The sequence below is a fragment of the Pleurodeles waltl genome, chromosome 2_1, assembly GCF_031143425.1.
Source record: "Pleurodeles waltl isolate 20211129_DDA chromosome 2_1, aPleWal1.hap1.20221129, whole genome shotgun sequence".
In the NCBI taxonomy this organism is placed as follows: Eukaryota; Metazoa; Chordata; class Amphibia; order Caudata; family Salamandridae; genus Pleurodeles; species Pleurodeles waltl.
Genome location: NC_090438.1, coordinates 699,482,289 through 699,554,377, shown reverse-complemented (window position 1 = coordinate 699,554,377; position 72,089 = coordinate 699,482,289).

Sequence of the window (72,089 nt, the reverse complement as noted above, 5' to 3'; positions counted from 1 at the left end):
GTAATCTGTTACTCATTTAAGAATTAAACCAAGAATATGAAAATTCTCAATAACGGTGTCGTAACAGTCCAACCACCATCATACCGCCTGGAACAATGATCACCAATGAAGGATGAAGGGCAGAAGACTGGAAGATCCAAATAGGCTGCCGGGACAGGAGCTCAGGAAGAAGCTGCTGCTCTGCACCGGGACCTCTGAATAGTGAGCACTGGGAGTTGGGCTGGCTCTCTTTTATAGAGTCTTGGCCCAGCCCAGAACCACGCCCAGGCATGTTGCAGGGAAAGTCTCTGGAAGGCCCTGGAAAGGGGCCACACCCTAACACACTCTGAAAACCTGCAGCAATACATTGCAAAGGAACAGTATTTGTAAGCATATTAAAAATAAGTTTTCAGGATTGAACTCTGCATTGCAAAAGGTTAAACCACAACATGTCAGCACAATGCATAAATTACGTTGTTTTGAGAGTGCTGGGTTTTTGCATTTTTGTCGCCAATAGAGCACGTATTGCTCTGGTGTTGACACCACTTTTAAGAATTCTGCACACTGTAATGCTGCGCTCTCCACCCAGTACCTAATTTTTACCCGATGTTCATCTCAACCATTCAAAAATTGTATGGAGCTCCGTCAGTCCGAATTTTACCCAATGAGTCATTGACCAGGAGGTTTAGTATCTCTAGATGTGGTAGGCAAGAGTGCCCTCTCTTCCCTCTCCTTTTTGACATCTATATTGAGAAATGTGCCCAACTTCTCAGGGGGATTCAACAAGTAATCCTTTTTGTCTCACAGGGTTTCAGGCGTTCAATACCTTTGTATGCCAATTATCTTATAATCTACATGAAGGACCGAGCTAAGACTATCCCTAGAGTGGAGGAGCTAGAGGAGCTACCAGATTATTTTGGGTCTTTCTCTGGATATTCAATTGATAGGGAGGCAAAGTCAGAGATCAAATAATTGGGTATCTTTATTGTTCATTACCTGGAGACAATCCCACACATAATTGAGGGAAGGTGGCTAGAGACATTGATTTAATACAATATATGGGTGGGTACATTTAAATAAAATGCCCATTCTTCCAAAATTAACATACCTCTTTAATTGTCTTCTACTCATTTTTTCTAAATCACTCATTTAATAAATCAGTTGGGAAGAGAAGGACCTTTATCGAAGTCTGTGGGACACTTAGGGGCATATTTATACTCCGTTTGCGCCGGAATTGCGTCGTTTTTGTTGACGCAATTCTGACGCAAATCTAACTCCATATTTATACTTTGGCGTTAGACGCGTCTAGTGCCAAAGTCCATGGAGTTTGCGTCATTTTTTAGCGTGGACACCTACTTTGCGTTAATGATATGCAAGGTAGGCGTTCCCGTCTAAAAAATTGACTCCGAGGCATGTGCGCCGTATTTACACTCCCGGGCAAAATTCACGCCCGGGAGTGGGCGGGTCAAAAAAAATGACGTACGCCCGCTTTAGCGCCGTTTTTTAGCGCCTGGAAAAGGCAGGCGTTAAGGGACCTGTGGGCTCGGAAGGAGCCCAAAGGTGCCCTGCCATGCCCCCAGGGATACCCCCTGTCACCCTTGCCCACCCCAGGAGGACACCCAAGGCTGAAGGGACCCATCCCAGGGACATTAAGGTAAGTTCAGGTAAGTATTTTTTTTTTTTTTTTTGTGGCATAGGGGGGCCTGATTTGTGCCCCCCTACATGCCACTATGCCCAATGACCATGCCCAGGGGACAGAAGTCCCCTGGGCATGGCCATTGGGCAAGGGGGCATGACTCCTGTCTTTGCTAAGACAGGAGTCATTTCTATGGGGGTTGGGAGTCGAAAAAAATGGCGCAAATCGGGTTGAGGCGAAAAATTTGCCTCAGCCTGACTTGCCCCATTTTTTGACGCCCAAGCTCCATATCCCCCTACGCCGGCGCTGCCTGGTGTACGTCGTTTTTTTCCACGCACACCAGGCAGCGCCGCCGGCTAACGCCGGCTAACGTCATTGATTAAATACGGCGCCCGCATGGTGCTTCAGAATGGCGTTAGCCAGTGCAAATTTTTTTGACGCAAAACTGCGTTAGCGCAGTTTTGTGTCAAAAAGTATAAATATGGCCCTTAGGCTTTCTTGGAGGACATTGAGGAGCACATTAGAGAAAGGAAGCCATACATTACCTGATTTGAGAGAGTTCTGTGATAATTTCCAGTTTAAGAACTGCAAAATGCTGTTAGGGATCACGGATGCTTCAACCTGGGGTCGGTTTTTGATAGCAATGATTAAGGATCTAGAATCATTTGGCTTTCTTTGCAAGTTTGTGGCACCAAACGTTTGGCTAGAGATCTTAAAGTCAGTTCCCAGTCTCTGGTATAGAATTAGGAAGACCTTGGGCATCGAGTATTATTCAGATTTCTCACTTATTTGGGACTTCCCTGGCACCCTGGAATGTCTATTGTAGATAACCTGAGTCATCTGCTGAGGGACACTCATATAACAATTTTGGGGCAAATTGTAATTGTCAATGACCTATTACCCTGGGGAATACTTATGGTTAAGACCAAGGGTGGTCTATCTAGATTTAAATATGTGCAGTTGGTATCTTGGTACGTGAATGAAAAACAGGAAACCAGAAGCCTCTGGGAGATCGAGTGTGGATTGCAGGATATGGAACCTATAAAAAAAGAGATCTCTATCTGGTACTGGAAGTAATTGGACACTGAGGAAGGAAACTTGAAGGCCCAGTTTTTGATCTGGGAAGGGATGATGCCAGGTTCAAAGTTACAGTATTTGTGGCAAATATTCCTAAAATTATCATACCATACTTTTAGGCCTACGAACCTAAAGAGGTATCATTATTTGCCTTATTACGATATTTTAGACTCCCCAAAAGATTGTGAGGTTCACACAAAACAGGTTCCTGGGTGCAGAAGATATGGTTGCCCTGAAGTGAACAATGAACGTATGTTTTTCACCTGTATATCACCATCTAGCTTCTGGGCAAGTGTTAATAAGATTATGGCTGAAATTTTGTGAGTTTCTTTTGAGGTAAGCTCCATACCTTTTCTGTTTGATCTTATTCATATACCACACAGTTGTACTGATAGATCTGTACTATTCTATCTGCTGCCTCTTGCTAGGAGGGAGATTTGCAAAAACTGGCTAAATCTCACACCTCCCTCACCAGAGGCACAGTTGAAGGATGTCCATCGGAGTTGTAAATTAGGGGCCATATTTATACTTTTTGACGCAAAACTGCGCTAAGGCAGTTTTGCGTCAAAAAAATGTAACGTGGGCTAACCCCATTCCAACGCGCCAGCCGGGAGTCATATTTATGGAATGACGCTAGCCGGCGCTGCTGTCTGGTGAGCGTCAAAAAAAATTACGCGAACCGGGCAGCCCTGGCGTAGGGAATAATGGGGGTTGTGCGTCAAAAAATGGTGCAAGTCATGTTAGAGTCAAAAATGTTGACGCTAACCTGACTCGCGTCATTTTATGACGCACAACCACCATGGAAATGACTCCTTTCTTAGCAAAGACAGGAGTCATGCCCCACTGCCCAATGGCCATGCCCAGGGGACTTGTGTCCCCTGGGGATGGCCATTGGGCACAGTGGCATGTAGGGGGGCCCAAGTTAGGCCCCCTATGCCACTTAATTTTTTTTAAAAAAATACTTACCTCTACTTACCTGTACTTACCTGAGATGTGTCCCCCCATCCATGGGTGTCCTCCAGGGGTGGGCGAGGGTGGCAGGGGGTGTCCCTGGGGGCATGGGAGGGCACCTCTGGGCTCCTTCCGAGCCCACAGATCCCTTAACGCCTGCCCTGACCAGGCGTTAAAAAATGACGCAAATGCGGCTGCACGTTATTTGTTAAGGCCAGCCCCCTCCCGTGCGTCATTTTTGCACGGGAGTTTAAATAAGGCGCAAATGCCTTAGAGTCATTTTTAGCGTGGAAACGCCTACCCTGCATCTCATGAACGCAAGGTAGGTGTCCATGCTAAAAATTGACGCAAACTCCAAGAATTTTGACGCTAGATGGGTCTAGCGTCAAAGTATAAATATGGAGTTAGCTTTGCGTCGGATTTGCATCAAAAAAATTGAAGGAAAATCTGGCGCAAACAGAGTATAAATATGCCCCTAGATCTTTAAGGAGCCCTTGGTAGCGTGGATACCATTTGTGCTAGATTTCTGAGACAGGAAGGTATGGCAGTCATGCAGAATCAATCAATCCTATGATTACACCAATGTGCCAATGTGATTCTGGTTTCATCATCCACTTCTTTGGTTGTGACAACTACATGCACTAGGTTTGTGGCTAGTCTTCATTGCTTCTTTGCCTGAGGTAGCCTTTTCCTCAGTGATATGAAGTGCCTACAAAAATGACTGCATGACTGCCATCAGTGGCCTGGCTGTGCAAGTTTAAACTGCAAATTTGACATGTCAAAATAATCCCTTTTGATGAGCCTAAGGCAATCCTTTTAAAAATTTTAGTCGCCCCTAATAAATCCTTAATGCCTAATAACGCAGGATGCACAGTATTTACACATAGACCATGTAAAGGTTGATGTTAAATATGTCCTTACAGTGACTAGCACCTCAAAGCTATTTTCACTGTAGCATGGTAGCTGCTCCATAGTTACCCACTGGAACATAATAGTCAGTATTAATACTGTATCTAAGGAATGAGACTAGCTAGAAAAGTAATTAAACAACTATTAAAAAATTATTAAAAATGTAATTCAATTTGAAGATAAATCTGCATTGTCCTCTCCTACTTCTGCCAGCCAGTAACTCACATTTCAATAGCTGCAAATAAGGTGGGAACTTGCTCTCAGGAGAGGGATAAAAAGCCTTAGGTTGGGAAGGTGTAATTGTGCCCTTCACAGGATAGACTGTGAGCTGGGAACCAGAACTTGAGTAACTTCAAATATGTCTACCCTGCCACAAGCAGATGTAGCTAATCCTAAGCCTGCACCATTTTATTTCCCTCCAGCAAGATCAGCACCCATTATAGTGGGCCTCTTGTTGACTTCACAGAGTCAGATCCTGCTGGAGTACTAAACCTGCTGTACTTACCTGCTCAGGATTTTTATTTGACATTGGGGGTACACTTCAAAGGAAGGAAATAGAATGCCAAAACAGTTTGTGTGTATTTGCTGTCTGGCTACTGAAAGCTCAGCTTTGTCTTATCAGACATCTGTTTGTTGAGCTTGTTGGGGGTACAGAGACTGCCTAAAACTGGATTTTAGTGCTAGATGTGGGAGAACAATAGGATGACCTCAGTATGCTCCCCACACACAGGGAGCATAAAAATGTAGTTACCTCAAAAAATAAATATGACAAATATTTTTTATCAAATAATAATGGTGTAAATTTAAATTCATTTTATGGAATTAGTTTGACTGTCGATCAAAATAGCAAATGCTACAACACTATTGAATGAATGTTTAATTAAAACATTACTTATTAGAAATATAATACATTAAATTAAGATCATTTTTTGAAGGTGAAATAAAAAAAAAAAATTCTCACTTCAAGAAAAAATAAAATGTGTATTAATAATTATTAAACAATTGGTGTAGAATTAATTAAAATGAGTATAATTATTTTTAATAACATTTAATGGTACTTTTTTTATTTTTATTTAAACTAGATTATTACATATGTTATAATTAAATAATCAATAAGTTTGTATTTTGTTAACATTAATTAATATTTGTCCATACCTTAAACTATTTTAGTGAATTTATTAAATTTAACATTGTTTTTCTATGGGATTTTACTTTAAGTCCCTACCTCTGTTATTTTCTGTGGGAGATTGTTGCAGTACTATTTGTTCGCCATGTCTACTACAGAAGTATGGGACCTGATTCACAAACTGCACTTTGTAGTACATTTTGTAGTAGCATGGTAATATTTCAAAACTTTCTACAAAGTGCTATTCACAAATTTATCCCTAACTTGGGCCCCCCTACATGCCACTGTGCCCAATGGCACACAGAGTCCCCTGGGCATGGCCATTGGGCAGTGGGGCATGACTCCTGTCTTTGCTAAGACAGGAGTAATTTCCATGGTGGTTGTGCGTCATAAAATGACGCGAGTCAGGTTAGCGTCAACATTTTTGACTCTAACCTGACTTGCACCATTTTTTGACGCACAACCCCCATTATTCCCTACGCCAGCGCTGCCCGGTTCGCGTCATTTTTTTTTACGCTCACCAGGCAGCAGCGCCGGCTATCGTCATTCCATAAATATGACGCCCGGCTGGCGCGTTGGAATGGGGTTAGCCGGCGTTACATTTTTTGACGCAAAACTGCGTTAGCGCAGTTTTGCATCAAAAAGTATAAATATGGCCCTAAGTTTATTACAAAAGTGTATTTTACTACAAAAGTGAAATTTGTGAATACCGAAAAGTAGTAAAATTACTCAAAAGGGTCAATACAGTCAAAACTGTAAATTAACTTTAGGAATTAGACTCCCAATTATTAGTTGCATGGGTAAGTTACTATAAAAATGTAAGCCACGGTAAGTTACTACAAACGTGTAAATTACTACTAAAGTACTTTACTTCTACTACTTTTACTTTAACCAAATGTACAATCCACAAGAGCTTATGAACATGAAACTCCGGTGTTCCTCTCATGTTTGGGATTGGAAGATCCTAATTTCCACACTTTTGAGTGGGTCAAGAAGAAGAGTGGGCTTACCAGTAGGCGTTAATACTTCAAAGAATTTAACAGATCCTTTATTCTCTTGTGATGTTTATGTATTCTCTTTGTCCTCATGTTCTCCAAGTTGGTGGTGCAAATTTACAATTTGAAACCTAAAGCAAATACCATCTACTAGCTCTTGAGGGTCAATATATACTAGCCATAAAAACATGGCTTTAAATCCAGGTCCAATTCAAAATATGTACAGAGTATCTTCCCCCATCTCTTGAGGTATGAGCACTCCTTGTTGTTTACAAGAGGCTTTCTGTTTGATGTATTTCTGCTAGAAAATTATGGCATGCCTTCCACTAGGCATGTCTGGTCCTTTGGCATTTAAACTGTAAAATGTAGGTGTTAAGGTCACTTGATAAACCGTGTAATGAGGCACATCTGAACCATATAGCATCTAGTGTTTCTAATCCAGCTGTGAAAATGTGCATTTTATTGATCATTATACTGTTAAAATGGGGTTCCTAGTTGGCAAGGGTAGGCACCCAAGCCAGGCAGCAACCACCACTCTAGTCAGGGCAAAGGAGCGATACACCTGAGATAACCCATGCACACCCCTTGGTAGTTTTGGCCAGAGCAGTCAGGCTTATCCCAGAGTCACAGAGGCAACATGTAAAGCATTGGCATAACACACACACAATGAAATGACATAATAAGTACACCATAATAGGGACTTCACACCAGGTTATATGAAAATAAACTGTATTGTAGATAACACATAGACCAAAACAATATAAAGTAATACTGTACCAATCAGGCACTTATGATCATCATAAATGCAAAATAAGGAGACACATTTCCTTATTGTCTATGTCATAAAACAATATTCTCCCAGTCCATGTTATGTAGGTCCTGAAATAGGTTTGTCATCATTAGCAAGGAAAAACTATGTAATCAATCAGGTCATAACTTACGTCAGCAAGAAAACATTACTGCACATATCATTTGGTCTTAATGCAGTATGCTGAGCCCCTGGTTGCAGAAAGCATGACCTACATCAACCTTGGAACAAAAATATGCAGCATGTCATTAGAAAATGGCTTGTGTATCACCCTAAATCACCTACACCAGGAATCACCATACAATGGTAGATTGTCCCCAAACCTGGGAAATCGGGCCATCTGCCCACTTTCAACAATGATTACAGTCCAAAGGGGAGCCAATTTAGCAGACATGCGACCTCCATCAAAGTTTCCTCCCAGTCTTGCAAGCCCCTAGTGAATGCTCCTGAGAGAATGAAAAGGGAGGGGGGCCATGCACCTAATATGTCGGTGGGAAGACCTCTCCTGATCCTTGTGGCCACTGAGTGTGAGGCACAGCCACCAGGGATCCGTCTGCCTTCAGTCCGGCTAAGGAGAAGGGGAAAGTTCCCCACAACTCCCACATCAGTGGGGAGGCATATCCTGGTATTCTCCCATAGGGAAACAGGTTTCCAGAATGCAGCTCTGTAGGAGGCTGGACTGGCTTGTAGTGAGTACCAAGGGGTACTTGCACCTTGCACCAGACCCAGTTATCCCTTATTAGTGTATAGGATGTCTAGCAGCTTAGGCTGATAGATAATGGTAGCTTAGCAGAGCAGCTTAGGCTGAACTAGGAGACGTGTGAAGCTACTACAGTACCACTTAGTGTCATATGCACAATATCATAAGAAAACACAATACACAGTTATACTAAAAATAAAGGTACTTTATTTTTATGACAATATGCCAAAGTATCTTAGAGTGTACCCTCAGTGAGAGGATAGGAAATATACACAAGATATATGTACACAATACCAAAAATATGCAGTATAGTCTTAGAAAACAGTGCAAACAATGTATAGTTACAATAGGATGCAATGGGGAAACATAGGGATAGGGGCAACACAAACCATATACTCCAAAAGTGGAATGCGAACCACGAATGGACCCCAAACCTATGTGACCTTGTAGAGGGTCGCTGGGACTATTAGAAAATAGTGAGAGTTAGAAAATTAGCCCTCCCCAAGACCCTGAAAAGTGAGTGCAAAGTGCACTAAAGTTCCCCTAAAGACAAAGAAGTCGTGTTAGAGGAATAATGCAGGAAAGACACAAACCAACAATGCAACAACGCTGGATTTCCAATCTGGGTTACCTGTGGAACAAGGGGACCAAGTCCAAAAGTCACAAGCAAGCCGGAGATGGGCAGATGCCCAGGAAATGCCAGCTGCGGGTGCAAAGAAACTTCTACTGGACAGAAGAAGCTGCGGTTTCTGCAGGAACGCAAAGGGCTAGAGACTTCCCCTTTGGAGGACGGATCCCTCTCGCCTTGTAGAGTCGTGCAGAAGTGTTTTCCCGCCTAAAGACCACCAACAGGCCTTGCTAGCTGCAAATCATGCAGTTAACGTTTTTGGACGCTGCTGCAGCCCAGGAGGGACCAGGAGGTCGCAAATTGGACCAGAAGGTAGAGGAGACGTTGAGCAAGACAAGAAGCCCTCTTAGCAGCAGGTAGCACCCAGAGAAGTGCCAGAAACAGGCACTACGAGGATGCATGAAATGGTGCTCACCCGAAGTCACACAAAGGAGTCCCACGTCGCCGGAGACCAACTTAGAAAGTCGTGCAATGCAGGTTAGAGTGCCATGGACACAGGCTTGGCTGTGCACAAAGGATTTCCGCCAGAAGTGCACAGGGGCCGGAGTAGCTGCAAAAGTCGCGTTTCCAAGCAATGCAGTCTAGCGAGGTGAGGCAAGGACTTACCTCCACCAAACTTGGACTGAAGAGTCACTGGACTGTGGGAGTCACTTGGACAGAGTTGCTGGATTCGAGGGACCTCGCTCGTTGTGCTGAGAGGAGACCCAAGGGACCGGTAATGCAGCTTTTTGGTGCCTGCGGTTGCAGGGGGAAGATTCCGTCTACCCACGGGAGATTTCTTCAGAGCTTCTAGTGCAGAGAGGAGGCAGACTACCCCCACAGCATGCACCACCAGGAAAACAGTCGAGAAGGCGGCAGGATCAGCGTTACAGAGTTGCAGTAATCGTCTTTGCTACTATGTTGCAGGTTTACAGGCTTCTAGCGCGGTCAGCAGTCGATTCCTTGGCAGAAGGTGAAGAGAGAGATGCAGAGGAACTCGGATGAGCTCTTGCATTCGTTATCTAAAGTTTCCCCAGAGACAGTGACCCTAAATAGCCAGAAAAGAGGGTTTGGCTACCTAGGAGAGAGGATAGGCTAGCAACACCTGAAGGAGCCTATCACAAGGAGTCTCTGACGTCACCTGGTGGCACTGGCCACTCAGAGCAGTCCAGTGTGCCAGCAGCACCTCTGTTTCCAAGATGGCAGAGATCTGGAGTACACTGGAGGAGCTCTGGACACCTCCCAGGGGAGGTGCAGGTCAGGGGAGTGGTCACTCCCCTTTCCTTTGTCCAGTTTCGCGCCAGAGCAGGGCTAAGGGGTCCCCTGAACCGGTGTAGACTGGCTTATGCAGAATTGGGCACATCTGTGCCCAACAAAGCATTTCCAGAGGCTGGGGGAGGCTACTCCTCCCCTGCCTTCACACCATTTTCCAAAGGGAGAGAGTGTAACACCCTCTCTCAGAGGAAGTCCTTTGTTCTGCCATCCTGGGCCAGGCCTGGCTGGACCCCAGGAGGGCAGATGCCTGTCTGAGGGGTTGGCAGCAGCAGCAGCTGCAGTGAAACCCCAGGAAGAGCAGTTTGGCAGTACCAGGGTCTGTGCTACAGACCACTGGGATCATGGGATTGTGCCAACTATGCCAGGATGGCATAGAGGGGGCAATTCCATGATCATAGACATGTTACATGGCCATATTCAGAGTTACCATTGTGAAGCTACACATAGGTAGTGACCTATATGTAGTGCACGCGTGTAATGGTGTCCCCGCACTCACAAAGTCCGGGTAATTGGCCCTGAACAATGTGGGGGCACCTTGGCTAGTGCCAGGGTGCCCTCACACTAAGTAACTTTACACCTAACCTTTACCAGGTAAAGGTTAGACATATAGGTGACTTATAAGTTACTTAAGTGCAGTGTAAAATGGCTGTGAAATAACGTGGACGTTATTTCACTCAGGCTGCAGTGGCAGGCCTGTGTAAGAATTGTCAGAGCTCCATATGGGTGGCAAAAGAAATGCTGCAGCCCATAGGGATCTTCTGGAACCCCAATACCCTGGGTACCTCAGTACCATATAATAGGGAATTATAAGGGTGTTCCAGTAAGCCAATGTAAATTGGTAAAAATAGTCACTAGCCTGTTAGTGACAATTTGGAAAGAAATGAGAGAGCATAACCACTGAGGTTCTGATTAGCAGAGCCTCAGTGAGACAGTTAGTCACTACACAGGTAACACATTCAGGCACACTTATGAGCACTGGGGCCCTGGTGAACAGGGTCCCAGTGACACATACAACTAAAACAACATATATACAGTGAAAAAATGGGGGTAACATGCCAGGCAAGATGGTACTTTCCTACACAACCCCCCCCAAACGAAGGACAATAAGACTAGCCATGACCTGATGAGTCTTCATTGTCTAAGTGGAAATATCTGGAGAGTCCATCTGCATTGGAGTGGCTACTCCCAGGTCTATGTTCCACTGTATAGTCCATTCCCTGTAGGGATATGGACCACCTCAACAATTTAGGATTTTCACCTTTCATTTGTTTTAGCCAAAGTAGAGGTTTGTGGTCTGTCTGAACAATGAAGTGAGTGCCAAACAGGTATGGCCTCAACTTCTTCAGTGCCCAGACCACAGCAAAGGCCTCCCTCTCAATGGCAGACCAACGCTTTTCTCTAGGGGTCAACCTCCTACTAATAAAAGCAACAGGTTGATCCTGGCCCTCAGAATTAAGTTGTGATAGGACTGCCCCTACTCCTAATTCAGATGCATCAGTTTGGACATAGAATTTTTTAGAGTAACAAGGGCTTTTCAGGACAGGTGCAGAGCACATGGCCTGCTTCAGCTCCTCAAAAGCTTTCTGACAGTTTGCTGTCCATAATACCTTTTTAGGCATCTTTTTGGAAGTGAGGTCATTAAGAGGGGCTGCAATGGAGCCATAGTTCTTAATGAACCTCCTGTAATACCCAGTGAGGCCTAGGAAGGCTCTCACCTGAGTCTGAGTGGTAGGGGGAGCCCAATCAATAATTGTTTGGATTTTCCCCTGAAGTGGTGCAATCTGTTCCCCACCAACAAGGTGTCCCAGATAAACCACCTTACCCTGCCCTATCTGGCACTTTGAAGCCTTGATAGTGAGGCCTGCCTTTTGCAGGGCCTCCAAAACTTTCCATAGGTGGACCAGGTGATCATCCCAGCTGGAGCTAAAGACAGCTATATCGTCCAAATATGCTGCACTGAAAGCCTCCAGCTCTTGCAGGACTGTGTTCACCAACCTTTGAAAAGTGGCAGGTGCATTTTTCAAACCAAAAGGCATTACAGTAAACTGGTAATGGCCTCCAATGGTTGAAAATGCAGTTTTAGGTTTCGCATCTTCTGACAATTTGATCTGCCAATACCCTGCAGTCAAGTCAAAAGTGCTTAGATACTTGGCAGATGCCAGTGTATCTATGAGCTCATCTGCCCTGGGTATAGGGTGAGCATCAGGTTTGGTTACCAAGTTGAGACCTCTATAGTCTACACAAAACCGCATTTCCTTCTTTCCATCTTTGGAATGGGGTTTTGGTACAAGTACCACAGGAGAAGCCCATGGACTGTCAGAGTGCTCAACCACTCCTAGTTCTAACATTTTCTGGACTTCTTGCTTTATGCAGTCCCTGACATGGTCAGGCTGCCTATAGATCTTACTTTTGGCAGGCAAGCTGTCTCTAGTATCTATAGTGTGCTCACACCAAGAAGTGGTACCTGGCACAGTAGAGAAGAGTTCAGAGAACTGATCTAGGAGGTTTATGCAATTGTCTTTCTGCTCAGCAGTAAGACAATCAGCCAAAACTACACCTTCCACCAGAGCATCTTGTTCTGTGGAAGAGAAGAGATCAGGTAGAGGATCACTGTCTTCTTCCTGTTCCTCATCTGTTGCCATGAGCAGGGTGAGATCAGCCCTGTCATAGTAGGGTTTCAGGCGGTTTACATGGAGTACCCTAAGGGGACTCCTTGCAGTCCCTAAGTCAACTAAATAGGTGACTTCTCCCTTTTTCTCAACAATTGTGTGGGGTCCACTCCATTTATCTTGGAGTGCTCTTTGGGCCACAGGCTCCAAGACCCACACTTTCTGCCCTGGTTGGTACTGAACCAAAACAGCCTTCTGATCATGCCATTGCTTCTGGAGCTCTTGGCTGGCCTGAAGGTTTTTACTGGCCTTTTTCATGTACTCAGCCATTCTTGATCTGAGGCCAAGTACATAATCCACAATATCCTGCTTAGGAGCTTTTAAAGGTTGTTCCCAACCCTCCTTTACAAGTGTGAGTGGACCCCTAACAGGGTGTCCAAAAAGAAGTTCAAAGGGGCTGAAGCCCACTCCTTTCTGGGGTACCTCCCTGTAGGCAAAAAGGAGGCATGGTAGAAGGATATCCCATCTCCTGCGGAGTTTTTCAGGGAGACCCATAATCATGCCTTTGAGAGTTTTATTAAATCTCTCCACCAGTCCATTTGTTTGTGGATGATAGGGTGTTGTGAACTTGTACGTTACACCACACTCCTTCCACATGGCCTTTAAGTATGCAGACATGAAATTGCTTCCCCTGTCTGATACCACTTCCTTTGGGAAGCCCACCCTGGAAAATATTCCCAGGAGGGCCTTTGCCACTGCAGGTGCTGTAGTGGTCCTTAAAGGAATAGCTTCAGGATATCTTGTGGCATGGTCCACTACCACCAAGATAAACCTATTGCCTGAAGCAGTAGGAGGGTCAAGGGGGCCAACTATGTCAACCCCTACCCTTTCAAAGGGAACCCCAACCACAGGCAGTGGAATAAGGGGTGCCTTTGGGGTGCCACCTGTCTTACCACTGGCTTGACAGGTTTCACAGGACTTACAAAATTCCTTTGTGTCCTCAGACATTCTAGGCCAATGAAACAGGGGAACAAGCCTGTCCCAAGTTTTCATTTGTCCTAGATGCCCAGCTAGGGGAATGTCATGTGCCAGGGTTAGGAGGAGCTTTCTGTACTCCTGAGGAATCACTAATCTCCTGGCAGCTCCAGGTTTAGGATCCCTATGCTCAGTGTACAAGAGGTTGTCCTCCCAGTAAACTCTGTGAGAGTCACTGACATCCCCATTAGCCTGTTTGACAGCTTGCTGTCTGAGACCCTCTAATGTGGGACAGGTTTGCTGTGCCGCACTCAGATCCTCTCTGGCAGGCCCCCCTTCACCCAAAAGCTCAGCAGTGTCTGCTTCCAGCTCCTCTGGTGTAGGTTCTGCACAGGGAGGGAATTCTTCTTCCTCAGAAGTTGAATCCACTGTAGAGGGAGGGATAGTAGGAAGTGGTTTGCTTCTACTAGCCCTAGCTTTAGGGAGCACTTGGTCCATTGTTCCAGGATCCAAGCTTCCCTGTCCTTTTTGCTTTTTGGCCTGAGCCCTTGTCAAAGCAAAAATATGCCCTGGGATGCCCAGCATTGCTGCATGGGCCTCCAACTCCACATCTGACCAAGCTGATGTCTCCAAATCATTTCCTAGTAGACAGTCTACAGGTAAATCTGTGGCTACCACAACTTTCTTTGGACCAGTAACCCCCCCCCCCCAGTTGAGATTAACAACAGCCATGGGGTGGCTAAGTGTGTTGTTGTGAGCATCGGTTACTTGGTACTGGTGACCAAGTAGGTGTTGTTCAGGGTGGACCAGTTTCTCTATGACCATAGTCACACTGGCACCAGTGTCCCTGTAGGCCTGAACCTCAACACCATTTATTAGGGGTAGCTGCTTGTACTTATCCATATTAAGGGAACAAGCAACTAAGGTGGCTAAATCAATAGCCCCCTCAGAGACTAACACAGCCTCTGTGGCCTCCCTAACAAGGCCAACCCCAACTAAGTTACCAATAGTGAGCCCAGCTACTCCCTTGGATTGGCTATTAGTAGGTTTGCTCCCACCACCACTGCTATTAGTAGGGACACTAGGGGTAGCAGTAGGGGTTGTAGTGGTAGGAGCATTGGTGCTTTTCTTTGGACAACTGGGATCTGTTGTCCAATGGCCTTTTATTTTACATAAATAGCACCATGGTTTCTTTTCCTTGTTCTGATTAAAAGAGGATTTGGGCCCACCACCCCCACCAGAGTGTTTTTGTGGGCCTGATGAAGACTCATTTTTAGATTTGTCCCCACCCTTGTCAGAAGACTTACCATCCTTCTTTTTGTTGCCATCTTTGTCACCCCCTGTATGAACTTTTCTGTTCACCCTTGTTCTGACCCATTTGTCTGCCTTCTTTCCCAATTCTTGGGGAGAGGTCAGATCAGAGTCCACCAAGTACTGGTGCAACAAATCAGACACACAATTATTAAGAATATGCTCTCTCAGGATTAAGTTATACAGGCTGTCATAATCAGTAACTTTACTGCCATGTAACCACCCCTCCAAGGCCTTCACTGAATGGTCAATGAAATCAACCCAGTCTTGTGAAGACTCCTTTTTGGTCTCTCTGAACTTTATCCTGTATTGTTCAGTGGTTAAGCCATAACCATCCAGGAGTGCATTCTTAAGAACTTGGAAATTATTGGCATCATTTTCTTTCACAGTAAGGAGCCTATCCCTACCTTTTCCACTAAATGATAGCCATAGGATAGCAGCCCACTGCCTTTGAGGGACATCCTGTACAACACAGGCCCTCTCAAGTGCAGCAAACCACTTGTTAATGTCATCCCCCTCCTTATAAGGGGGAACTATCTTGTGCAGATTCCTGGAATCATGCTCTTTTACAGGATGACTATGGGGAATACTGCTGCTGCCACCATGGGTTTCTAAACCCAACTTCTGTCTTTCCTTCTCTAGTTCAAAAGACTGTCTATCCAAATCCAGCTGTTGCTTTTTAAGCTTCAGTCTGGTTTGTTCCACCCTCAACTTATTGAGTTCCCTCTCTAACATTCTGTCATCAGGGTTGGTGGGAGGGACATTCCTTGATACAGAGGTATGATGGGAATGAACAGAAGGAGACCTGTCCCTTACAGAAGCCACCCTAACAGCTTGGCTAACAGAAACATCACTACCAGTATGGTGAGAATAAATGCTTTTGCTATGATGAGAGACAACACTATTTGTATGGTGTGGCTCTCCATCATTACCAACTATGCTAGACTGTCTAGTAATGGGCAGGCTAGGAAGTTTATTTCCTGAATCTTTTCCTGGGGGAGTCCCTGAATCAGATTGGGAACTATTAGGTACTTTTTCAACAGATGGGGCACTTATAGCCTTATCTTGTTCTCTAAGCATGTTAAGTAACAATTCCAAGGAAGGATTCTTCCCTACACTCAAACCTCTCTCTACACAGAGACTCCTTGCTCCTTTCCAGCTAAGGTGGTCATATGCAAGTTTGGACAGATCAACATTTTGGCCTGTGCCAGACATTTTTAGAGAGAGTTAAAAGTGATAGAAAAAGAGAAAAAAGTTTTCAGAACTTTTTAGAAAGACAGAAAAAAAACTTTAAAAACTTTTAAGAACTTTTTGAAAGTTTAGAAGTACTTTTCAGCACTTTAGAAAAGAGTGAAAAGAGGAAATGCAAAACTTTTTAGCACTGTGTACACACACTGACCTTGTTTTGAATATTTTTCTCTTATGAAAAGTACAATGACAAGAGTGGTAAGTAGTCTCAAAGCACTTATCCCACCACTGCACAACCAATGTAGGAGGCTGGACTGGCTTGTAGTGAGTACCAAGGGGTACTTGCACCTTGCACCAGACCCAGTTATCCCTTATTAGTGTATAGTGTGTCTAGCAGCTTAGGCTGATAGATAATGGTAGCTTAGCAGAGCAGCTTAGGCTGAACTAGGAGACGTGTGAAGCTACTACAGTACCACTTAGTGTCATATGCGCAATATCATAAGAAAACACAATACACAGTTATACTAAAAATAAAGGTACTTTATTTTTATGACAATATGCCAAAGTATCTTAGAGTGTACCCTCAGTGAGAGGATAGGAAATATACACAAGATATATGTACACAATACCAAAAATATGCAGTATAGTCTTAGAAAACAGTGCAAACAATGTATAGTTACAATAGGATGCAATGGGGAAACATAGGGATAGGGGCAACACAAACCATATACTCCAAAAGCGAATGGACCCCAAACCTATGTGACCTTGTAGAGGGTCGCTGGGACTATTAGAAAATAGTGAGAGTTAGAAAATTAGCCCTCCCAAAGACCCTGAAAAGTGAGTGCAAAGTGCACTAAAGTTCCCCTAAAGACAAAGAAGTCGTGTTAGAGGAATAATGCAGGAAATACACAAACCAACAATGCAACAACGCTGGATTTCCAATCTGGGGTACCTGTGGAATAAGGGGACCAAGTCCAAAAGTCACAAGCAAGCCGGAGATGGGCAGATGCCCAGGAAATGCCAGCTGCGGGTGCAAAGAAGCTTCTACTGGACAGAAGAAGCTGCAGTTTCTGCAGGAACGCAAAGGGCTAGAGACTTCCCCTTTGGAGGACGGATCCCTCTCGCCCTGCAGAGTCGTGCAAAAGTGTTTTCCCGCCGAAACAATGCCAACAAGCCTTGCTAGTTGCAAATCATGCGGTTAGCATTTTTGGACGCTGCTGCGGCCCAAGAGAGACCAGGAGGTCGCAAATTGGACCAGGAGGTAGAGGGGACGTCGAGCAAGACAAGGAGCCCTCTTAGCAGCAGATAGCACCAGGAGAAATGCCAGACACAGGCACTATGAGGATGCGTGAAACAGTGCTCACCCGAAGTCGCACAAAGGAGTCCCACGTCGCTGGAGACCAACTTAGAAAGTCGTGCAATGCAGGTTAGAGTGCCGTGGACCCAGGCTTGGCTGTGCACAAAGGATTTCTGCCGGAAGTGCACAGGGGCCGGAGCAGCTGCAAAAGTCGCGGTTCCCAGCAATGCAGTCTAGCGAGGTGAGGCAAGGACTTACCTCCACCAAACTTGGACTGAAGAGTCACTGGACTGTGGGAGTCACTTGGACAGAGTTGCTGGATTCGAGGGACCTCGCTCGTCGTGCTGAGAGGAGACCCAAGGGACCGGTAATGCAGCTTTTTGGTGCCTGCGGTTGCAGGGGGAAGATTCTGTCGACCCACGGGAGATTTCTTCAGAGCTTCTAGTGCAGAGAGGAGGCAGACTACCCCCACAGCATGCACCACCAGGAAAACAGTCGGGAAGGCGGCAGGATCAGCGTTACAGAGTTGCAGTAGTCGTCTTTGCTACTATGTTGCAGGTTTGCAGGCTTCCAGCGCGGTCAGCAGTCGATTCCTTGGCAGAAGGTGAAGAGAGAGATGCAGAGGAACTCGGATGAGCTCTTGCATTCGTTATCTAAAGTTTCCCCAGAGACAGTGACCCTAAATAGCCAGAAAAGAGGGTTTGGCTATCTAGGAGAGAGGATAGGCTAGCAACACCTGAAGGAGCCTATCACAAGGAGTCTCTGACGTCACCTGGTGGCACTGGCCACTCAGAGCAGTCCACTGTGCCAGCAGCACCTCTGTTTCCAAGATGGCAGAGGTCTGGAGCACACTGGAGGAGCTCTGGACACCTCCCATGGGAGGTGCAGGTCAGGGGAGTGGTCACTCCCCTTTCCTTTGTCCAGTTTCGCGCCAGAGCAGGGCTAAGGGGTCCCCTGAACCGGTGTAGACTGGCTTATGCAGAATTGGGCACATCTGTGCCCAACAAAGCATTTCCAGAGGCTGGGGGAGGCTGCTCCTCCCCTGCCTTCACACCATTTTCCAAAGGGAGAGGGTACAACACCCTCTCTCAGAGGAAGTCCTTTGTTCTGCCATCCTGGGCCAGGCCTGGCTGGACCCCAGGAGGGCAGATGCCTGTCTGAGGGGTTGGCAGCAGCAGCAGCTGCAGTGAAACCCCAGGAAGAGCAGTTTGGCAGTACCAGGGTCTGTGCTACAGACCACTGGGATCATGGGATTGTGCCAACTATGCCAGGATGGCATAGAGGGGGCAATTCCATGATCATAGACATGTTACATGGCCATATTCGGAGTTACCATTGTGAAGCTACATATAGGTAGTGACCTATATGTAGTGCACGCGTGTAATGGTGTCCCCGCACTCACAAAGTCCGGGGAATTGGCCCTGAACAATGTGGGGGCACCTTGGCTAGTGCCAGGGTGCCCTCACACTAAGTAACTTTGCACCTAACCTTTACCAGGTAAAGGTTAGACATATAGGTGACTTATAAGTTACTTAAGTGCAGTGTAAAATGGCTGTGAAATAACGTGGACGTTATTTCACTCAGGCTGCAGTGGCAGGCCTGTGTAAGAATTGTCAGAGCTCCCTATGGGTGGCAAAAGAAATGCTGCAGCCCATAGGGATCTTCTGGAACCCCAATACCCTGGGTACCTCAGTACCATATACTAGGGAATTATAAGGGTGTTCCAGTAAGCCAATGTAAATTGGTAAAAATAGTCACTAGCCTGTTAGTGACAATTTGGAAAGAAATGAGAGAGCATAACCACTGAGGTTCTGGTTAGCAGAGCCTCAGTGAGACAGTTAGTCACTACACAGGTAACACATTCAGGCACACTTATGAGCACTGGGGCCCTGGTGAACAGGGTCCCAGTGACACACACAACTAAAACAACATATATACAGTGAAAAAATGGGGGTAACATGCCAGGCAAGATGGTACTTTCCTACAAGCTCCATCTCAGCCATGTTTCTTTGGTGGCAGCCTCCTGTGACCCACAGGAGGGCCTGATGCTCTTCTGCCCCTCTCAGGTGATGACGGCCTCTCCAGTCCAGATCAAATCACCTGGGGCTGCAGCAGTGTCTGCACCACAGTAGGTGCCTGCTTGTGCCACGGGGGCCACAAATGATGCATGTTTCATCCGCGCTGCACCAAAAGGTTGCTGGCAGCTCCTCTTATGCAAGCAGTGTCCATCTTCTCTAGCGCACACCCTCACCAAACGCCCTACTCCTCCATAGTGTTCCAGGACCCAATACAGCACTCAATACATGCTTCCTGGGAACTGTGTTCTCCTCACATCACTCTCCTGAAAAGACCATAAGACTGGATAGTGCACATACACACTTCCCCTTGATACCACATTCACCAGGTGCTGGGGGCAACAAAGCACAGTTCCAACTGTGCACTTTAGGGACAGTAGAGTACAGCGCTCATCCGGCTCCAGTACAGATTATAGCACTTGTCAAGCTTTATAATAGCAGGGCCAGGGGCAGCATTTGTAGCTAGGTCATCCTATGCTGGTCCCTGGGAGATCACTGGGGACCCTAAGATAGGGTGTGGGCAGACCAGCACAATAGAGTTCTGACACGCCGTTGGCAGTCTTTCAGATGACACAGGCCACAGGTCATCACAATCAGCAGGTACATTCTAATGGCTATCACGGTCTCTTCCAGCAGCATCTGGTGCCAAATCCACCTGGTGTCTGATGACATAGGGAACAACCCCTGTACTTATACTCATTTTGTCTTTGATCATAGGGGGGCATGTCAAAGGACCTTTAGAAGTGCAAAATACCCCCCTTTATCCCCAGTCTTGTCTCCAGTGAGGGGAAATGAGCCCTTTGTGTAATGGCAGGACAAAGCCTACACAATGTAAGTGCGCTTTGCCTCTTCTTCTCCCTGCCTAGGAATACCATTCAGTATACAGATGTCCCCAAAGCCACTTTAAAAGAATTCTGAAAATATTACCTCTACTTACCATACTTACATGGGATGGGGTACCCCATCTTCTGTTGTCTCTCTGGTGTAGGTAGAGGTGTTACTGGGGATTGAGGTGGGCACCTGTGGGCTCTTTCCATGATGGTTGACCATGGAAATGGGTCCACACACCTCCTTCCTGCCTGTGTAATGGCTGTCTGGAAAGAAAGCACAACGCCCAGCTGTCACCTTATAGACATGGATTTAACTCAGGCTGCAAAGCACAAGAGTCATAAGCACAATAAAATACCCACTTTCTAAAAGTGGCATTTCCACAATGGTAATAAACAATTCACCCACACCAATAAGCAGGGTGTCTCACTACCATTAAAAAAATACCAAGCATGGCTGTGATACTCCTCATACATCAGAAAATACCACTTAGACAGATGCAAGGGCATTCCTAATGCAGACCTATGAGAAAGGAGGCACTCGCAGCAGTGAGAATCCAAATAGTCTGTTTGTCGCTACCAGGATAGGCCACACAATAAGGCACATGTCCTACCATTAACCTGCACAGCACCCTGTCCATAGGGCTATCTAAGGTCTACCTTAGGGGTGACCTATGTGTTGTAAAAAGGGGGTTCCAGGCCTGGCAAGTAAATTTAGATGCCAAGCCAATGTGACAGTACTGTGCACTCAGGCCCTGCAGTGGCAGGCCTGAGACAGGTTCGAAAGGCTAGTTCTTTGGGTGGTGCAAGCTGCATTGCAGGCCCACTAGTAGCATTTCATTTACAGGCCAAGGGACTTACAGGTAAACGAAATGTGCCTTTCAGGTGTAGGCCAACCATCCAAGTTTAGAATGGAGAGCACATACACTTAGCACTGATCAGCAGTGATAAAGTGCCCAGAGTCCTAAAACCAACACAAAGTGGGTCAGAAAAACAGGAGGAGGAAGGCAAAATGTTTGGGGATGCCACTGCAAAAATGGCCAGGTTCAACATATACAGAATAAATACATTTCTCTTCATTGACTTAGTGAGTACTTCAAGCACTCAAATAAAGCATGGCTTGCCTTATTCCTCATGTTTCATATTGTTCTCAATGCATTTCAATTAGGAGTTTCTTCTTCAGGGGTTTCTTAATTTAAATAGAGTGGGCAAACAGGTAAGCAAACATGTAAAAAAAAGCATGGAAACACTCCTCTTAGCTGTTTAAGTATAATTTGCATTCTTAATAACTAAAGATTGATTTTGAGTACATTCTAAGGTAATGAAAAACGATTAAGGGCCTGGTTTAGAGCTCGGTGGAGGGGATAATCTGTCACAAACTTTAAAGATATCCAACCCACCATATTATGATAGTCATAAGATATTTAAAAAATCTCAATATGTCCAATGGGATATCTGTGTTGTCTCTATTACCCTCCTCGAAGATCTAATGCAGGCTCTGAATTCCTTCACTTGTTACCAATATTGGAACTGGTCACAAGAAATTTAAGGTAAAAATGTTGCCCTGTTGAGGACCATGAGGAACGCTCCTCTTGAAAGGCACCACACAAGTTTTTTTCTCATGAGGCTCAATACTTTCCGTGCACAGATTACCATGTCTAATATATCAGTTCTAAACATTTTAGGTAGTCCTAGTTTCAGTGCCAGTTTTGAAAAATACATGGTGTTGGCTTTCGAGATGTAGTCCCCACACCCCCCCTTTACAATGGCCTGCAGTAAGCCCAGACTTACTCCATTGTTGTGTAATTTCTTTCCTATGGGAAAAGTTAGTGGCCTTGCACTTTTAGGAGAAAACAGTCTAGGTACCTAATTATGAGTTTGACGGTCAGACCACCAGAAGTCCAGTACAGCGGTGGGGAGATGGCCTCCCCACTGCCATATTATGATGTTTCTTGCTGGGCTGGCTGGCAGAAACAGTGTGACGGCAGTGGTATTGTCTCTTAGAGACAGCTGAGGCAAATGCCGCTGCACACAGCACACTCAGAATGTGCACTGTCTGCCATGGCAGACAGAGTGCATTCCGAGTGTCATAAAGCAGCACCCCTGCGCTGCCCATGACATGGGCTCCTGTGTGACCCCAGCTCTGTCTTTTTGCCAGCCTTTTAATGGTGAGGGACCCTGCCATGCAAAGGCTGGTGGAAAGGAAAGTTGTCATCAGCATGCCGGTGCCAAACTCGGCACCACCATTGCTGACCATGACTTTCACTACAGCCAACCTGTTGGGGTATTGATTATGAGTACGGCGGTCCATAGGACTGCCGTACCTGCTGTTGCAGTCCAACTGCCAGCATCGAAATCTGGCAGGCAGACTGCCATAGATGCAGCGGCCAGACCGCCACAGCAGGAACGCTTGTAATCAGGCCCAGGTATGTTTGTAGTTCAAAGATTTTTAGTGATTTGGAGACAAGACAATAGAAAGCAAACATATATCTGGTATAGTAAAGAGAATGGAGATACTGCAGTTGGTTCATGTTTGGCACTACTGTTTGTGTGCACGTTCATATACAGATATGCAGAGCTGTTTTAGCCACACTAGTTACTTGTCTCAACTACATTCTTTTAGTGTTGTACCTTGGTCTAAGTGACAATATTATTATCTATAACAAATGATATATTTTTCTGAAAACACATTTTATTAGTGCAGCTTGTTGTAGCAGAGTAGGAGACAGGTTTCGACTAAAGTAGTTTTATCAGCAGCTACACAAGTGAAACAATGTAATAATAAAATTAAAATCAGTAAAGTGGTTGATGGGATCCCAAAAGCAATCACACTGTGACAATATTGACTATTGCTGAAACAGTAGGTTTCTCAAATCTAGAAGTTATTCATGGAGTTTTTTTCCTGGCAGAAAGTATACAGTTTTTTTCCTGACAAATCTATTATTGGTAATGAGATTTGATTGATGAAGCGTTACACTATGTACACTGCACAGGAAGCATAAGTATGACCACAAAGTGGTGATTTTTTTGACTGATTTCCTTTTCAAAAGGATAGCTTTAATCCACTGAGTTATGTGCAAGTCTGCAAAAAGTTGTGCAAGCAACATTAGGTCTATTTATCCATTGGGGTTTAGTCCACCTTTTCTTGGAAAGCCAAAACAGGCACTAATCGGCTCGAGGGACACAGTAATGTCAAAGTATTAACAGATGAATTTATTAATTTCAAGCTGAATTCCATATGACTACTGACATTTGAAGAGTAAGTCATATGTTTGATGCTAGCAGGGTTTTGGCAATTCTAACATGAATCTGCAACCAGACTGCCCAAACTGTTAATTCTAGTTGAGATGCAGTGTTTGATTGTGCTGTGAAAATATAAGCTTGTGCCATAGCTGATGCTATTTTAGAGGCAACTCAGTGGCTACCTGAAATCAGATGTGATGCTAGCATCCTCTTACCATTTATTTTGTTTTTTTATGTTAAGTATTTTTTATTGGGAAAAAAGAAACATACAATATTATTACACATCGTCAAATCTTTAACTGAAACGTGAGTATGCAATGAATGCATATTTAAACTGATCCTGTCAAATTTACTGTAGAAATATCCCCATGACTGCATCAGGCTCCACCCATATATTAGTTTTCCTTCACAACCAAGTAGACTTAAACACAGTCCCAAGGTTCTTCATGCCTGATCAGCCAATCTGGGTAACCAAAAAAAACCTTGTTACAAGGATACAGCTAATGAGCAATAAAAGTAACAAGAGAAACAAGAGAAAGGAAGAAAGTAGGTAAAACAGAACCTGACACACCTGATGACCGGTGTGCATAAAGTCAATGTAAAATGAGTGGGGAGTAACCTACAAATCCTCCACACTCAATCATCCAATGACTAATGCACTTTTTGAGAGATCTAACAAGACCCTCAAGGGCATGACCATGGTTCTGTCAGAGCTCTTAAGGCGGAAGCAGGACATCCTCTTGCAATGCCTTTTTTTTGCTTACATGGAGGTGTCACAGAAAGAAGGAGGGTTCTGTCTCATTGTTTCTAAGTTAAGCCTGAGTGTTTTGTGTCAAGCAACCAGAGCCTTTAGCACAGATTAGTTGAATAAGTTACTTTTGTGGTTCATCCTGGCAAGGATAGAGGGTATAGTTTGAGTAGGGCTCCAACCCCCTGCAACAAATAACCCAGTTTCTTACAATTGAAATCTGAAGACAGATTTATCAAAAAGCAAAAACGAGGGCCACTTTGCTTGGACTGTCAAAACCCACAAATGTAAACTCACATGACCAGGTCACTACTCACCCACCAAAAGGCAAAAAATCAATGAGCTGATCCAGTGCATAATCATCTGCTTGGATGATGGTTCATCCCTGAAAACTAGTTCTATCTTAACATTTCATACCCCAGAGCACAAGCAACATTACAAACTAACCACTGTTTTTGATAAAGTTGTGCTAACTACTATCTGAACCTTGTCACTGAGTGGGCACTTGCAGCAGGCGTGCATATGAACATTTATGGATCGGATGCCAAGCTACAAGATGATTTGACAGTCTGGACAATGTTGCTGGCGGAAATGCAAACTGGGCTGACAGGGGGGAGTGAGAGGGGATCCCAAGCACAGGACTCTTAACACTCTGATCATACAAAAGGACTAATGCCGGAAGAGGGTGGGGCCCAATGTGGGACCCAACCCTGAGGGCTCTTTGTGGTAGTAGGTAAGTGATGGGGGACTGGTAGGAGCATTCCTCTGTATTATGCATCAGTGGACTCCGATGTGTACATGATAAAAGATTAATGTTGAAATATGCGATGTACTTGAATAGAGGGTGAAAGGCGTAGGACTAAGGGGGATCCAAAACCATTACAGCTGATTGAATTGGTGGTTAAGGGACCACTGAGCGAATATGACATAAGCTATTCCTTTGTATTTTCACTGTCATGTTTATTGCTAAATGTGAACGTGGCAATGGGAATGTTCATGAAAACAACTAACAAAAAGATACTTGGAAAAAAAAACTATCTGAACCTCATCTTTTCTTCTTTTCTCTCAGTTCACTCATACACTTTCACAGGCAAAAAATGTCCTAATTATGTTCTGGAATCAGTTAATTCATCATATGCCCTTCAACCCCCTTCTATTCCCAACTTTTCAAACCACTGACTCTATCTAGCTCCCCCATCACACTCTACCTCTTAAAAAACCTTTCATTTCTTACTGAGATGAAACACACCTAATTTAAGTTTTTTTCTGGCACTGACCCCATGTCTTCTACATTCTTCCCCTCTGCCTACTGTCTTTCTTTCTTAAAAACCCTAAATGATGCCTAATTGTGAGAAATGTGGTTGTTGGTTCAGGGGGGAAGAGGTTGAAACCCTATACAAGCAACAGCCTCAATCCTTGCCAGGGTGAACCACATAAAGTCACTAAGTTAACCTATGCACAACACTCTGGTAGCTTGGCATAAAAGCAGTCAGGCTTACCTTAGAGACAATCAGTAACAATAAGTAAAAAATCAGTAACACAAACAGTAACAAAGTAAAAATCCAACACAAGGAAAATCCTGCACCAACCCAAATAAATAGAATACATTGTAACACATTATTTGACAACAAAATAACAGCAATCCAATCAGTATAACCAGAGCTATGAATTATTTAGTTTTTTGTCAAAAATAGTGCCTAAACGATCAAAGCTACAATCGCAAAGAGGTAGTTGCACGTGACCAGGTGCAAAGTTGAACGTTATGGGCAACCACTATGGAAAACAGCTCAGATACATGAAGTAGATTGGGCACTGTTACTGCTTACCTTTGGAATTAGGAGAAACTTTGAAGGTAAGACCTCAACAGGGCAAGGCAGCTGGCAGTGTCCAAAGAGGAGGCATCATCATTGATGTGCTGCTGAATGAAGTTTCGGTGAAGATTTCTATGTTCTGACTGAGGTGCTCATTCCGAGTTTGGCGGTCATACCCAAAGACCGCCGTGCAAAAGGCAGCCGATACACAGTGATGGTGGAGTAAAGCCCGCCGCATTACGAGTGACCAACACAACAGCGCTAAATTTTGATTGTATAAACAACACTGTCTGCCCAAACGATGGAAAGAAGGAGGTGGTTGCACCATCACCACCAAGGTGAGAAAATGCCACCCGCCAAATTCCGATACACAAATTAGCAATGTGGAAACCAACATGTCGGTAATCTATTGGCGGTCCAATCTGCCGCCGGAAAATAAGTAGCCACCACTGCAGCAACACTGCACCAGATAGGATAACACCAATAGCAACACCTGAAACACATACACACACCTGTCCACATCACTACAAATCACCCCCCACACATGCCCAGAACTCTTTGCAAATAGAAACCATGACAGAGTGAGAGAAGGACACACTGAAAGGAGGCACTGTACCTAGATACTACAGGCACCATCATACTAAGCACGCAGCACACAACAGACCACTGCACACAAACACCACAGAGCACATACACATACCATTACACATATTCACAACTACAAACAGCACACCCACAATCCCTACACACCTTACACCCCCACCCACAACACAACCACCATGGCACCACAAAAAACCCAGATTCACAGAAGAGGAGCTCAGGGTAATGGTCGAAGAAATAGTCAAAGTGGAGCCAAGACTGTTTGGAGCACTGGTCCAGCAGACATCCATAGCCCGGAAGAACGACTTATGGCAGAGGATAGTCAACTGAGTGAATGCAGTGGGGAACCATCCACGCACAAGGGAGGACATTAGGAAGAGTTGGAACGACCTTAGAGGGAAGGTACGGGCCATGGCTTCCAGGCACCAAGTGGCCATCAAGAGTACTGGTGGCGGACCACCACCCCCAGAAATGGCACCGTGGGAGGAGATAACCCTGGCCATACTACATGCAGAAGGGCTGACAGGAATTGCTACTGGACTGGACACTGGTAAGTCCACTGTACTCACTGGCCACCATGTCCCTGTGCACAGCATGTACCCCACCACCTTCTCACCCCCTCAAACCACCCGAATATGCACAATCCCATCATTGGCCGTATACCCGCACTTGCATGTCACATCTCCCCACTGATGCCATTTGCTCACAGCCCAACCTAGTGCATGTATGCTTCACACAGCAGAAAGTACCACAACTACCACAATGTAACACCACCTACCCTTGCCTGACTGCTACGTCCATATCACATCTATGCAATTGCATGTTAAACCATGTCACTCCCCATCACCAATATGTGGTAGGAATGCACATCAGTACATGACAATGACAGCAGCAAGACAAATGTAAACTGTACTCCAAATTAGGGCCATTGCAACCTTCCACTGATGGGAACAGAAGCAGTGGACTGGAAACTGTCAATGCCATTACTGCAGTGCAAATACAGTAAACCACATACACAACCATGTGTGTCACCTCATAAATAACATCATCTGACACAATACCTCTCATCTCACAGGTCTACCAAGTACTGACACACAGTAGAGGAGCCCAGTGACAGTAAGCCCAGGCCTGGATGCAGCACCAATAGAGGAGGATCCACATGCAAGTCTCGATTCAGACAATGAACCTGGCCCATCAGGCATGAGTGGTCAGTCCACCACCACCAGCCTCACCCTGCCCACAACTCAAACCACCTCCCCTGTGGCAGCCAGTGCACAGCAGAGCCCACCTTCCCATACCTGTGTCCAAAGGTCACATCAATCATCATTGTGCCCCACAGGACAGGGACAGGAGTCAACGGTGCAAACCCAAGACAATGACGGTCAGGTGTCAGTCGGAGGGGGCACACTGCACCAGGGGCACAGGCACAGAGGGCAAGGGCAAGTGGGAGGACAATTTTGGGACAAGGGACAAGGCAGGTCCAGGACACGACTGGCCAGGAGGCCATCTCCAGGGTCCTGGGAGCCTTACAGCAAACACAGGACCAGCTCGGCCAGATACACACCACCTTGCAAGATACACAAAGGCTGCAGGAGCAATACCACCAGGAGGACAGGCAGCAGTGGCAGGCACACAGTGCCACCATAGCCTCCATATTAGGGGAGTTCAAGGAACTCAACTGCATCCTGCGGACATTCTCCACCCAACAGCAGGCCACATCCAGCAGTCAGTCAACACCACTGCCCTCAACATCAGCACCTGCTACTGGAATGGAGGCACAGTAGGAGGACCCACAGGACAGCAGCACCCCTACCCCTGCAGCTGAGGAACCCCCATGTAAAAGATGTCGCCGATCCAGACATCCTGCAGGACCCCAGGCCAATACCAATCCACCACCAGGAAGTGATCCCTCTTCTGAAATGTCACCCTTGTGTGCCACCGTAACACCCTGTTGGCTGTCCAACACCAAGGTCACATAATTCCGAGGCTAATGGTCACAGGTGCTATGAAGCTAACAGTTGGACAACCCACTCTGTTCATCACCTAGACCACTACCCCACTCCTCTGGACTGTGAAATGCTACACTAAATAAACATGGTGCATGTCTCTTTATTGTTAGTATTGCAAAATATGTTGAAGAACAACAAAATAATACACAGGTCTACAAAACACAGATGTCCAAGTTACATATGTATTGTGATACTCCAGCAGGTGTGTAAGTACATCCATTTTGTTTTAACATCCACTGTCAACTACACCAACAGGCAAATCAGCAAGCAGACTGCAAACAGAGATTTCACCTGAAGAGGGATAAATAAATGGAATGAGGTGCAAGGTGGTAAGGAATGCAATCTACAGTCATACATCAATAGCAGGACGAGTGTCCCAGCAGCTATGTTTCACCATAAGAAAGGGACTGCATTGGCATTCACACACATGTGGTACAGGAAAGACGATATATAGGTAACGTCCTCAATTGCACAACTCCCTCATCTGCCTCCCCCTCAGCATCAGAGTCACTGGCCACAAACACAGCTCCAGCATTAACATACCCCTCCTCCAACAGTGGGATGTGCCTTCTGAGGGCCAGATTAAGGCGCATGCAGCATGCAATAATGATCTTGCAAACTTTCTCTGGATTGTACTGTAGCACACCACCAGACACATGGGCCCATATTTAAACTTTTTGGCACAAACCAGCGCCAGCGCTGGTCTGCGCCAAAAATTTTACCCCCATTCCTATGCGCCATGCGGGCACCTTATTTAAGGAATGACGTTAGCCGGCGCTGCGGACTGGTCTGAGTAAAAAAAAATGATTCAAACCAGGCAGCGCCGGCGTAGGGGAAAATGGGAGTTGTGCGTCAAAAAATGGTGCAAGTCAGGTTTGAGGCAAAAATCACAGAAGTCAGGAGCCAGGGCAGGTTGGGGTATCCAGAGTCACCTCTGTGGGAAAGGTATCATGACCATGGGTAACATTGCTAGATGGAGTGCCGATGAGGGGTATAGACATCTGACATGGAAAGCAGTACACATACTTAAGAGCCAGGCCCTTTCGCCCTGTACCTGTGACATCATTGCAGGGATACTGCGGTTCCTCAGGATGTAGGAATCATGTACTGATCCAGAGAATTTAGCATTCACATGTGTAATGTATTTTTCTGCAAGACACACCACTTGAACATTGAGTGAATATGTACTCTTCCTGTTCCTATAAACCTGTTCATTGATCCTCGGAGGTACCAGGGCAATGTGATTCCCATCAATGGCCCCAATTACATGTGGGACATTTGAGATATTGTAGAAGGCTGCTTTCATGGTGGGAAAATCTGGAGGTAGTGGGAACCTAATGTACCTGTGCACATGCATGAGTAGGGCACCCAGCACATCCTGCAAGACCTTACAGAAGTGGGGCTGCAAAAATCCTGCAGCCAGTCCCACTGTGCTCTGAAATGAGCCACTCACCAGGAAATGCAGGACTGACAACACCTGGACCATCCTCTCCCTCTGCCCTGTTCTGCCTTCATCTGGGCGACCAGTTCCCTGATGCACAAACAGTTCAGTCGATAGGTCAGGATGATGTTGTGCTCTTCCATGGTTTCCAGATTGACAAGTGGCCAGAAAATTGGTGCATTCCTCCTCACTCTATTCTGGCCAAATCTGTGCGGGGATACAAACAAAAATCCGGATGTCTGTCACAATGTGGGCTATACCGTATGACACATGACAGTCATAATGCAATAGTCATGCAAGTTGCCTGTGATGTGTAAGTACACATTACTCTACCCTCCATACCTAACCAGACAATGACACATGATTACTGTGTGGATGGATGTATACATGACATGTACACCTACACCTTTCCTGTGTTTTACCTTAATGGTTAAATATGCTGACAATTGTTGTGACAAGTCTGTACATTTCACTAGACACCCACTATATGTGTTCATATTCACCATGTCAGACCTGGAGTATGTATTTGTGTGGACAGGCAGGTAGTGAAGCTGTGTAAAATCAGGACAGTAATGTCACAAACTAAAATGGCATCCGCATGTCTGGCATGCATTGGACTGCTGGAAATGACCTTGTTCTGCCGGCGGAAGTCGTCATGGCAGAGTGCGGTCAGAACCGCTCTGAAACTCCTCATTGGTTAACATTGATGTCAATGGAAGACCGAAACCAATGATGTTTACCGCCGGCGGTGACGGTCATGACTGCTGCGGTTGTAACTGCCATTTTGTGTGAGACAGCTCACTTGACTCCTGGCATTCGGGCGATACAGACCTCGCTTTGTGTGCTGCTGTGTCCTGTCTCTTGGAGCAACAATGGCATGCACTGCAGGGGAGAGGGCCCCAGCCTTCTCCTACCCCTGTATGGGCAGTTGTATGCGTCTCCAGGACAACAGGTCAGTACAAAGTCCATGGTCCCACAAATTGTGTGTTGTTTGACGATGTATGTGTGTGCTCATTCACATGTCATGACTGACCAGGTGTGTAGCCTGAACATGATATGTGTGGGACATTGCCAGTGTGCATGAGCAGTGTTCGTTGTGTGTTGCCTACGCTCACTGCTGGATTGTTATCATTTACATAATGTCCCCCCTTTTCTCATTGTTTCCCAATCAGGTCACCACCCACCAGAAGAAAGGGTTATGGGGAGCCATCGCCAAGGAAGTGCGGACCCTGGGGGTCCATTACAGGTGGAGCACCCACTGCAGGAAGCGATGGGAGGACCTGCGTCTCTGGGCCCGGAAGACTGCAGAAGCCCAGCTGGGGATGGCCTCCCAACGTGGGAGGGGTGCACGTCGGACGCTGACCCTCCTAATGGCCCGCATACTGGCAGTGGCATACCCTGAATTATATGGGCGCTTGAAGGCAGCACAGCAGCCATAAGGGGGTAAGTATTGACTGTCAGGTCACTACTGCATGGTTGTGCACTGTCAACCTCATTGGACTTGGAATGAATGTAGTCAGATGTGATATAGGGAATGTACAGTCCTTGTTGCCACACCCATCAGGTAGGAGGGAGTGATGGATGCTAAGTTGAGCCATGTAGGATGAGTAGTGGTGGTACTGTGACACTTGTTCAGCTGTAGGTATGGGTCTCTCAAGTCTGCTATCATGTCAATGGCTGCATCCCCCATCTCTGCGTGTACTGTAGTAGTATGAAGTGGTTATGATGGCACTGTATATGGGCAATGACAGGCATGTTACGTGAGAGTTGCAGTTGCATCACCTCCTACATCAATGGATCCTCTGTACCACATGTACTCCTCACATTCCTATAAGTTAGTAAGTGTCCTGAGTCCCTCTCTGCTTAGATTTATAGCACCCTAAAGTGGATGACATGTGATTGGTAATAGTTCAGGGCTTCATTCTAGGAGTAGTCATTTTGGCATTGATGGGCATTTAGGTGTCTTCATGCAGGAGTTTGGTCTGCAGGGTTGTATTGGGTTTGGACATAGTTTTCATTACACTTTTTGGTAAGAACTGCTAAATTGTCTAATGTTTGGCAGGCAGGGACTGTTGTCTGCATTGTTTGTATATGAAGTGGATGTATTGGTTCTAATATTTTCCTCCCTTTCTGTTTCTGCTACCCTCCATTTCTCTCTCTTCCTCTGTCTATGTGTGCATTAGCGGCATCTGGTGAGGGAGGAAGGGCACCGGAAGTGGGGATGCTGCAGCCCACAGGACCCAGGAGGCGACCAGCAGTGAAGCCAAGGGGACCAGTGGGACGGAGGGTGATGGAAGCACCACAGCAGAGACTGGTGCTACCACAACATCTGACTCAGAATTCTCCGCCGATGGTGGCTCCCTAGCAGTGGCAGACCCTTCTGGTACCACACCAACACCTTTGTTTTCCGCCACCCCTCTTTCCAGCACCGCCCTCCCTGTAGCACCCCACCCAGTTGCCCGGGCCCGCTCACCCAGGAGGGTGGGTGTCTCCTTCGCCGCAGGCACCTCTACCCCTGCCCCAGTGAGCCCTACTGCCCTTAATGAGGAGGCCATTGACCTCCTGAGGTCCATCTCTGTGGGGCAGGCAATAATCGTGAATGCCATCCAGGGATTGGAATCCCAGATGCAGCAGACCAATGCATTCTTGGAAGGCATTCATGGTACTTTGTCTGGCCTCCAGAGATTGTTTCAGGCTCTGGCCTCCTCGGTGATGGCAGCCAGCGTCCCTTCATCTTCCGTCCCCCTCCAGCTACCTGTTCTCAATCCACAAGCCCTCTCCCTAAACCTGTCCATGGCACACCAACACACATGCATACACCGGGTACAACAGACAAGATGCGCAAAGACAGACATGGCCATCACAAACGTTCACACAGGTACGCACGCACACAACACACATCTGCAGACACAACAAAAAACACTTCTCCTACCACCTCCTCCCATACAGTCACTTCTCCACTCATACCTGCCAGCACAGCATCAACACACACTTGTCCTGCTGTCATTCCTGTCATCCCCACAATCACCAGAACAGAAGACTCACAGTCACGCAACCCACATACCACATCCTCACTCATCATGACTACCGCATCTACCGCCTGCAGCACATCCACCTCACTTGCACACACCACTTCAACATTTACTCACACATCACCCATTCCCTCTTCCTGCATCTCTGCCCCCTCCCAAGAAATGCATATGTACCCACTCACCCATCCAACATTCAGCCACCACACACATCCATACACTACACACACCAGCATCCACGTACAGCCCTCAAACACATCAGCAGACGAGCACTCCCTTTCCCTCCATCCCTCTCCCTCAATCATGTGACCACCCCGTGCACCTAAGAGAGTTTTCCTTGCTGCCCTTGACCTCTTCCCTACTCCTCTCCCACCCCATCGTCCCCGTAAACAGCATGTCCCCCTGCCCCTCTCAGGCCCTTCCACCTCCCATTCCTTGGTTACCCTCTCCGGTGTTTACCCTGCTCCTCCACCCAGCAAAAAATCAACCCCTCTCAGTGCCAGGTCACCCCTCCCAAGCCAAAATGTGCCCTTCCCACTTCCAAGCCTCCTCCACCATCCCCACACCCCTGAGGTGCCTGCCTGTCCCATTGTTGCCCCTATGAAGTGGAGGCCTAACTTCAGTCAGGAGTCAGGTTGGGCCATTCTTGATGGACAATGTGTCCTGCAAAATTGGACATTTGAACTTGCCATTGGCACTTTTGTATATAGTTTATTGTTTCAATACAACTGCCTACAGTGCTGTGGTTGGCAAGATGAGATGTTTGTCCTGGTTTCCTTCTACATTGTGGTGTGACATCTGTATACAAAGATGTGTAGTGTCTGTGTGTGGATTGTGTCTGTGTTGTTGCATGTGCTTGGTAGATGGTTTGGGCCATGGGGATGTTGTGATGTGTGTGTCTAGTGCTGGATGCGTGTATTTCCTTGACTGTTGGTTGTACATGTTGTGTCACCTGTATGATTGTTTGAATGTGTGTTCACAGCTATTGATGGTATGTTATTGCTACATGGAGTCCATGGTGTGTGTGTGTGTGGTGTCGCACAGTGTGCCTGTCTATGCCATCATTGAGGTATTTGTGGAATATTTGTCGTTGTGTGGTTATAGGGTGTTGGTGGTGGTGTTGTGCATTGTGATGTATGTTTGGCATGTATCTGAATGGTTTGGTGTGTGTATTGGGAATTTGGCATTGATGTATGTTGTGTGTGTGTGGCCTTCACTGTGTGGGGGGGTATGTGTGTTCTGTGTGGGAGTGTATCACTGCCATTTCCCTCCCCTCTGTGCTAGGCATACTTATGGTTGTCGTCTTCGTCGTGGTCCTGTAGGTGTATGGCGAGATACAACGCTGGGAAGACTAGCAGTTCTTTTGCCATGGTGACCGCGGCGGTGTCTCTGTGCCTGGAGGTGGGTGTTGCCATTTATAATTTCTGTTTCTGCCAGGTTGTTCATGGCAGTATGGCCCCACCAGATATCCTGGCAGAGTGGTTACTTGGAATATGGAGGGCGGGACATTGGCTGCCTCCTGCCTGAAGTTGTCTTCCACCGGCGGATGCTGCTTACGGCTGTGGCAGGGCTGGCGGTGAGTTGCCTGTATTGTGTTGGAATCTCCACCTTACTCGTTATTTGGCGGTCTGCACCACCACCCTGCCGGCGGTCACAAGACCACCATCAGCGTGGCGTTTCTGTTACAGCCAAACTCGGAATGAGCACCTTAGTCTCTTTTTTGGAAGTCAAAAAACTCCAGTGGGGCAAAGTTACAGATTGCAGCTGATGAGGGTTCCATGAAACTGCATACCCTTTCTGAGAGGAGCTGCTGAACAGGATTTGCTGCTGCAGAGAAAAATGTTGTGGGAGCTGCTGTGAAGTCAGGCCGACCAGCGATGTACCTGAGGCAGATCGACAAGCAGGTATGTCCCGGCCTCCTCTCAGTTTTCAGGGTACTTGTTTGGTCAAAAAATGTTGAAGTCCTAAGTTTTGGATTTGGGCTCTCTACACAACTGTGCACCATTTCCAAAGGTCCAGTACTGCAGGGGCATTACTCGAAAGGTCAGGACTTACTCAGACAACGTCCAGGTGCTGGTTCAAGATGTTATGAGGTTTTTTAGTCTCTGCGGCTCTGATCAGGAGTACAGCCAAATAGTCCTTGGAGTCACTCTAGAAGTCCTGGGTTTAAGGCACCAGGGCAGAACTCTAGGGGCTCAGAGCAGGCAGCAAATAAGTCTTTCATGGTGCAACAAAGCAGTCATCTGAAGCACACAGCAGCATGCAGACTTTTGAGAGTTCTTCGGCTGGCCCAGAAAGTGAACTGAAGAGTGAGTTTGAGGGTCCTATTTTAACACTTGGTGCCTCCTTTGAAATGGGAGAAACATCTGGAGGATTTCTCTAGCAGAAGTGTCTGGAATTTCCTTCCTCTGTGCCTTGGCACCAGTCTGCCTGCAGGCACAATTGGTTAATGTGAAGTTCTTTGTGTGAGAGCAGGGCAAAGCCCTTTTGCAGTGTAAGCTGTGATGTGCACCGCTCTGCCCCTCACACTGCCTGAGGTGGCCCATCCACGTAACCTAGTCTATCTATTGTGTGGCTGTCTGGGAGGAATATACAAATGCCAACTGCCTACCACAGCCAGTCCTGTGACCCAAGAACAGCATTCAGGCACAAAATGGTTAGGACAGAAAAATTTCAGTTTTCTAATAAGGTGGCATTTTCAGAATTGTGGCTTAAATCTGACTTTACCATTAAAGATGATTTTAAAATTACAATTCCTCAGACACCAAACATGACTTCCCTACCCACTCCCAATTAAACATTATCACTTACTAAATGTAATAAGGTAACCTAATGTTATCCTGTGGGAGAGGTTTGTCTTGCAGTAGTGAAAAATGGATTCCCTTCTTTTTCACTACCAGGACATGTAAACTTAAAAGTACATGTCCAGCCTTTTAGTTACAATGCAATTCATCCTATGGGCTGTCTGGTGCCTTTCTTAGGGGTGACTTATATATAATAAAAAGGTAATTTAAGGCTTGATAAAGGGGATATTTTTCCAAGTCGACTTGATAGTTTAAAACTGTCAACAGGCTGCAATGGTAGGCCTGGGACATGTTTTAAGGGGCCACTTAAGTGGGTGGCACACTAAGTGCTGCAGGCCCACTAGTAGTGTTTAATGTACTAGCCCTGGGTACATGATATACCACTTTACTAGGGACTTATAAGTAAATTAAATGTGCCAGTCAGGTTTAACCCAATTTTACCATGTTTAAGGGAGCAGTGAGCAAAGGCACATTAGCACTGGTTAGCAGTGGCAAAGTGCCCAGAGTCCTAAGGCCAACAAAAACAAATTCAGGGTAATAGGAGGGGGTAAAGGCAAAGGATTTGGAGTGAACCCACAGAGAGGGCCAAGTCCTTTCATAGTTAATAGACTTACTTCACCCGATTCCTCTAAAAACCTAATTGAATCCTCTAGTACGACTTCTCCATTGCACAATCACCCAGAAACCTATCAGGTATATGTTGATCTTCATCACCTTAGCTCACCACTACCAACTGTCATCAGTTCTTCATCCTCATAGTCATACTACTAGCCACATTCAACACATTCAGGAGCTGAATTATGTTCAGAAACATATTGCTCTGGGGATTGCAAGAAGCACTGTACTCCCGCCTCTCATTCTTAGAGTCCAGCTTCTCTAATTAGTCCATGTCTACTTCTATCCCAGTGGGTGTCCTGCTATCCTTGTTCCACTCTAATTCTCACTATAAGCCTACGGCCTAGTGGTGATGATCTCCTCCTTCAACTGCTGTTACCTCTTGAATGCCTGTCACTCCCAGATATTCTTCATTTCCCTTCTCTCACTCCACATCTACAAGACCAAATCTCTAAGCACCTCACTACAGATAGCCCAGTGGAAAGAGGAAATAACAAGGATTATACACTTTTGGGGACATGATGTGGGAATCAGATTGATCCTACTGTTTCCTGCATGCTTTTCCACAGTATTCCACATAAGGTTTGCAATGTGCAGCACATCAGTTATGCTTCTGGTGAATTTATAATCTAATGGACCTCGTAAACTTTGTTAGTGCGCCCACTGGAATTAACAGACCACTCATACTGAGGGATTAACTCACTGCATTGTTCTACACCTAAGCCCCATAATTTCTATTTCTTCATCAAAATCTCTCTCTTTTATTACATTTTCTTCCATTACTGTCACTCAATCTTTTGCAACCAGAAGTGTTTTTCAATTGCCGACTGACTTTAGGCTCCTTATCTCCACTTCAGCTACAGCTGCAGTTTCAGCTGCTCCTCTTGATGAAGAGCAATCATCACCCACTTTCCAGTGAATCCTACAACATCGTAAATGAATTTGTCATGATGACCATTCTTGACTATTGCAAATTACTGTTAATGTGGTGTCCTAAATATGCCTTCGCTTCATAAAATCGGTATCAACTTCATAACCCAAGTACTTGCCACTATTCGTTCTATGGACACACCTGACCCCAAAGCCCCCCCACACCCCTCTCCCCACCCCCCACCCCGGACACATCCCAAGTTGTTTTCAGCAAACTGCAAACTGACACCTGTTCACAGTAAAAACAATGCATTGTTCCTAAGCTTTTTATAACGCTATTTACCTGCTGGCTCTGATGGAATGACCTTGCCTCTATTCCATCGACATCTCATGGTATTCTCACTCTTATTAAATTAATATCACCTTTAAAAGCACGTATAATACTGATATCCACCCAGCACTGCCTAAATGGCGCACTTCTCCGAGTCCCCACGGCACTCATATATTATTATGATAATTGAAATGTAAATGTGTATCTATGTCAAATATCTATTTGTGTTTATAAATCATTCTTCCACATTGCATCGATAGTCCACATCTCAATTTCACACATCTATGTTAACCACCTTAACAAATACATTATCATATCATTGATATTCTGTTGGAATTAAAACTTCGGCGACTCCCCTCTTTAAATTAAACTGTAGTTCTCAAACCTTTTGCAAAATGGTGCAATCTTGACTCATGGTCCAGGAATATAAGCTTAGATTTCATGTGGGTCTCAATTAAGAGTATCTCCCAAATTCAGTTTCAGAATTACAAGTTAGTTGGATTTTAATCCTGATACATTTCAGCCAGCAAGCCTTGACCTGAACATTAAAGTGCCATTGTCTTGTGAGTACATGCTTAAACTGTTCACCTTGTGAAACTGAAACAGGATGGATGTTGTTAATCTTCCTTGGCTATGTGAAAAATAACTTTAGAATAGTGCAAGAGGCCATGTTTAATGTGAAAAATCACATTCACGAAACTTTGTGAACTTCGAGCACTAATTGTAGTATTCGCACAAGTAAAGGGAAATTTGGGAAAAAAAACTTTATAAAGTTGTACTTTTCTAAGCACTAGTACACATTTTTCCGCTCCAAGCTTCCTATTTTCTAGTCAAAAAGGATGTTGAACATTTACTAATCACACTGATTCGTCCCCATTACCCTGTGTTATCTTCTTCCCTTCCTTTTGATGTATTTTTATTGCGCTTCCCTGCCTTTTCCTTTTAAACATCTTTTTAGGCCATGAGACGTTCCACCAGCTGTAATTCTCATTTGATAATCTCGTCAGTACTATAGTAGCTAAAATGTCATTGAGTTAGTCTCTGATTCCACAATAGAACAGCTAAGTTGGCTTGCTATGAAAATTTTACTTTAGTATCCGCTCCTTAGGATGTGCTGCATATTCAGCCAGCACTGCTTCTTCCTTTGCGAGTGGTTGTCATATATGCCTTAATGTTTCAGGTGGTAAATTGAGGGGTAAAGTATTCTTATGTGTTAATAAGTAGATTAACAGGCAATAGTGTTGACATTGCCTAAAATAATTTCTCTTCAATCAAATTAGGAATTGCAAATCTGAATGTAGTTACTGGGAGGCCTTTGTAGATGTTTCAGAAACCAGTGATTGACAGTGGATCTAGAATGTAGCAAACCTGTAGGGACATCCAGTAAAAGGTATTGTTATGTGCAATGTATGAAGCTTTACTTTCACATCGAAATCCAGGGCATTACTGGAATAAATCTTCCGATCCTTAATGGTATTATTTATTTTTGTGATATTTCAGTCTTTCCCAGGTTGTTCTACTGAATATCGTCCCCAGGATATAGTGGTACAAGAATATTGAGGGCAGACTAGAAAAAGGTAAGTGCACATAGGAAAGTAAAGATTTAGGCCCTCATTACAACCCTGGTGGTTGGTGATAAAGTGGCGGTAATACCGCCAACAGGCTGGTGGTAAATACAGCCAAATTACGGCCATGGCAGAAACAGCTCAGACAGACAGTCACTTTAACACACCGCCCGCCAGGGAGGAACCAACAGGCACCACGGCGGTAACTGCCTACAGCCAGGTGGAAGACAATGCTCTGCCCACTTTATTAAGACAGTCCAATTAGCCACCTTTACCGGGGTGGTACCAACGACATCAAAAGCATGCTGAAACACTGCACAGAAGGGAAACAACACACTGGTGTATACTCTGGGAAAAACCACGCTGCCATGGAACCCGAGCTGCATATATTCCCTATGATCTTCTACGTGCGGCTCCACTACAAACACCAATGACGGCGAAGATGACCACGGTGAGTACAGCCACCTAGCACACAGGGGAGGGGGGAAGGAAAAAGAGAGTGACACGCAACACCCCCACTCCCAACACCATACACACATACGGCTGCAATAACATGACATATACACCCGTACCCCTCAGTAATAATGCAAGGACAACTACTATAGATTAAAAAGAGTGTAACAAGATAAAATAGTAGCAATACGTGCATCCAAATCAAAATGTATATACATATTTACAAATGTAGGGACACTGCCCAGTCCTAAATGTTCGTGGGCCACAGGGCCAGATTAAAAAGTCCAAGGCCCCACTTCACTCCTGCACCAACACGGAGAGAACACTACAGGGAATGGGCAGGCACCACAGGGGGATGGGGAATGGGGGCACCTCAGCTGGCAGATGGAACAACACCACTTGTCCTAAAGGGGGCAACATGCACATTGCTCTTTGTCCTGGGGAGTGCAATGCCACAGTCTCTCAAGTGGGTGACTTGCCCACTGGCACTGGAGGGGGCATTGTACCCTGTGCTTTGTCCTGGGGAGTGCAAGGCCACAGTCTCTCAAGTGGGTGACTTGCCCACTGGCACTGGAGGGGGCATTGTGCCCTGAGATCTTCATCCTGGGGAGGATGGGGTAAGTAGATGGCTTCTCCACTCGTTCTGGAGGGGGCATCTTGCCCTGTGCTGTGCTTTGTCCTGGGGAGTGCAAGGCCACAGTCTCTCAAGTGGGTGACCTGCCCACCGGTTCTGGAGGGGGCATTGTGCCCTGTGATCTTCATCCAGGGGAGGATGGGGTGAGTGGATGGCATCTGCACTGGTTCTAGAGGGGGCATTGTGCCCTGTGATCTTCATACAGGGGAGGATGGTGTGAGTGGATGGCATCTCCACTTGTTCTGGAGGGGGCATCGTGCCCTGTGATCTTCATCCTGGGGAGGATGGGGTGAGTGGATGGCATCTCCACTGGTTCTGGAGGGGGCATTGTGCCCTGTGATCTTCATCCAGGGGAGGATGGGGTGAGTGAATGGCATCTCCACTGGTTCTGGAGAGGGCATCATGCCTTCTGATGCAGATCTTGGGGAGTGCAAGGTCAGTCTCCCAGGTGGGTGTCATACCCGCTGGATTTGCAGGGTGCAGGCCACACAACAGCCCATGGACGCAGGTCTACAGAATGTCTGCCAGCGGTTATAGCTGCTCAGTGGTGGCAGTGGTGCTGCTGCAGCTGCTGCTGATGGTGGGGGGGCTCCAGCCCATCCCCTGCACCCTTGGTCAGCTGCCCACTGCTGGTGGTGGCGGTGCTGCTGGTGGAGCTGGTGGTGGGGGGAGGGTCCAGCCCATCCCCTGCAGCCTTGGACGGCTGCCTATTGGTGCTGCTGCTGGTGGTGTTGCTGGTGGCGATGCTGCTGGTGGAGCTTGTGGTGGGAGGAGGCTCCAGCCCATCCCCTGCAGCCTTGGATGGCTGCATCATTGTGGTTGGTGGTGGGGTCTCCGACTGAGTCCCAGGACCAGCCCCTTGTTCTTAATGCCTGCTGGTGCAGGCCCCTTACCCTTCCTTCCTGCAGCTGGGGCTGGCTCCTTGCCCTTCCTTCCTGCAGCTGGGGCTGGCTCCTTTCCCTTCCTTCCTGTAGCACCAGGGGCTGGCTCCTTGCCCTTCCTTCCTGCAGCACTTGTGCCTGGCTCATTGCCCTTCCTTCCTGAAGCACTTGGGGCATGCACCCCTTCCATCTGGCTGGCTGGTGGCCGGGATCCTTTCCCATCTGGAGTTGCTGGGGACACGAATGCACTCGTGGACTGGGTGGCTGAAGTGCTTGCCTGGGTTTTGACCACCCTGCCTGACGTGAAGAACAGGGGGATGGGTAGGGAAGAGGTCAATGATGGAGAGGAAAAGCATCTTAAGGACATTGGAGCAGGAAGAGGGAGAAGGTTTGGCAGTGGAGGAAGAGGGAGTGGTTGTAGGAGGTGTCAGTCTGCTGTGTTTGGGTGCAGGTGCATGGGATGGAATTTGTTGTGAGGTGGATGGCTGTTAGGTGTCTGAGTGCTTTTGTTTCTGAACTTTGGGAGGAGGGGGCACAGACACAGTGGGAGAGGACACAGGGGATGTGTGCATGGATGTGGGGGTGGTGACTGCCAGTGAGGTGTGTGTTCTGATAGGTGTGCTGGTGATGGGGGTACTGGATGAGGATGTAGAGCACGCAGGTGTGAGTGGAGACGCAACTGGGAGGGAGGTGGAGGACGAGGAGGGGGCAACAGTGGAGGCAGTGGATGTTGGTATGTCTGCCTCTGGATGGTGGTTGTGTGAGTGCCTGTGGGATGAAGTGTGGTGCTTGTGTTTGCCTGTGCCACTCTTGTGTGTTGTCCTGTGTGCATGCTGGTCTGCCTGTGTGCTTGGGATAGGTTGGGGTTGAGGGGAATGGGATTGGGTAGAGGAAGTTGGAGGAGGGGGGGGTGGAAACAGGGACAATGGCTGTCATCAGAGAGTAGGCCAGAGCCTGGATTGATCTCTGTTGGGCTACCAAGCCAGTGTGAATGCCCTCCAGAAAGGCATTGGACTTTTGCATTTGGGCTGCCAGCCCCTGGATGGCATTCACAATGGTTGACTGCCCAACAGAGATAGATCGCAGGAGCTCAATAGCATCCTCAGTCAGGGCAGCAGGGTTAACTGGGGCAGGGCCTGAGGTGCCTGGGGAAAAGGAGATGCCCACTTTTCTGGGTGAGCGGGCGGGGGCAACTCGCTGAGGGGCTGCTGGGAGGACAGTGCTGATACGGGGGTGGCAGCAGTACCTGTAGCTGGGGTGGGCACAGAGGTGTCCACCACCACCAGTATGCTTCCATCGGAGGAGGTATCTGTGTCTGAACTGTCCCCTCCAGTCTCCGCTGTAGTGCTCCTCTCGCCCTCCATCCCACTGGTGCCCTCAGCGTTGGTGGACTCTGTCTCCTGGGTCCTGTGGGATGCAGCTCCCTCCGTCGGAGGTGCCACTGCTCTTCTGCCAGATGTTGCAAATGCACATAAGGTCAGGGTTACAAAACAAAAAGGGTGGGAAGAGACAAAGGATACACTTGATCAATTTGGCACCAACACCACAGTTGGGGTACACAACACACTCACACGCAGGGAACAGCCCTATGCACTAGGCAATGCACTACCAGTTACAATGCTAGTCACCAGGCCATGGTTAGGGACTCCTACCACCAACTGCAGCATACCTGAGACCCACACACCCCTGCCAAGTAGTAGATGCCTACTAGCTAGGTTGGGGGAATTTCACATCAGAGCCCTGGCCAACATGGGACCTAATCTGCAATGTCAGGCCTGGCCTAGGGGCACCCACAGACACACATCACCCACACGAATACCACCCCACCAGTCATAAATAGAAATGAAGGGCACTGTAGTCGTCCCTTGTTGCTGCTGTGATGCCCCCAAGCGCCCATCTAGCTCCAGATAGGCCACCACCAGTATGAGGGCCATCAGGGGTCAGCGTTCAACGGGCACCCCTTCCTCGTTGGGAGGCCATCCCCAGCTGGGCCTCCGCCGTCTTCCGTGCCCAGAGTCTCTGGTCCTCTCACCGTTTGCGACAGTGGGTGCTCCACCTTCCGTAGACACCCAGGGTCTGTACATCCTTGACGATGGCACGCCATATACCCTTCTTTTGATGGGCGCTGACCTGCAGAGAAATACACACAGGGAAAGGTATTAGTCAGACCGTCTTGACTGTTACACTCATGGACCACCATGCCCCTTCCTATGCCAATTAGCACAGACATGGCCCAGCATACATGCTGCACACTGCCCGGGGCCCTTCCACCAACCTCCCCCTGAGGCCTTCACACACAGCACTCCATGCATTCATGCCCCATGCATTGTACTCACAGTGTACTCACCTGTTGGTCTGTTGGTCTGGAGGCCCATATAGCAGTCGGTACTGAGGTAGGACCCCATCCACTAATCGCTCCTACTCCAATGAGGTGAATGCAGGGGCCCTTTCCCCAGTCACATGTGCCATGGTAAGTTCCAGACACAGGTCACAGAAGCACATGCAGTGTAGGTCCTCTCATGTTGAAGGTCAGGTAGCAAGTGAGTGAACGGATGGAAAATGGCAGTCACGTCCGCGGCGATGCATACCGTCACTGCCGGCGTAGATCACTATTGGCTACTGTACCCCATAGGGCCCAATGATAAGCAATGAGGATTTGCATGGCGGTTCTCGACGGCCTCCCGCAATGGCGCAGAAAGTCAGCAGAATTATCTAATTTCCACTTCTCCCTCCATACTGGACAGGCGGATGCTATTTCTAGGGGGGGGGGGGAGGCCATGGATCCTAACTGTGTCACAGTTCACAATTTCACAATCTGGACATATTTCACCAGAATATTGTAACAATCACAATTTGCATTGAACTGAAGTGGTTACAATGTACAGAAAATGACCAGCTGCTCACTATTTAAACCATAGATTGCAACCACCGCGGATGAATAGGAGATGGAGACATGCCCCGTGTACAGACCCCTGGTGGACTTGGCAACAATGGATAACAGGCACATTATCCTCACCTATGGACTGGACAGGGCCACAGTCACAGAGCTGTGTGCCCAACTGGAGCCTGACCTGATACCAGCTATCCGTCATCCCACTGGGATCCACCCTCTTGTGCAAGTGCTATCTGTGCTCCATTTTTTGCCAACTGGTTCTTTCCAAGTGTCAGTGGGCTTGGCAGCAGGAATGTCACAGCCAATGTTGTCAATAGTGCTGACCAGAGTGCTGACCTGATTAAACACATGTGCAGCTACATTGTTTTCCCCCAGGTGGAGGATTTGGCCACAGAAAAGGCTGACTTCTATGCAATGGGACATATCCCAAACATCATTGGTGCGATTGTCCTCCTCCCCCCCGGCGAAAAGAACAGATCTTCAGAAATCAAAAATGTTATCACTTGATGAATGTGCAGGTGGTGTGTTTGGCATACCAGTACATCTCCCATGTCAATGCTAAGTATCCAGGCTCGGTGCATGATGCTTTTATCCAGAGGAATAGCAGCATCCCAAATGTGATGGCCCAACTCCAGAGACACAGTGTATGGCTAATAGGTGAGCCCTGGTTCCCACCCAGTGGATGTTGGTGTATGGGTATGGTGTGGGACATAAGGGTTGGTGTGTGGCTAACAGTTGTCCCACGATATTTGCAGGTGACTCTGATTACCCCAACCTCTCATGGCTATTGACCCCTGTGAGGAATCCCAGGACAAGGGTAGAGGAACGTTACAATGAGGCACATGGGTGAACAAGGATTATTGAACATACATTTGGCCTCCTGAAGGGCAGGTTTCGGTGCCTCCATCTAACAGGTGGATCCCAGTGCTACTCATCCACGAAGATCTGCCAGATCATTGTGGCATGGTGTATGTTGCACAACCTTGCCTTGAGTCGCCATGTGCCTTTTCTGCAGGAGGAGGAGGCTGAAGATGGCCATGTGGCAGCAGTGGACCCTGTGGACAGTGAAGAAGAGGAGGATGAGGATGAGGACAACAGAAGTGCAGACATTTGTCAATACTTCTAATGAAACACAGGTAAGACAGTGTTATTTCACAATTCATTGACAGTTTGATGTGTGACATTGTCACTAGCAGGCTATCAATTCCTACCAAAAAAACAAAAGTACACAGTTCCAGCCAATAGACTAGTACAAATGTAAACAGTAAGTAATAGAGTCTATGAGTCTGCTCTTATTAGAACAAGAGCCCTCACTCACCAAATGGTGACATGCTTAATCATCGGGCTTTTGCTCCTCGTCACGCCGGCACTGCAATGCCTGACGGACCCCTCGTGGGGGCTCTTTGTCGGAGATCTTTTGAGTGTAAAGAATGCCGGTAGCTGAGTGCTAGTATGTGGGATTGGTATATGGGTATGTGAAAATAAAAATGGCTAGAGGTCTGGAAATATCATATTTAATCAACCCAGACCCCTGTAATGATTAAAAGCAGAGTGTGGGTAAGGATTGGAAGTAATGTCTAGTCCACCCTCAGAAACAAAAAACTGTCAGTCCCTGAATTAGGGGAATGTGAAGAGTTAGAGTACAGAACTAACTATACTTCTATCATCGGGGTCAACATGTTTCTCGCAAAAAATGTCTGTTAAGATCGGTGCGATTCGTCAGGACCAAAAAACGTACCTAATCCCCATGTTATAACCCAATACGGGATTTCTTCATACCACAAAAACCTACAAAGAGCAAAAAAACAGACTCAAAATACAAATATAACCATGTGCACAGTGAGCTCATTCCGGTGAGAAACCCTAATGTGCAGTGTATCACACAGTGAAATATAAATCAAACAGACTCCTCTCAATTCAGAGGATGAATCCTTACCCTCCTTGTATTAAAGGATGGGCCCCATCGGGATAGCGATAAGCATCAGTGGTCCAGGCTGGTATAGTCAACTAAGTATAGATATAGATGACATGTCATACATAACAAGTATAAATATCTCAAGGATTATACATCCATTCAAACTATTCAGGACAAACTTAAATCATGGCTCAAACATGTCCAATAACAGAAAGTCCTAAGTATGAGGACACAGGTAATCACCATAACTATGTGGAATATTGTTAGTCAATTCAAATTGTCAAAATAATCTTAAATCACGAGTCAAACATGTCCCAAAAATGTGTATAGTGTAGACAATCGCCAGTCCAATAATGTACACCAATAGTATTAATAATAAGGACACAGGGTCATAGTAGTGTCCAATGTTTAATAACAGCTCCCACCAAGGATCAAGAAGGGGCAAAGAAAGTGGTCTGCAATATAGATAGTTACTCTTCTGCTCCTTAAAGAAAGGTAACATAGGACTTACCCCGCTCGTGTGGCCACCGGATGGATAACCTACCCCTGCTCCGCATCCCAGAAAAAGTGAGACATAGCTGGAGAGTGGTTTATAAATGGTGGTGGGGCATCAAGCTAGAAAGGGGACTGGAGAAAAGCGGCGGTCATCTTGAAGGAATTCCCTAACAGTAAAAGAGTGGCGGCCATTTTGTAATGGGGTTAGGAATAGGAAAAAGTGGCCGCCATATTGTAGAGATGTTTTTGTAACAAAACAATGGCAGCCATATTGTAGTGGAATACCAATACAAGGGGGGACCTGTGGTCAAACAAGCGTGGCAACCAATAGCTGTACCCCAAAATGGTAATCCCAAAGGACTGTTGGTAGAAAGATAATAGAAAGTAGAAAACATCCCAATCATACTGAAATGAAAGTTGCCATCAAGGGGGGCATAAACAGTGTAGGAAGGTGCACTTTGCAGCCATTGACGACAGAGGGAGTCATAATAGAATCAGTTGTGGTAACACAATCATAAAATGATATTGAATCTCAGAAATGGTTGTATATTCATTGATCCAAGCATAATGAAGGCTGCCATTAAAAAAACTCTATATTGATTGTGATATCTCCATAGTGAAAAGATCGACCCTGTGACTATCGATTAGTAAATTCCAACCAGGGTATATCATCATTTAGTCCAGTCCGATGTGTTCCTAACCTAAACACCCAGCGTTGTTCTCTCTCAAAGAGTCTTTTGGTGCAGTCTCTAGTGTTTGTAATGCTTTCCAATACAACCCATCTCAGGTCGCCAGGTGTATGTTGGAATTCAATTAAATGTTTAGTCAATTTAGTTGCGGCTCGTTGATATCATATGGTACTCCGATGCTCATTAATACGTGTTTTGACCATTCTAGTGGTCATCCCGATGTATCGGAAATTGCATTGACAGGTGATCATGTAGATGCAGTTCTTTGTGCGTCAGTTAGTATGTGTCGCTAATTGCCATGGTGTCCTCTCACCCAAGTCCACATCATGTGTATGCATCGAGACAGGACATACATTGCAGTTACCACAAGAATAAAGTCCTATAACCCCTAGCCATGATCTAGATTGTGTGTTGTCACGATTTTGTTGTGGTAGTGGTCCAGTGTGTACTACTAAGTCTCGAATGTTTTGTGTGCGTTTGAATGCAAAAAGGGGTTGCGCTAAAGCCTCACCTGAAATGCTCAGAATGGACCAGTGTTTTCTAATAATCTTCCTAACCTGGTTACTCAAAGGGGTGAAGGTGGTAACACAAGTCAGTCTTGATTGCCGTTCACGTGAATTTGTGTTAAGAAGGACATCTCTTGGGATATTTCGAGCTCTTTTTCTGGCCTAACTGATAATCCGTAGTGGATATTTACGGTGTACTAGCTTGTGGCTCAGAATCTCAGCCTGGTTGTTAAAATCAGAAACCTCTGTGCAGTTACGTCTTAACCTCAGGAATTGACCGAAAGGTAAATTCTGTCGCAGAGATTTGGGGTGGTGGTTGTCAAATAGCAGTAAACTATTCCTATCTGTCGGTTTATGAAAAATGGAAGAGTGTAACAATCCATTAGCTAGGATGATACGTAAATCCAGAAAAAAAACTTCGACTGAGGAAAAATTAATTGCTGTCCAGGGTGTTAACCCACTCAATAAATGCTTTAGCTTGGTCACAGTTACCCTTCCAGACTATTAGTATGTCGTCTATGTATCGACGCCATAGTCGGATATTAGAGGAAAAAGGTTGAGTTGATGGTAGAATATATTTTGATTCAAAAGTATACATATATAGACAGGCCAGACTTAGAGCAAATGTACTGCCCATTGAGGTCCCTTGAATTTGATGGTATAGTTGGCTTTCAAACTGAATGAAATTTTCTTTTAGGGCTAGATTTGCACACTGTAAAATAAATGAAACTGGAGTTTTGTAGGGCCAGTCCATTTTGCCAAGGATGTCTTTGACTGCTTCCAGAGTGGCATCTTGTGGTATGTTGGTGTACAATGCCTCCACATCAAGGCATATTAACATATCCGTGGTCCCACTCTTATTGATATCATCTAACAAGTTCAAAGTGTCCTTAGTATCCTTCAGAAAAGTAGGTGTATCCTGAACAATTGGTTGTAGATAGAAATCACAGAATTTTGACAGAGGTTCCTACTTCAATGGCCACTCACTGTACCCATTGCATCTCTTTTTGCAGATGTTGGTGCTCCACTATTGTTCCTAGTGTGTTCACTGCAGGCAACTACAGGACATTCCTATGTAAACATTACTGTACAGTTGAATTGCAATTAGAAAACCTTGTTAAACAAATACATTTTGAAATCATTTGACCAACTCCATACTTTTATTTTTCTAAGTGTGTTTATTGCAGTGCTCTGATGAAATGTTGGAAGTTCAATGGGCTGGGGTGATGATGGAGGAAAGTCCAGGTTAGAGTCCAGTCTATTTGTAGCACAGGTGCATTGCTAGAGGGGGCATAGAAAGGGGAGCAATAGCAGTTCAGTGTGGACAGGGTGACAGAGTGGGACACAAGGGTGACAATCAGGAGAGTCTTATTTCCTGGCGGGGGTCTTGGCAATAGTTTTTGGCTTCTGCCTGGATCACAGGGAACGTTTGCAGGGTGGTTCTCCATCTGCAGGAGGAGGGGTGCTGGTGGCCTGTTGATCAGGGCCTCCTGTCCACTAGCAGCAGCGGAGATGGAGGGCTGTTCAGTAGTCTGTCTAGTGGCAGGTGCCCGCTGGTGTGCCACTGCCTCCCTTATACTGTTGCTCACGTCTGCCAACACCCCTGCAATGGAGACCGCATGTTCTCCTGCATCTTGTCCAGGATCTGGCCTGGCATATCCTGGGAATGTTGGTATGCTCCCGGGATTGCGGTGATTTCCTCCTGGAGAGTTGGTTCCTTGGGCCTGTCCTCCCCCTGGCACACAGCAGTCCTCCCAGCTTCCCTGTGTCTTCCCTCTGTCCCCTGAACAGTGTGCCCACTGCCACTGACCCCCAGGTCCCTGATCGTCCTGGGTTTGTGGAGTACCCTGGGGTCTCTGTAGTGGTGGACACACTGCTGATTGACATGCTTTGGGTACAGAGGTACTGGCCTGCTGGATGGGTGCTGTGGTGGTGTTTCCTGAGGGGGGAGGCTCTGTGGTGGTGTGAGACTGTGCCTGGGTAACCGACTGTCCGGAGGTCCCTGATGGGCCAGGTAGGTCATCCAGATCCAGGCAAGGAGAGCTGCTGTCATCACTGTGGGCATCTTCTGTGGGGGATTGGATTTTGCTGGCACCTCTTCTCCGGTGACATTGGCTGGGATACCTGTGGGGATTTAAATGCTTTGTTATTGTTTCTGTGTGTGACATATTGTGCATGGGTGGTTTCCCTGTATAGTTGTTATTGCCCTGGCAGCTTTGCCTTCTGTGAGTTTTTATTTGGTGGGCTAGCTGATTGTCTCTAGTTTGCATGCTGTAGTGATAGGTGTCCATGCAGGTCTGTTAGTGGCATCCAGGCATAGGTATGGCATGCAGGACTTGGCATTAGGATGACTGGGATGTGATGGTGGGGTTTGTGGGAGGTGTTGGAGTGATGGGAGTGAGGGTAAGGATTGGGGGTATGTGATGGCATGCAGGTAGGGGGGTCGTAGTAATAGAGAGTTGACTTACCAGAGTCCAGTCCTCCTCCTACTCCTGCCAGGCCTTCAGAATTCACGATTGCCAAGACTTGCTCCTCCCATGTTGTTAGTTGTGGGGGAGGAGGCGGGGATCCACCACCAGACCTGTGCACTGCCAGCTGGTGTCTTGCTGCAATGGAACGCACCTTCCCCCGTAGGTCGTTCCACCTCTTCCTGATGTCATCCCTTGTTCTGGGGTGCTGTCCCACAGCGTTAACCCTGTCCACGATTTTCCGCCCTCTCTCCATCTATCTATGGATATCTGCTGCACCTGGGATCCAAATAGCTGTGGCTCTACCATGATGATTTCCTCCACCATGACCCTTAGCTCCTCCTCAGAGAATCTGGGGGGTTGTTGTGGTGCCATGAGTTTAGTATGAGTGGTGTGCGTGGGTGGTGTATAGGTGATGGTGGTATGTGGCTCTGGTTGTGTGAGTGCTCTTGCTGTCTCTCTCTGCTGGCAGTTATTTCTATTCGTAAAGAGTTGTGGGTAATGTGGGTGTGTGTTTTATAGTGGTGTGGGTGTGGTGTGTGTATGGGTGTCAGGTGTGTGTATTTTTGTTGTGTAACCATTTTAGTTATAGCTCCATGCACAATATTTTACATACTAGGCCGCTCTGCACTTTAACCTAGATATATTTTATTCAGCTTTGTTATATTATTATTACAATAACCATTTTTACGGTCTTGTTTTATTTTCATCTATCTAACTGTTTTTGCCTAGGCCAATACTCTGTTCTTACACAAGACATTCTTGGTCACTCTGTGCTTCTTTCAAGGCTTTAGCTTGGTACATTGCCGGTGAATGTGGTAGAAGTTTAGTCTCCAACATTCGTGAAAAATACACATCCTTATGTAGGGACATTTTCTCAGAACATCAGCTGTGTTATTATAAAAACACTTCCTTGTCCCTTACACGTTAGAGGGAGATTCCAGCCAGGGAACCACAAAAGTATGCTGATTGCCGAATGCTCACTGAAGATGTTAATGCAGACCGCAGGCCTTTGCTCAGGTTTGGGGGTTGACGTCTTACCAGGGGAACCTGAAGGGCAGAATTAGAGCTTAACATTCTATGCTCTATCATAGCTTAGGTAGGGCTTAGTCCCACTGATCATAGTGACAATATTACAGCGTTGTTTTTTATGCTTCACTCTTCTAGTCACAATTCTAATACTGTCATGTTGTGTTATCCTGTTTATTGCAGCACTTGCTTTGCTATCTAAGATGCAGTCATTTTTATTAAACTCATTAGTGAAACGTATACTGCTTCTGTTTGTAATTTATTTATGAGACTAAATTGTAAATGAGAGAACCGGATGAGACCTGAATGACCACGACTTCCCTGAGAAGCCAAGTATATCATGCGCTCGGCTGCCCAATCATCACTATCCTTTGGTAGGGATGAGGCATGGATAGTTAGTCGGAGCAAAACCCGGATTGGAGCAACAGGTGTCACCCGCAGTGGGTTGGACTTAGTCTCCCACACCGCAGGTGAGTCTGCTGCTCAAAATCCAGTAGTCTCATTAGAATAATGAGAGCCTAGGCGACATGGCACCGCCAAAGTTTGGTCAGGCTCTGTTTTTCGGGTCCTCCTGAATATCTCTGTCTCATTATATATAATGACACCTAAATACCGTATGCAGAGATGTCCGTGGTACTGAGGATTTCCACCCCAGCTGCGTAGGCTATCCTATTTGTAGATGGAGGTTGTTCAAGCTTGAACTTTAAAAGGAAAGCCCTATTTGGTGTACCTTTTCTGAACTTATAGTTTCACTATAATGGCGAATCCGCAGCAGGTACAGATAGCAGTTAATATGAGACAGCCTCTAACTACACATTTATTAGCAAATGGCTAATACTGGGGGGTCCAGTCACATTCATGGTGGATGCCCATGCAGCTTATAGAACAGAACGATTCTATTCTTCGGTCACATTTCCAGCAGTTGATGGGAACACAAATACATTTCATCATTATATACTTGCAAATGTGCCTAGACAATACAGAGCATACGCATATTTAGAAATACCTTTATCTTATCAAGAACATATTAATTGGCTTGATGGCGCCCTACCCCACACAATATTACCAGTAAGGTTAGGTCCTCTAGGTAATGATGGTCCTACCTGGCCTTTATTGGCCACCTATACACCGCATCCTGAAGTTGCAAATTTAGCAGTGGTTGAGGTTTGCCATTTATATTCTGAATTAACATCGATATATAGACGATTAGTACAATTTGTAATGCAAACAGTAAATACAAACCCAGCACATGCTGCTCCAGCACATCTGCATGCAGCAACGCCAGGTATAAATCCTGTGACTGTACATTCAATAATGGGTAAAGTACCCTCCAAACGGGAGGAAACTCTGTTTTGGTTAGCACAAAAGATTAATGCACTGGAGGCAGTATTTCCCCATACGGGACTTCAGGATAAACATAGTATATTAACGATATGCTTGCCCTTTGGGATAGTCCCTACAGTGGATAACTGTAATACCTGGGGCACGGTATTTGCCACGTTCTATACAACCGCACATGGTACACCGACACTTGCCAATTTACTGGAGGTGTTGAAACAAATCAAGATGAGTATGGGGCTGCCTCAGCCCTAGATTTGGGGATGCAATTGATGGGCAATTTTGCCACGGTATCCGCAATCATTTTAAGTAACCTTAAAGGGGAAGCAGTAGCATGCAGCTCCGTGACGTTCCTCAAAAGGATCAGGAATGCGAGCTGCTTAAAATTATTGCACAGACCTATTCTAGTATTGGTCAAGATAGTTTAGGGGCCAGACCATCTAAACCACAATGTCAGGGCAAATCGAGTAAAGGTTTCCCCAAGCAAGCACCTGAGGGTAATAAGAAACGCTGGGATAAAAAACAACAAACTCCTAAAAAAGCGAGGGGAGAATCTCCACGTATGGAGACCCCACAGAATAGATATAATCTCAGAAATCAAGACAATATAAAAACGCCTGATAGATATAAATATACTGATACAGGTCAATCTCGTTCCTTTCAGGGCTCATCGGAAAAACGAAATGAGAGTGGTGGGCAATCAGAGCGAAGGACAGAGTACGTGAAACCGAGACAGGAATCACAACCCTCTCGGAGGTTTCTGTTAAAAAGAAAGAGAAACCTGCCCAAAAAAAAACACAATTTAAAAAGAAAAAAGTGGCAGCAGCCACAGTTCGACATGCCACTCAGGAAGAGGGTCCTCTTGAAGAACAAGAAATGGGCTCTAGCACTGCTAGACAGTGCGGCAGAGGTCACAGTAGTTAGTTGGAATCTTCTAGATCATCTGGAGGTGAAAGCAACTGATGACTTTATACAAGTAGAAAAAGCGGACATGCGTGTCTCCGCGTGATATGGTGTATAAAGTAACGCTGCAATTAGAAGGAGACATTGAACGCATCATAGACGCAATCTTTTGGGATCGCGTAATAAACATATATGATGTTTCGTTGGTTGAACAAGATTGGCCACCTGAATTTGTCCGTTATCAAGCCTTCCTTCTCGCCCCTTGTTCCAGAGGAACTCGCTGAACCCTATGCCATTGAATGGGCTTTGGCACAAGCACCTGCATTATCCCGAAATCACATAGGAAGGGATAAAGTATCCCCCTACCATGTAATTCCAATTAAAAGTGAACCTCAACCCCAACCTCAGTATCCTATAAAACAAAATAACACTCGACATTTCCAATGTTTTTTTTCTGCCAGAATATAGCACCTGAGAGTAGAGACTTAACAATTTTCAGTGCACTTGGCTCCCAGAAAAATTATTTTGTTTTCCTCAGGGGTATAAGAACAGTCCAGGACTGTTCGCAGCTCGTGTGACAGCTATTTTGCACGAGATTGATCCTGAAGCATTGTCCTATGTAGATGATATCTATCTTACGGATGATGAACTACTACAACATCTAAGATGGGTAGCCCGCATTGTGGTAGGATTTGCTGAATTTGGCTACAAATTCAATTTAAAAAAAACAAAAATTGCCTTCCTTAGCATCCTGTTTTTGGGATATGAGCTATCAAGTGAAGGAAAGAGCCTAGCGCCACAATTTTTAGAAAAATGCGCAGATACAACCACCAAATTCGATTCAAAAGCTGCAATCTCTATTGGGTTTCCTAAATTTTGGCAGAATTTACATTCCAGATTATGCTACACACATAAAACCCTTATATGATCTGATACGTCCCGATTTTTCAAGAAAATTCTGGATAATTGAACATACACGCATTCTTCGCGATTTGCAAACAGACATGCTTGCAGCAAAACACTTGCACAGTAGGGACAACAAAACACATTTGGTCATCAGAGTAATAGCTGGTGCCATCGGTTTCACCTATGTGACATTCAATGAAGGTGAGACAGTCCCGATTACATACAAATCACACTTACATTCAGCGGCAGAACAGCGCTTTGCTCCCACTGACAAAATTCTCACTGCTGTGCAGATGGCTGTCATTAAAGAACGACCTCTTGCCCATGGAAAATGCATTATTGTTGTTTCTCCAATCCCAGCACTAGAGGCTGTTACAAAAGCCAGCGTTCCAAACGCAAAAGCATTACATCCACGTTGGATACAATGGGCTACATCTTTGACAGCCACTGATGTAGACTACATTTTTGACCCAAAATTACAAACACAAGAATTTTTACAGTACGAAATAGAATACCCAGTTCCAGCAAATACATTACCTATTGAGCAATATCATAGAGTCATGTACACCGATGGCTCAGCACAATATGCAATTGTCACAAAACACCAATATTCTGCTGCTTGCGCAGTTGTAAGTGGCTACATGGAGGGCAATACATTTTGTCCTCTACATACCTTTACGCAAAACCTAGGGGATTGCACAGCACAGTTGGCAGAACTAAAGGCTCTGCTGATGGCACTGGAGAACAAGGATCCTGCACAGCCTACGCTGATTGTTTGCGATTCATATTATTGTGTTCAGTCCTTTAACCCCTTCTGTGCCGCGAACGTAGTGGTTACGTCCTGTGGCACAGTGCTGCTGTGCCAAGGACGTAACCACTACGTCCTCGGCACACAGCCCAGAGGGAGCGCTCTCGCTCCCTCTGTGTGCTTCCCCCCACCCCCCCAAAGTCAGGGATGGAAGGGGAAGCCCTTCCCCTCCCACCCCCAACCCCCCCAACCCCCCTGTGACATCAGCGCGCGAGCGCACGCTGATTAGTCACAGGGTCTCCCCCATTGCGCTGGAAGCAGAGCTTCCAGCGCGAATGAAAGAGAAATGCTTTTGCATTTCTCTTTCAATCCCATGGGGGAGGCCCCGAGAGGCTTCAAAGGGAAGGAAGTGTATTTCCTTCCCTTTGAAGTCTCTCACAGGGTTTCAAAAGCCGGATTGCTTGCAATCCGGCTTTTGAAACCCCACTAGAAACCAGGGATTTTTTTTTTTTTTTAATGAAACTGTCAAAAGGGAGCGACCGCTTGGGCAAGGGTCGCTCCCAGGGGGAGCATTTTTTTAGGAAGGCCTTTTCTGCCCCCCCTGGGGGCAGATTGGCCTATTATTAGGCCGATCTGCCCCAAGGGGGGGCAGAAACTTCTCGGCACCAGGGAGCTTTTTTTTTTTTTCTTTTTTTTTTTATGTTTTCTTTTTTTTTAGGTGGGGAGCGACCCCTTAGGCAAGGGTCGCTCCCCTAGGGGGCAATATATATTTAGGCCGTTTCTGCCCCCCTTGGGGGCAGATTGGCCTATTTTGATGAGGCCAATCTGCCCACAAGGGGGGCAGAAACCATTAGACACCAGGGAGTTTTTTTTTTTTCCACGAATTTTACGCAACGGGAGCGACCCCTTGGGCAAGGGTCGCTCCCAGGGGGGCCATTTTTTTGGGAAGGCCTTTTCTGCCCCCCCTGGGGGCAGATCGGCCTATTATTAGGCCGATCTGCCCCCAGGGGGGGCAGAAACCTCTAGGCACCAGGGATCATTTCTTTTTTTTTTTCTTTTTTTATGTTTTCTTTTTTTTTAGGTGGGGAGCGACCCCTTAGGCAAGGGTCGCTCCCCTAGGGGGCAAATTATATTTAGGCCATTTCTGCCCCCCTTGGGGGAAGATTGGCCTATTTTGATGAGGCCAAACTGACCCCAAGGGTGGCAGAAACCATTAGACGCCAGAGAGTTTTTTTTTTGTGTGTGAATTTCACGCAAGGGGAGCGACCCCTTAGGCAAGGGTCGCTCCCTGGGGGGGGGGATTATTTTAGGCCATTTCTGCCCCCCTGGGGGGTAGATCAGCCTATTTTGATTTGGGGGGGCAGAAACCACTAGACACCAGGGATTTTTTTGTTTTTTTGTTTTACAGATGGAGAGTGACCCCTTGGACAAGGGTCGCTCCCCTGGAGGGGCAAAATGTATTTAGGCCATTTCTGCCTGCTTTGGGAGCTGATCAGCCGATTTTAGGTCAATCTGCCCCCAAGGGGGGCAGAAACCACTAGGCACCAGGGATCTTTTTTTTGCGCCATCACGCAAGGGGAGCGACCTTGTAGGCAAGGGTCGCTCCCTGGGGGGGGGGTGAGGTAGGGGGGGAAAAATTATTTTAGGCCATCTCTGCCCCCCCTGGGGGCAGATCGGCCTATTGGTATTAGGCCGATCTACCCCCAGGAGGGGCAGAAACCTCTAGGCGCCAGGGCAATTTTTTTTTTTTGTGTTTTTGTTTGTTCGTTTTTTTAGAGATGGGGAGCGACCCATCAGACAAGGGTCGCTCCCCTGGGGGGCAAACTGTGTTTAGACCATTTCTGCCCCCCTTGGGGGCAGATTGGTCGATTTTAGGTCAATCTTCCCCCAAGGGGGCAGAAACCACTAAGCACCGGGGATTTGTTTTTAGCGTCAATGTCACGCAGGGGGAGCGACCCCATAGGCGAGGGTCGCTCCTGGTGGGGGGGTGGGGGTTGGGGATGCAAATTTATTTTAGGCCATTTCTGCCCCCCCTGGGGGCAGATCGGCCTATTATTAGGCCGATCTGCCACCAGGGGGGGCAGAAACCTCTAGGCGCCAGGGCAACATTTTTTTGTGTGTTTTTTTTTTGTATGTTTGTTGTTTTAGAGATGGGGAGCGACCCATCAGGCAAGGGTCGCTCCCCTGGGGGGCAAACTGTATTTAGACCGTTTCTGCTCCCCTTGGGGGCAGATTGGTCGATTTTAGGTCAATCTGCCCCCAAGGGGGCAGAAACCACTAGGCACCGGGGATTTGTTTTTTGGCACCAATGTCACGCAGGGGGAGTGACCCATCAGGCAAGGGTCGCTCCCCTGGGGGGCAAACTGTATTTAGAGCATTTCTGCCCCCCTTGGGGGCAGATTGGTCGATTTTAGGTCAATCTGCCCCCAAGGGGGCAGAAACCACTAGGCACCGGGGATTTGTTTTTTGGCGTCAATGTCACACAGGGGGAGCGACCCCATAGGCGAGGGTCGCTCCTGGTGGGGGGTGGGGGTTGGGGATGCAAATTTATTTTAGGCCATTTCTGCCCTATTAGGCTGATCTGCCACCAGGGGGGGGGGGGGCAGAAACCTCTAGGCGCCAGGGCAAATTTTTTTTGTGTTTTTTTTTTTGTATGTTTGTCTTTTTAGAGATGGGGAGCGACCCATCAGGCAAGGGTAGCTCCCCTCGGGGGCAAACTGTATTTAGAGCATTTCTGTCCCCCTTGGGGGCAGATTGGTCGATTTTCAAATTTGTTTTAGGGCATTTCCCCCCCCCCCCGGGCCCGGCTGAGCTAGAGGCCAAAATCCACAGGTAGGCACTTTGCAAAAAACACCTCTGTTTTCTGTGAAAAAATATGTTGTGTCCACGTTGTGCTTTGGGCCATTTCCTTTCGTGGGCGCTAGGCCTACCCACACAAGTGAGGTACCATTTTTATGGAGAGACTTAGGGGAACGCTGGGTGGAAGGACATTTCTGGCTCCTCTCAGATTACAGAACTTTCTGTCATCGAAATGAGAGGAAAAAGTGTTTTTTGGCCAAATTTTGATGTTTGCAAAGGATTCTGGGTAACAGAACCTGGTCAGAGCCCCGCAAATCACCCCATCTTGGATTCCCCTAGGTCTCTAGTTTTCAAAAATGCGCTGGTTTGCTAGGTTTCCCCAGGTGCCGGCTGAGCTAGAGGCCAAAATCCACAGGTAGGCACTGTTTTCTATGAAAAAATGTGATGTGTCCACGTTGTGTTTTGGGCCATTTCCTGTCGCGAGCTCTAGGCCTACCCACACAAGTGAGGTATCATTTTTATCGGGAGACGTGAGGGAACGCTAGCTGGAAGGAAATTTGTGGCTCCTCTCAGATTCCAGAACTTTCTGCCACAGAAATGTGAGGAACATTTGTTTTTTTTGCCAAATTTTGAGGTTTGCAAAGGATTCTGGGTAACAGAACCTGGTCCGAGCCACACAAGACACCCCATCTTGGATTCCCCTACGTCTCTAGTTTTCAGAAATGCACAGGTTTGGTAGGTTTCCCTAGGTGGCGGCTGAGCTACAGGCCAAAATCTACAGGTAGGCACTTTGCAAAAAACACCTCTGTTTTCCTTCAAAAATTTGGCTGTGTCCACGTTGCGCTTTGGGGCGTTTCCTGTCGCGGGCGCTAGGCCTACCCACACAAGTGAGGTATCATTTTTATCGGGAGACATAGGGGAACGCTGGGTGGAAGGAAATTTGTGGCTCCTCTCAGATTCCAGAACTTTCTGCCACAGAAATGTGAGGAACATGTGTTTTTTTAGCCAATTTTGAGGTTTGCAAAGGATTCTGGGTAACAGAACCTGGTCCGAGCCACACAAGTCACCCCATCTTGGATTCCCCTAGGTCTCTAGTTTTCAGAAATGCACAGGTTTGGTAGGTTTCCCTAGGTGGCGGCTGAGCTACAGGCCAAAATCTACAGGTAGGCACTTTGCAAAAAACACCTCTGTTTTCCTTCAAACATTTGGCTGTGTCCACGTTGCGCTTTGGGGCGTTTCCTGTCGCGGGCGGTAGGCCTACCCACACAAGTGAGGTATCATTTTTATCGGGAGACGTGGGGGAACGCTGGGTAGAAGGAAATTTGTGGCTCCTCTCAGATTCCAGAACTTTCTGCCACAGAAATGTGAGGAACATGTGTTTTTTTAGCCAAATTTTGAGGTTTGCAAAGGATTCTGGGTAACAGAACCTGGTCCCCACACAAGTCACCCCATCTTGGATTCCCCTAGGTCTCTAGTTTTCAGAAATGCACAGGTTTGGTAGGTTTCCCTAGGTGGCGGCTGAGCTACAGGCCAAAATCTACAGGTAGGCACTTTGCAAAAAACACCTCTGTTTTCCTTCAAAAATTTGGCTGTGTCCACGTTGTGCTTTGGGGCGTTTCCTGTCGCAGGCGCTAGGCCTACCCACACAAGTGAAGTATCATTTTTCTTGGGAGATGTGGGGGAACGCTGGGTGGAAGGAAATTTGTGGCTCCTCTCAGATTCTAGAACTTTCTGCCACAGAAATGTGAGGAACATGTGTTTTTTTAGCCAAATATTGAGGTTTGCAAAGGATTCTGGGTAACAGAACCTGGTCCCAGCCACACAAGTCACCCCATCTTGGATTCCCCTAGGTCTCTAGTTTTCAGAAATGCACAGGTTTGGTAGGTTTCCCTAGGTGGCGGCTGAGCTACAGGCCAAAATCTACAGGTAGGCACTTTGCAAAAAACACCTCTGTTTTCCTTCAAAAATTTGGCTGTGTCCACGTTGTGCTTTTGGGCGTTTCCTCTCGCAGGCGCTAGGCCTACCCACACAAGTGAGGTATCATTTTTATCGGGAGATGTGGGGGAACGCTGGGTGGAAGGAAATTTGTGGCTCCTCTCAGATTCTAGAACTTTCTGCCACAGAAATGTGAGGAACATGTGTTTTTTTAGCCAAATATTGAGGTTTGCAAAGGATTCTGGGTAACAGAACCTGGTCCCAGCCACACAAGTCACCCCATCTTGGATTCCCCTAGGTCTCTAGTTTTCAGAAATGCACTGGTTTGGTAGGTTTCCCTAGGTGGCGGCTGAGCTAGAGGCCAAAATCTACAGGTAGGCACTTTGCTAAAAACAGGTCTGTTTTCTGTGATGTGTCCACGTTGTGTTTTGGGGCATATCCTGTCGCGGGCGCTAGGCCTACCCACACAAGTGAGGTATCATTTTTATCGGGAGACTTGGGGGAACATAGAATAGCAAAACAAGTGTTATTGCCCCTTGTCTTTCTCTACATTTTTCCCTTCCAAATGTAAGACAGTGTGTAAAAAAGACGTCTATTTGAGAAATGCCCTGTAATTCACATGCTAGTATGGGCACCCCGGAATTCAGAGATGTGCAAATAACCACTGCTTCTCAACACCTTATCTTGTGCCCATTTTGGAAATACAAAGGTTTTCTTGATAGCTATTTTTTACTCTTTATATTTCAGCAAATGAATTGCTGTATACCCGGCATAGAATGAAAACCCACTGCAGGGTGCAGGTCATTTATTGGCTCTGGGTACCTAGAGTTCTTCATGAACCTACAAGCCCTATATATCCCCGCAACCAGAAGAGTCCAGCAGACGTAACGGTATATTGCTTTCGAAAATCTGACATTGCAGGAAAAAGTTACAGAGTAAAACTTAGAGAAAAATTTATGTTTTTTTCACCTCAATTTCAATATTTTTCTTTTTCAGTTGTTATTTTCTGTAGGAAACCCTTGTAGGATCTACACAAAATTACCCCTTGCTGAATTCAGAATTTTGTCTACTTTTCAGAAATGTTGCGGTTTCTGGGATCCAGCGTTGGTTTCATGCCCATTTCTGTCACTGACTGGAAGGAGGCTGAAAGCACAAAAAATCGTAAAAATGGGGTATGTCCCAGTAAAATGCCAAAATTGTGTTGAAAAATTGGGTTTTCTGATTCCAGTCTGCCTGTTCCTGAAAGCTGGTAAGCTGGTGATTTCATCACCGCAAACCCTTTGTTGATGCCCTTTTCAGGGAAAAAAAACACAAGCCTTCTTCTGCAGCCCATTTTTCCAATTTTTTTAAAAAAAACGAAATTTTCACAGTTTTTTGGCTAATTTCTTGGCCTCCTTCTGGGGAACCCACAAAGTCTGGGTGCCTCTAGAATCCCTAGGATGTTGGAAAAAAAGGACGCAAATTTGGCGTGGGTAGCTTACGTGAACAAAAAGTTATGAGGGCCTAAGGGCGAAGTGCTCCAAATACCAAAAAAAAGGCTTGGCACAGGAGGGGTAAAAGGCCTGGCAGCGAAGGGGTTAATGAATACCTCCATTACTGGCGCCAGAATAGGTTCAGAGATTCTAAAGGCAACATCATCAAACACAGACGTCTGTGGGGGAAAGTAGCAGATCTGAAAGAGATGCTACCAAATGTCCATGTTGTACATACACTTGGACACCAGAGCGTTGGGATACACATTGCTGGAAACACATTGGCTGGTGAATCCGTAAAGTCAGCTGTGGCTGCTGTAGGTCCAGTGACTCGTTTGAGTTCAAAACCGGACGCAGACATTTGGGCTGCCGTGACAGCTATGGCTGATGGTACGCCCTATCCTAATGGATTTCCTAACAAGTATCACTACTGAATGGGAGGTCTGCTGAACGCTGAGGTTAAGATACCAGGCGTAGGTGTACGAGACATTCCTAATAAAGATATAAGATCACAATTGATTAAAACAGCGCCTGAGGGGGTGGCATCTGCCCATGCTGGTGTGGCGGCTACAATTTCGATTTTGCAGGCCAGTTATTGGTGGTCAGGGTCTATAAAGAGACTAAGCAGTATGTCCTTTGTTGTGACATCTGTCAACAAATTAAAGTTTCCACTGCCAAACCCCGCCGCAGACACCCCTCTTGATTTCAAACAAACCATTACAATATGTGTACTTGGATCATTGCGCTCCCCTAACTCCAGATAGTGCATACAAGTATATTTTAGTCGCTGTTGATTCATGCTCCAGACTTTTATGGGTGTGGCCTCAACGCTCGGCTGACGCTCGGACTGTTATTAAAGATTTGCGAGTCTTTATCGGTAAATATGCAGTTGCGGCTTTTCATTCGGAACAGGGCCCTGCTTTTGCCTCAAGGGCATTCAGGGACACCATGGCTTCATTGAGGGTCCAACTCCAGTACTCGTCTCCATTTCATCCTGAGGGAAATAGTGTTGTGGAGCAATTAAACCATGATTTAAAGCAATCCTTAACAGCCAGAATCTTGGGTACAAGTTGTAGTTGGCTTAAGCACCTATATGGAGTCCAGAGAGCACTTAATAATCTGCCTAGAAGGTCCCTGGGGGGTCGTACTTCATATGAGTGCCTGTTCGGGACTCAAATATAGGTTCCAGATCTTGATGGTCCTGGCATAGAGGTAGCAGAAACACCTTTTGACATAAATGAACGTGTCACTGTCTTACAGGAATTGCAACAGTTCCATGATGATAATTCTTCTATCAGTGCTGCCTCCACAGGAATAAAGGATGTACCTGTAACACCTATCAGCTGGATTCCCAAAGCTGGGGATCTTGTATGTGAGAAAATCGCTGTGAAAAAGGAATTTGGCCCTTCCTATTGAGCACTAGTCCCAGTACTAGAGATACACGGTACCAGAACTGTAATTCTACCACTGTTGGCAGGTGCCAAAGAATATCATTTTGTCTCCATCGACAATGTCAAACTACACCAAGTGGCTGATCCTGCACAGCCAACCAAGAGGAACATCCAGTAGCTCGCAAATCCCCCTCACTACTGGTGAAAAAGTTCCTCTACAAGTTGTTTATACCAACACCGACACCTCTCCGAGCTTGGGGAGGGTAGAAGATGATCTTGCATTGGTTCCACTAACATTAAACAATTTAGAAACATTTGAGCGAGTTGACTCAACTCCAACACAAACGGATGATGCTATCTATAGTGTATCACCGCGGGAAACACCAACTCCACCACTGACCACGGCTCCACCATTTGCACGAACTGCTTCTGGATATTTTGCCGACTTCAATGATGACTTCTCAGACTCATTCGGCTTTTCAACACCTGACTTGTCAAGAGCACGTAAGGTAACAAACTGGCTTAAAGAAATATATTGTGTTTTTCCATTGAACTATCTATGGCTCTCTTTAACTGTTCTAGCATTCCTACTTTGGACTGGTTTTGGTATTACCTTTTTCTTATTACTAAATGGTCAGTTTCTTCCAGAAAAATTGACAGTCGAACAGGTGGAGGAGGTTTTAAAACCACATTTTTCAGCACATAAGGTCCGAAGAGACTTGTCATTTGTGAACATTTCCACAGTGCCAATTCCTGATGGGATTGTTTGGGATAAAGTCATGTTTGATATGTATGGTCCCACGGAAGTAATTCAAATACCGTATGTGTTCAAATTATCATTGAATGATATAGTAATACCAGGCATTGTTTCTGATGATTGGGATGTGAAACCAGTTGATTCTACGATGACTGAATTGCAGTATTATACTGTCTTTGAAAACAAAGATGTTTATCCATCTAAAGAGAATTATGGTGATATGTTTTGCTATAATTATTATGGGCACCATTTCATACATAGAGCGAGCAGCCCCAAAACTGTTTTTTATTATAAAGAATGGGAACATTGCCCGACTCTACCACAGGGGAGTTCCAAAACATATTCTGAAAAGTTTACATATTTTTCTGGGCGCAATGTAAAAAATGCTGAGTCATATTATTTGAAGGTACCACCTACCAAGGATATACATATATTAATGACAAATACAAAATGTATATATTTAGAATCCTTTGTTTCCCGGTTGTCTATAGAGTGCTATGAATATTGGCTGAAGTCGATCGATCTGAAAAGTGTATGTGGAACAAAAAATTGGAATATTAGGGGAAATGAGGCATTGTTCAGAGCATGCCTTATTCCTGTACAAATTATCTTTTTAAATGAAACAGTACAACAAACAAGTTGTTTAGGCTTAGCTAAAATTAAGGAATTAAACATGCCCAGTATACCTGCCCCTGCAAAGTTTTATAAATGGCAATAATATACAAATGCAACTGAAGATCAGTTTGACGAATTGGTCCAGAATGGTACATTTAGGCCCTCATTACAACCCTGGCGGTCAGTGGTAAAGCGACCGTAAGACCGCCAACAGGCCGGCGGTAAAAAAACATGGAATTTTGACCGCGGCGGAAACCGCCAACATAGACAGCCACTTTAACACTCTGACCGCCACGGCGGTACAAACAAACACCATGGCGATCACCGCCAACATACAGGCGGAAGACAATGTACTGCCCACACTATTATGAGAGGCCAATAAGCCACCTTTTCTGGGGCGGTTTAAACGCGAACAAAAACAAGGCAGAAATTGGACTTGGAAGGAAAAACTCTCACCTCTACACACCCCACGAGGAACCAGGATGCCATGGAGCCGGAACTCCATTTTCTACCTGCGATTGTCTTCCTGCTCCTCTACCAGCAGCACGACCGATGGCGGCAACGACCACGGTGAGTACTGCATCTACGACACAGGGGAGGGAAAAGAGAGTGACACACACACGCAACTTGCAACACCCCCACCCCCACCCTCACACACAACAACACACACACCAATACATGATGAAACATTACATTTACACCCCCCAACCACCCTGGAAGAATGCAAGGACAAAAGGAAATGAGGTGAACGATTGTAATCAGGAAAAATTCATTAATCAAATATATATATATGTATAAATATATATATACTATTAACAAACATGTACACCAAGAATTCAAGTCCATGTACTGCACCTACATAGTCCGTGGACCACTGGGCCCAAAATGCATTGGCGAGGCCCACACTCAATACCCGATCCAAATGGAGAGAACACTGCAGGGGCATCAAATTGAAATAAAACAGGCACCTTAGGGGGAAAGGAAGGGGGGCACCTCAGCTGGATGAGTGCACGACGCCAGCTCCACGAGGGGGCTCGATGCCCATTGATGTATCCTGTGGAGTGCAAAGCCACAGTCTCTTAAGTCTCTCCAGTGGGTGGGTTGCCCACTGCTTTATCCTGGGGAGTGCAAAGCCACAGTCTCTCAAGTCTCTTAAGTGGATGGTTTACCAACTGCTTTATCCTGGGGAGTGAAAAGCCACAGTCTCTTCAGTGGGTGGTTTGCCCACTGCTTTATCCTGGGGAGTGCAAAGCCACAGTCTCTCAAGTCTCTCCAGTGGGTGATTTGCCCACTGCTCCATCCTGGGGAGTGCAAAGCCACGGTCTCTCAGGTGGATGCCTTTCTCCACTGGTTCTGGGGGGGGCCTTGTGCCCAGAGTGCTTCATCCTGCCAAGGACAGAGGTAGAGGATGTCATTCTCCACTGGTTCTGGAGGGGGCTTTGTGCCCAGAGTGATTCATCCTGCCAAGGACAGAGGTAGTGGATGTCATTCTCCACTGGTTCTGGAGGGGGCTTGGTGCCCAGAGAGCTTCATCCTGCCAAGGACTGAGGTAGTGGATCTGACACTCCACTGACGGTGGGGCAACATGGAAGCTGTCCAGGCCCCTGGAACTGACCACCAGCCTCGTACAACTGACCACCTGGGATGGCAGCCATGTCTGCGGTGGTGCCACTGGCACAGGATGTGGCGTGGCCGCTGGCGGTGCTGGCAGCGGCCTCAGTAGCGGCGGTGCTTGCGGCACTCATTGGGCAGCGGTGCTGGTGGGGGGCTCACTGAGCGTGCTGCTGGCGGTGGTGTCCTGGGTGGCGGTGCTGGTGTGGGGCTCACTGAGCGTGCTGTTGGTGGTGGTGTCCTGGGCGGCGTTGCTGGTGGGGGGCTCACTGAGCGTGCTGCTGGCGCCGGTGTCCTGGGCGGCAGTGACCGTGGCAGTGGTGCATGTGGCAGTGCCGGTGGCGGTCTTGTACGCCGTGCAGGTTGGCAGCAAATTCCCTTTCTTTCTCTGCCCTTCCCCACCTTGGATGGTGGCGTAGCTGACTTACTACTCCCAACTGTTGTCCTGGCTGCGCCCTTGGTGGCAGGTGTTTTGGCCTTTACCCTCAGGGATGTGGGCAACTTCTTTGGTTTTGGAGGTGGGGGAATGTCCTTGGCCTGGGTCCTCGGGACACTGGCTGCCCTGCTGCTTGGCGCACTCCAGAAGCCGGTTACTGCTGGCACCCCTGTTCCTGGTGATGTGGTAGCTGAGGTGCTGGGTTGGGACCTGGAGAGGTGGGCCCTAGGGGATGGAAGGGGTGGGGCAGGTGAAGGGAAGAGGTCAAGGTTTGACAGGAAACGTTTTTTAGACACACTGGGATGGGTAGATGGAGGGGGTTTGGGAGTGGAGGAAGAGGTAGTAGTTGTAGGAGGTGTTAGTTTGCTGACTTTGGGTGAAGGTACATGGGCTGGAGGCTGTGGTGAGGTGGATGGCTGTTGGGTGGGTGTGTGACTGCGTTTGTGTAGTTTGGGAGGAGGGCTCACAGACACACTGGGAGAGGACACAGGGGATGCGTGAATGGTAGTGGGGTGGTGAGTACACTTGAGCGGTGTGTGGTGATGGGCGTGCTGGTGATGGATGTAGTGGCTGAAGATGTAGAGCATGCAGGTGTGAGTGGAGACATGACAGGGAGGGAGGAGGGAGAAGTGGAGGAGGGGGACACAGTGGAGGCAGTGGCTGTTGGTATGTCTGCATGGGTATGATGCTTGTGTGAGTGCCTGTGGGATGTGTGGTGCTTATGTTTGCCAGAGCTACCCTTGTGTGTTGAGGTGTGTGCATGCTGGTCTGATGGTGTGCTTGGGATAGGCTGAGGTACTGGGGATTGGGTCTGGGTGGAGGAAGTTGGAGGGAGAGGCTGGACACACGGACAATGGCTGCCATCAGTGCTGAGGCCAGAGTCTGAAAAGCTCGCTGTTGGGCTGCCTGACCAGAATGAATGCCCTCCAGGTATGCATTTGTCTGTTGCAACTGCCTCTCTACACCCTGTATGGCCTTCAGAATGGTAGACTGCCCAACAGTGTGCGATCTGAGGAGGTCAATGGCATCCTCAATGAGGGCACTGAGGGAAGAAAGGCTGACTGGGGCAGGGGCTGAGGTGCCTTGGGCGAAGGAGATGCTCACCCTCCTCACGCTGAGGGGCTGCTGGGAGGGTGGTGCTGGTGGGGGGGTGGCGGCTGTACCTGTAGATGCAGTGGGCACAGAGGGGCCCGCCACCGCAAGGGAGCTCCCATCAGAGGAGGAGTCGTGTCGCTGGTCTCAGCTCCTGTCCCCGCCGTGGAGCTCCCCTCGCCCTCCATCCCACTGGTGAATTTTGAGTCGGTAGTCTCACCCTCCAGGGCCATGTGGGGTGCAGCTCTCTCCTGCTCCGGTGGCACAGCTCCTCTGCCTGATGATGCTAATGCACCCAAGAACAGGGAGACCACAAAAAGGGGGGGAAAGAAAGTAGAAAGACATGTTCAGTGCATGCAATACCGCTACCGTTGGTGGACACTACAGACACAGTAGGCCTCTGCACTATGCCATGCACTTAGAGATCCCTCATTGATCCCAGGGACATGGGGTACAAGGCCTATGCCCGATTGCTGCACACATGGAAGTCACAGGAGCCTGACTAGGGGTAGATGGCTCTTAACACTGGTGGGGTGGGGTGCCACATAGCCTGCCTCACGAAGGGACCTTGCCTACAAAACTCACCCTGGCCTAGGGGAACCCACAGCCCTCCTCCCCCACCCAGACACCTCCAATGCACGCTGAATCAGAAAGATGTGATGGTACTCACCTCCTTGTGGCTGCTGTGATGCCCTCAAGCGCCCATCCAACTCCGTATATACCACCGCCAGGATCCAGAACATCAGGGGGGTCATGGTGAGACAGGCACCCCTCCCACGTTGGGAGGCCATCCCCAGCTGGGCCTCCGCCGTGTTCTTGCTCCAGCGGTGAATGTCCTTCCATCTTTTACGGCAGTGGGTGCTCCGTCTGTGGTGGACCCCCAGGGCCTGGACATCCTGGGCGATGGCACGCCAAATATCCTTTTTCTCGTGGCCGCTGACCTACAGGAATAGTACAGGGGAAAAGGAAAAACTATAACCGTTTGGACCATCACAGTCATTGGCCCACGTTCCCACCTTTGCCCTGGCGCACATCCACTCACTGTCGTTGCATGCACGCCTCAGTCCCCCCCATCTCCCATCCACACCACTCCAAACAGGCATTGCCCATACAGCATGCTCACAGTGTACTCACCTGTTTGTCTGGAGGACCGTAGAGTAGCGTGTACTGGAGGAGGACCCCATCCACTAGTTTGTCCAACTCCTCCTAGGTGAAGGCAGAGGCCCTTTCCCCAGACACTGAGCCATTGTCGCTTCCAGACTGAGGTCACAGCAGCACTTGCAGTGTAGGTCCTCTCCTGTCGAAGATCAGGTATCAAGTGAGTGAACAGAGAGAAAATGGCGGTCACGTCCGCGGCTGTGCATACCGTCACCACTGGCGTACATCGTCATTGGCTCCTGGGACCCATAGGGTCCAATGTTAACCAAGGCAGGATTGCGCCGTGGTCTTCGACCGCCTACCGCGACGGTGTACAACACCAGCTCAGTTACCTCATATCCCCTTGTCCCACATTACAGGTCAGGCAGCCGCCATTTCAGGGGGCCACATGGCATTAATTTTAAATGCGTCACACATATCTAGGCCTTGCATACACACTAAGACAGGCACATAGCGGATTGACAAATGTGTGCAATAAAGTTGTTTATTTCGTACCTCAGTGTTGGCTGACCCTCTGATCGCTGTTCTCATCCATAGGGCACGTCCGCTGGGGCAGGTGAGGAGATGGCGGAATCCTCCGTTATACAGACCGCTGGTGGACCAGTCGACAATGGAACAGCAACATGTAATAGTCACCTACAGACTTGATCGTGCCACAATTCATGAACTGTGTGCCCAGTTGGAGCGAGACCTGATGTCAGCTATCCACCATCCCACAGGAATCCCCCCTCTAGTGCAGGTCCTGTCAGTACTCCATTTCCTGGCAAGTGGGTCCTTTCAAACAATAGTGGCCATTGCATCAGGCATGCCTCAGCCAATGTTCTCTAACGTGTTGTCCAGAGTGTTGTCTGTCCTTCTGAAACACATGCGCAGCTACATCGTTTTCCCTCAGGTGGAGGATTTGCCTACAGTGAAAGGTGACTTCTATGCCCTGGGACATATCCCCAACATCATAGGTGCCATTGATGGGACACTTGTGGCCTTGGAACCACCCCGCAGGAGTGAACAGGTGTACAGAAACCGGAAGAGTTACCATTCAATGAATGTGCAGATGGTGTGTTTGGCCGACCAGTACATCTCCCATGTGAACGCCAAGATTCCTGACTCAGTGTATGACGCTTACATTCTAAGGCATAGCAGCATCCCTTATGTGGTGGGGCAACTCCAGAGACACTGTGTGTTGCTAATAGGTGAGGCAAGAACCTTAGACAGTATGAATAGTTGTCTGGGGTTGTCCCTAAGGGTTAGTGTGTGTCTAACAGTTGTCCCTCGACATTTGCAGGTGACTGTGGCTACCCCAACCTGTCATGGCTACTGACCCCAGTGAGGAATCCCAGGACAAGGGCAGAGGGACACTACAATGAGGCACATGGGCGAACTAGGAGGGTTATAAAGAGGACCTTCAGCCTCCTGAAGGCCAGGTTCAGGTGCCTCCATATGACAGATGGTTCCCTATGCTCCTTACCAAAGAAGGTGTGCCAGATCATTGTGGCCTGCTGTATGCTCCACAACTTGGCTGTGCGACGACAGGTGCCTTTTCTGCAGGAGGATGGTCCTGAAGGAGGTGTTGTGGCAGCTGTGGAGCCTGTGGACAGTAAAGAAGAGGAGGCAGAAGAAGAGGACATAGACAACAGAAACACCATGATGCATCAATACTTCCAGTGAGACACAGGTAAGACGACCTCACTGCCTCCTACATCTGATAAAATTGTTCGACCTCTCATCTGTCTGTCACTTTCACCCAGTGTATGGGCCCTGATTTTTCACTTTCCCTTTCGATTCACAGATGTGGGTCCCACTGTGTGTCCTCTGCTTTGTTACCTCATGGACTAGAGCTGTGTGTCATAGGTATGTTGACAATACAATGGACATTAGTATTTTCCTTAGTTATAGCAAATACACATTTGTGAAAACACAGACTGACTCCAGATTGTTTTGTGAATCAAGGGTGTTTATTTAAGTGCAAATTAGTGGAGGGGGTTGGACAATGGTCAGGGGTGATGGTGGAGGAATGTCCAAGGCAGAGTCCAGCCAATTTGTCTCACAGGTGCATTGTCCAAAGGGGCATAGGAGGTGGAGCTAGGGCAGTTTAAGGATGGACAGGGTGACAAAGTGGGACATAGGAAGAAAATCAGGGTGGTCTCATTTCTTGGTGGAGGTCTTGGCATTGTTCTTTGTCTTTGTCAGGGACCACTTGCAGGGTGGTTATCCATCTGCAGGGGGTGGGGTGCTGGTGTCGCGGTCTTGTGGTGGTTCCTCCTGTCCACTAGCGCCGGCAGAGGTGGTGGGCAGTTCATCGTCCAGGCTAGTGTCAGGGGCCCCTTGTTGTGCCACAGTGTCCCTCCTGGTGTTCACGAGGTCCTTCAGCACCCCTACAATGGTGCCCAGGGTGGTATTGATGGATTTGAGTTCCTCCCTGAACCCCAAATACTATTCCTCGTGCAGCCGCTGGGTCTCCTGAAACTTGGCCAGTTCCGTTGCCGTCGTAGCCTGGGAATGATGGTAGGCTCCCATGATGATGGAGAGGGCCTCGTGGAGAGTGGGTTCCCTGGGCCTGTCCTCCCCCTGTCGCATAGCAGCCCTCCCAGTTCCCCTGCTTTCCTGGGCCTCTGTCCCCTGAACCGTCTACCCACTACCACTGCCCCCAGGTCCCTGCTGTTCTTGGGGTGGTGGGTTAGCCTGGGTTCCCTGTGGTGGTGGACACACTGCTGCTTGACGTGTCCTGGGGACAGAGGTATGGGCCAGCTGGGTGGGTGCTGTGCTGGTATTTCCTGAGTGGGAAGGCTCTGTGGTGGCCTGTGACTGTGTGAGGGGAACTGACTGTCCTGAGGTCCCGGATGGGCCGGGCTGGTCATCTAGATCCAGTTGGACAGAGCTGCTGACATCACTGTGGACTTCTTATGTGGGTGGTGTGGACATGTCTGGAACCTCCAGTCCGGTGACGTTGGGTAGGGGTCCTGCAGGGGTGTAAAGGCATGATTATTGCATCTGTGTGTGCCATGGTGTGCAATGGGTGGGTGACCCTGTACCCCAGTGCTTCCATTCCTGTGTAGGACCTTGTGTGATAATTGTTTAGGGGTCTGTGTGGGTATGTGTAGTGGACATGCATTGGTGATGGGTGTCCATGCTTTGTTGTTGCATGCAGGGCTTGGTGTTGGGATGTGTTGTTTGTGATAGTGGGACATATGTGAGGAGTTGGAGTGATGGGGGTGAGGGCAAGGGTGGGGGTATGTGATAGCATGCATGTAGGGTGGGGGATGAAGTAGTTAAAGATTTAACTTATCAGAGTCCATTCCTCCAGCTACTCCTGCGAGGCCCTCAGGATGCAGTATAGCCAAGACCTGCTCCTCCCATGTTGTTAGTTGTGGGGGAGGAGGTGGGGGTCCGCCGCCAGTCCTCTGAACCGCAATGTGGTGTCTTGAGACTACGGAACGCACCTTCCCCCGTAGGTCATTCCACCTCTTCCGGATGTCATCCCGTATTCTTGGGTGCTGTCCCACTGCGTTGACCCTGTCCACGATTCTGCGCCATAGCTCCATCTTCCTAGCCATGGT